At 34.7% G+C, this 72,089-nt stretch overlaps 2 protein-coding genes, 1 long non-coding RNA gene and 4 pseudogenes across 3 annotated transcripts; 2 read left to right on the top strand and 5 right to left on the bottom strand.

The window, feature by feature from the left end:
• Positions 1 to 1,541: 1,541 nt before the first annotated feature.
• On the top strand, positions 1,542 to 2,074 carry LOC120147879 (glutaredoxin-C6-like). The gene has a single exon (XM_039161136.1). The coding sequence runs from the start codon at positions 1,580 to 1,582 to the stop codon at positions 1,946 to 1,948; it is 369 nt and encodes a 122-aa protein (XP_039017067.1). The 5' UTR covers positions 1,542 to 1,579; the 3' UTR covers positions 1,949 to 2,074.
• Positions 2,075 to 9,875: 7,801 nt separating this feature from the next.
• LOC120147877 lies at positions 9,876 to 13,006 on the bottom strand (annotated as a pseudogene).
• A 534-nt stretch (positions 13,007 to 13,540) lies between these two features.
• Positions 13,541 to 15,755, bottom strand: LOC120147875 (annotated as a pseudogene).
• Positions 15,756 to 34,396: 18,641 nt separating this feature from the next.
• LOC120147860 (protein indeterminate-domain 7-like) lies at positions 34,397 to 42,583 on the top strand. Its single transcript, XM_039161128.1, has 7 exons — positions 34,397 to 34,523; positions 34,613 to 34,686; positions 35,297 to 35,564; positions 35,646 to 35,824; positions 40,795 to 41,020; positions 41,104 to 41,503; positions 41,754 to 42,583. Exons 1-7 carry the CDS (start codon positions 34,397 to 34,399, stop codon positions 42,535 to 42,537), a joined length of 2,058 nt encoding a protein of 685 aa, XP_039017059.1. The 3' UTR covers positions 42,538 to 42,583.
• A 14,061-nt stretch (positions 42,584 to 56,644) lies between these two features.
• LOC120147861 lies at positions 56,645 to 60,032 on the bottom strand (annotated as a pseudogene).
• Positions 60,033 to 60,228: 196 nt separating this feature from the next.
• LOC120147827 lies at positions 60,229 to 62,335 on the bottom strand (annotated as a pseudogene).
• A 3,465-nt stretch (positions 62,336 to 65,800) lies between these two features.
• On the bottom strand, positions 65,801 to 66,134 carry LOC120147870. Its single transcript, XR_005518326.1, has 3 exons — positions 66,097 to 66,134; positions 65,916 to 66,017; positions 65,801 to 65,823 (listed from the first exon to the last, which is right to left on the bottom strand). It is a non-coding gene; the product is annotated as an uncharacterized LOC120147870 (long non-coding RNA).
• Positions 66,135 to 72,089: the final 5,955 nt, after the last annotated feature.

The following is a 72,089-nucleotide window of genomic DNA, read 5'->3' on the forward strand; positions in this document are numbered from 1 at the left end:
TTTTTTATTTTCCCAACCAAACAAGTCTGACTCCATGAAACCTCATTCTTAGAAATGAAAATGTTCCTGCTCTTACCGATGATTTTTGGAACTTGACTGGGATCATTGTCTTTTGCTATCATAATATGAACCACGTTTTTCGGCCCTGATATTTTACTAGGAGGGATGCTATCTTCAATATCATGTGATTTTCCTTCTTCTGTCTGTAGACCTCTAAGGGCTTCTTTAAAAGACCTAGAATCCCTTAACGATGGCTTCCATACTTTTTTCAAAGCTCTATCATTCTCAGCTCTCTTATACTTTACTGCAACTTTGTTATCATGAAAAACTCTAATCTTGTAACCATCCATAATCCTACCATCAGCTTTATGTACCGTTGTATCAGCTTCCGATTTGCTTCTAAACCTGACAAAGGCAAAAGTAGAACCGACTGTTTGTCTTCTTTTGCTTCTGTATGCAATGAAGACGTCAGTCACAACTCCATACACCTTGAACGATTCCTTTAGAGTTTCCGAATGAATTCTTTTACTCACATTGTTAACAAACACAGAAAACCATTTGGAGCCACGAACCGAACCCTCCACTGCTGAGTCTCTCCTCCTCTCCATTTATTGATTTGCTTGAGAACATTAGTTTACACATTTTAAAAAGGAAAAAATATTACATTATTTTTTAAATATTTTTGAAGGGTTTATATTTGGGATTAATATTCATTTTTAATTATTGGTTTAAGGTTTTTTTTCATCCCTAATCGTGGCCCCATGTTTAAAAGGGTTAATTGCATTTTCGATTTCTCCTAAATAATAAATATTCATTTCAATCCTTTTTAGCCATTTGTTTTAATGAAAAAAAATTTATTTATGATGCTCCTAAAAAATAATTATTTCATTTAATCCCTTTTAAATTATATTTTTAAAACCTTAATTCCTTTACTTTTTTAGTTTTATTTTATCCCTATATAAAATTTCTAACATTGTCTCTATCATACATGCTAATAAATCATTAAAACTCTAAAAAGACATATATAAATTTGTGTAAAATTACTAATAAATGAATGAAATTAACAATAGAAAATGAAAAAATATTTACTGAAAGAAAAAAGAATTAACCTCGACCTTTTTTACTCATAAATTGATCTTAAATTTGATTAAAATTAAAAAAAAAAGAATACAATGTGTAAGTAGATCGTTAGCTATATACTATCGCTACATTAACATTTGACAAGAATTATTAAACAAAACAATACAAAAATTAGTCAAATTATGGTTTTCATTCCTATACTATAATGAACTTGGGATCTAGTCCATATATTTTATTATGATACAACTTGATTCTCCTAGTATTATTAATATTATGCCTTATTCCATGTTATTTCCCCAATTCTCGTCTACCCCACAAATCCCATGATCCCAGTCATAAAGAGAATCTATATAAAACTTTACTTTATGATGTAAACAAAGCATTGCCGTCTTCTCCCTTCTATATTTAACCTTCACTGACACTCCATTACCTTAAATCACAATTAAAAAAAATACTTGCTCTAGTGACATCGGTGCAGCTTTAATCTTCCACCACCACCATGAGCAGCCCCAACGCAAGCGGCGGCAGCCTTTCGATAGACGAGGAGGAGACGTTGGAGACACGGATCCGGAGACTGATATCCGAGCACCCACTAATCATCTTCAGCCGATCATCTTGTTGCATGTGCCATGTCATGAAGAAGCTCCTGGCCACCATCGGTGTTCACCCTACCGTCATCGAACTCGATGACCACGAGTTTACTTCCCTCCCTGTACCCTCTTCTCACGGTGGCCTCTCCTCCCGGAGTCTATCTCCCGCCGTCTTCATTGGCGGAACCTTCGTCGGCGGACTCGAATCCCTCGTCGCTCTCCACCTTGGTGGCCACCTCATCCCAAAGCTCGTCGAAGTTGGCGTTCTCTGGGTATGATACATATATATAATCATAATAGTATTAAAAATAATATAAATCAATCTGCCATTTTCTCTGCTTTTTTATTTTCAGTTGGGGCAGTCCACTTCCAAAAGAGAAGTAAATTCCTGCTTCTTCCTTCCTTTGCTTATCTTTTGTTTCTTTCCCTATTAGCTTCAATGGTCAAAGTTAGGGAATTGTAGTAATCAAGTGGATTGAATGAGATTGTAGTATGTGTTAAGCTTTCCGTGTTTCGTAATCATATTATAAATCGATATGGAACTCTTACTTATTTTCTTTCATTTATAATATAGAATCTGAGATATCGAATTCTTGATTATATGATCTATGAAATATTTATTTTCCTTGCTTGGATTTGTGTGAAGTGAGAGTTAGAGCTTTGGTGAGGGTTTTGATCTAAATTAAGACATGAAGCAAAGAGTGGAATTGGTGGGGTTATTGAAGTGGGCTCCATTGCCAATTATGGAGCAATCTGAGCCGTTGAAATTTGTTGTTTGTTAGGTTGTAGATGAAAAAAGGAATGGTTGATAGTGTGGTTTGGGATTTTCCATTTTTGGATAAAGGATGTTTTTGTGATGCTTTTTCATGACAATGACGACCCACTAATTCCAATTATAATTGTGGTAGATTATACTAATGGTCATTGAACTTTTAGAATACTTTTATTTTAGTTACTAAACTTTTAAAACTTGCATTAAACTTTTAAGTCGCTTTCAGTATGATCATGTCGCAATTGGCCCTTTGAAAGGAAAAATCGACCCGTTACGACGATGAGATTTTCTTTGAAAAGGTTTTTTATATGAAAAGATGGGAGCATTAGAACAACTAAATTCAATTAATTTTAATAAAACATTTTTATTTTACTAAAATACCAATGTTTTGGTATGCAAAATCAGAAATCGGGTTCGGGAGTCAGTTACGCATGGGGAAGAATTAGCACCTCCACAGCGCCCAAGAATTGATACCTAGTCGGTTACCTTATATTTTAAAATCAGAATTTTGAATTTTATTTAATTTAAAAGCCACTATGTATGCACATTTTAAAAAGGATATTGATTTACCAAAACCAATAACGACTACCACGAGCACAAGCGAAAGTTTCGTTATTGATCCTTATAAATAAACATTGCCTCAATGATTTAGAAATCATGATGTAGGGTTTTGAAAAGGATGTTGATTTACTTCGGGAATCAATAATGGTCACCCTTGGGTATAATGCGGAAGATACACTATTAGTTCATAATAAATGAACATTACCTCATTTTGAAATCAAATCATGGTATCAAACAATCAACTATTGAACCTAATTATATTAGACAAATTAATTAAGGCTTCCCTCTAGCTAAATTATCAAATTATGATTTTTATAGGAACTAGATGATTAAACCTAAAAATGTAGGTTCCAATATTAATCCTAATCAATTTTAACAAATTATGGAATCGAATAATTAAAATGGAACCTCGAGCATAAATGCAAGAACCAAATTAAAAATTCTTCTAATTTTATGGACTGAAGTGAAATTAAGCATAAAATATAGGCTATAATATTAATCATAACCAATTTTAACCAATTACTGAATCGAATAATTGAAATGGAACATCGAGTATAAATGCGAGGACTAAATCAAAAGTTCACCCAAATTAAGGGACTAAAGTGAAATTAAACTAAAATAGAAGATCTAATTATTAATCATAACCAATTTTAGACAATTATTGGATCGAATAATTAAATGGAACTCAGTCATAGATGCGAGGACCAAATCCAAAATTTACTTAAATTTAAAAGTTTAGGGATTAGATTTTAAGAAACCTAACTTGTAACACCCCGAATTTTGGGCTAGTAGTTTTGGGTTTACTCGAGAGGTGTATGGATCCAGTGGATTTCATAATTTAATTCGTTAGACCGAGCTAGGCTTAATTGGGTTGAATTGAAGCCTAATTAGACATAAAAGAAGGTTTTTGAATTTTATAAAGATGGGGAATGACCTATAATGCAATTATCTCATTTTAAAAAGATGGAAGCTTTTTATCACTTTCATCTCATTCTTCTCTTCTTTCTTCTTTCTTTCTTCTTTCTTCTCTTCTTCTTCTCTCATTTTCCTCTCCTTCTTCATCTCCAAGTTCTATAACACAAAGGTAAGTTCTTGAGCTCCTTTCATGCTTCAAATTTGTCCATAATCCCATCAGCATCATCGTTTTAATGATTTAAAGCATTGGGTTATTTGTAGCTAAGAGAAAAGTGGGGGTCATCCAAATCTTAGAGGAAGGAAGTGTGGCTAAGAAGGAGCTTCATTTTGGATTCCTAACATTAAGGTAGTGTATTTCTAATCCTTTAGAGTGTTAAGGTTTTCATAAATATAAAGATTTGTTAAGATTTGAGTATTTAAGCATTATAGGTTTATGTTTGATTTAATGATTAGATAATGAATTTGATGTAAAGAATATGTTTTTTGCCAATTTATAACCCTAAGTAACTCTTTAAAGCTTTAACACATGATTATGAATCAAACTATGACATTTAGGATGATATTTGGGTGTTTTTCGAGACTAAGTAAGACATTTTTGGGTTTGAGTATCGATATTGGATGAATCAGGATGTAATTTAGGGGTTACCAACTGACAATATCGATATTTTTAGGGAGAGTATCGATACTCATGGTGTACAATATCGATACTAGGCCTAATTATCGGCAACAAAATACATTTTTTGTATCGATATTCATAGGGGTATCAATACTTGACCATAAGGTATTGATACTACAAATAGAGTCTCGATGCTACTCAATTTGGATTGTTAGATTTGACCTGTTTAAGGCCCGTAAGAGTTAAGGATGATCTGTAATGGTAAGACTTAGTCCATGGGGTAAATAACCAAAGATACATAGGAACACTCATAGGAGTGGGTTACAACAGATGCAACCATACTAAGCGTAATACGCCCAAGTATCTTCAGTTAAGCATGTATCAAATAGTTAAGAATGATGATCTTTACAAAAGATGTACGACAAGCAATACGGTGAGTAAGTCAGATTCAATAATAACATAAAGTGTGACCCTCAAGAACGTTAATGAACCAAGGACGTGTAAGTCGTCCCTTCAATTCAAAAGGTATTGAAGAAAAGTGTGATAAGAGCGATCATAATGTCGATACCTAGTAATGAACCTGAATCAAGTGTCGAGCTAGTAACTAATACTGTCAGCGAACAATAGATAATAATCATCGTAGAATTACGAAACACTTAGAGACTTCTCTAGAGGTAGAGAATGACTAAAACGCCCTTAAGTAACGAACGACAATAATAGATCAGATTAATAACTAACAATAATAACAAAATAATAAACCCTTGCATAACGTTCTAGATGAGAGAACGAGGGAGATAGTAGTTAGTTAGAAGATGACCTCACTTTAGTATGCCCAACTATATTAGGGTATAGCCAGGTTACCTTAGATGCCCTAGTGGGGCATTATCAGTGCGGGAGGCACTTCAGTGGCTAACTAGGGTGCGAGGCCCAAACATTTACGAGGAGTGGGTTAGCGATGTCATATTTTTGTGGCCTTGGGCCCTTAGATATACATGTATAGTTGCATCAGTCAAGTACATCATATATCCTTAAAGCTTGGCTTGATGGCTATGTGAGACTGAGCCAATGCTTCAGTTGAGCAGGAATTGTATCGATTCTATGTAACACCGGGTTCCCCATGATATACCTGATAGCTATGTAAGACCAGGATATCATTCAGCAGCTTAATGGGACTTGCACCAATGCTATGTGACATCAGGTTCCCTTAGTTAATTAGTGTCTAATAGCTATGTGAGATGAGATACTAGTCAGGTTTGCATTCAGATAATGCATATGAGTAATAGTGTCATATTTAGGTAATGCATAGCAGTTACAGTCATTAGGGTTAGAGACCTTTTAGAGATGTACTCATGACGAGACCTTTTAGAGATGTCTCATGGCGAGGCCCTTAGTAGAGGATTAAGGGAAGCGTGAGATTCCTACTTCAGTGATAGAATAGTTGAACCTTAAGTAGGTAGCACTTGATTAAGATCATGCATGTACCTACTACTTAGTGTCATGTCTTTAACATGCTTTTGTTTATGAAACTCTTAATGTTGATCTAGAATAACGATAATACTACTGTGCTTTTTTACTAGATAAAGAATGAGAAGAAGAATGAGAATGAAAATATGAATAGTTTAATGATATTTTTTACTAGAAAAGCCATCGGACAACAATAAAATGAGGAGCGGTGACTACTAGTTATTTTAGCGTGTCTTGTCAGTTGTCATTAATGGTTTAATGATCCAATGATCAAAATAAAACTGTTTTAATTTTGGTGAGCTGGTGATGGCGTGGCAACGACTGACTAGAGCACCTGGTGGAGGCGACCGAAATAGCCCTAGGGTTGTAATAAAACCCAAGGGTTTTTGCTGGATGAATTTGGGCCGTTGGATCTCTCTAAATCCAACAGTTGAAATCTCTGGCGGCTGGAGAAGATGAAGAAAACCCTAGACAGGTTCTTGGGTCTGAATTTGGGCCTAGACCGATTCTAGGTCTGGACCGGGTTCTGGATTGCTGGGCTTCTCGGTTTATTGTATTATTTGTAATAATAATAATAATAATATTATTATTATTATAAACACGTAAACTCGAACGAAAATGATTGTCGACAGCTGCCACTCTTTGCTAATTTTTGTGTTAACAATAATAGAGCAAAGATGAAAAGACAATGAATTTTCGTCTGATTAACTTTATGCTTTGATGGGAAATCCGTTCCACTACTCTTCCGTGGAGATCGGACTCGAGATTGATTTTCTTCCACTACTCTTCCATGGAGACTAAATCTGAAATAAGAAGAATATGTTCCACTACTCTTCCGTGAAGATCAGACTCAAGATTGATTTACTTCCACTACTCTTCTGTGGAGACCAAATCTTGAAATAAGAAGAATATGTTCCACTACTTTTCCGTGAAGATCAGACTCAAGATTGATTTGCTTCCACTACTCTTCCGTGGAGACCAAATCTGAAATAAGAAGAATATGTTCCACTACTTTTCCGTGAAGATCAGACTCGAGATTGATTTGATTCCACTACTCTTCCGTGGAGACCAAATCTGAAATAAGAAGAATCTATTCCACTACTCTTCCATAAAGATCAGACTCGAGATTGATTTGCTTCCACTACTCTTCCGTGAAGATCAAACTCGAGATTGATTTGCTTCACTGCTTTGCCAGGAAGACCAGATATGACCTAATTTGCTTCATTGCTATTCATGAATATCAAATTAAAAAGATTGACTTCTCTTTACGAGAAAATCAAGAATTAGCTCCTCTGGGGAGTCAGAAATAATATATGTTGACTTCTCTTCATGAGGAAGTCAAAGGTTGACTCTAGGAAACAAGATTAAGTTTCCAAAAAAACATGTTCCCATAAAGCCACAATTGAAATTCTGGGGAAACTATCTTAAGAGATAAAAAGTTCTCAAAATAAACATTCTCATGAGGTAAATCAAAATGTATCATGTATGTATGAAATGATGTATGATGCAATGACATGTATTATGTATAAATGCATGTTTCCTTGATCTGTGAAGGGATAGCTTCAAAAGCGATCTTCATTCTTTTCCTTGTTGGAATTAATGTTCATTCTTGCCAATATTTGATATTAGTCTTTTATTATACTTATATTTGATTTTTATTTATTATATTTAATTCGATATAATTTTATAAATGTTTAGTAATGTTATAAACATAACGGGTCCCAAATTATGTCATAAGAACTTTGATATAGTACCAGTTAATATATATTGTTTTAAACTTAGTTTAGTATGAAATAGTTTAAGTTTTCGTTTTAATTTTTTTTAGTTTTACTAATATTTTTGTTCAAAATTTTTTTACTAATATTGTTCTATCAATGTTAACATGTGTTGATTTGTGTCAACTCATATTGGTTGATACAAAATTTAATTATTTTAAATTAATTTTTATTATTTTTAACTTTTTTATATATTTTTATAATTACATTTTAAAATATAATATAATATAATCACTAAATTATATTTTTAGCAATTCTTGATTAATAGTAACTAACAAAGAACAAGAAAAGTGGGAATCTCATTGTTAATGGCCCAACCTTACTCTAAACGACAAATAATGTAATAACATATATGTATGTACTCAAATGTACATTTCATTTGTACCATCTTTCATGGTGGGTAGTGGAAATTAAAAAAAAATCAAGCCAAATAATATATGCATCTTTCGAATTTTAGGAAGAAAAAATAAGGATGGGAGAATTGGGGTTTCATATATATATATATACACACACATATTTGTATTGTTTATAATCTCGGCTTAATTATAAAATAAATATTCAAACTATATCGTTTTTTCTAAATAGGTGCCTAATTTTTTTTATTCATCCAAGTGTCTAACGTTATAAATATTACTACTTTAGGTTTCAAGGCCGTAATCGCTGTTAAAAAATTCATTAAATAACACGTGTCACATTCTGATAATTTTGATTTTTTAAAAAGTAAAAAAATAAAAATAGTTTTTTATTAAAAAAGCCCAAAATTTTCATAAATATTAAAAAAACTCAAAACTTTGAAAACCCTAATTTTATTCCTATACCCACGCCGAACATCACCTTGGTCGTCATTTCTGTCGACCGAGCCTACCCCCAAACATGCCTTCACCCGACATTCATTTACCCCCGAACAATCACCCAAAAAGCCACTTCCTGACGATGAAATCAATGGTAAACCCGATGAAATGATGAACTCGATTAAGCTCCTGTCAGCTCTGGTTGTGGTGGCTTTTCGTAGGAAAAATGGTTATCGGGCGAAGGCGTGGCCGTGTTGAGGTTCGATCGATGATAACGGTGACAAGGGCGACAGTCAACATGGGTATAGGGATTAGATTCAATGTTTTTCAACGTTTGGCCTTTTTTAAGATTTTTGAAAATTTTGGGTTTCTTTATTAAAAAAATATAATTTTAATTTTTTTTTAAATAAAATTTTCAAAATATTTTAACGTGACATGTGTCTTTTAACAACATAATTTAACGACTGTTACAGCACGAATACTTAAAATAGTAACGTTGGACAACTGGATGAATAAAAAAAAAAGTTTGGATTGAACATTTATTTTATAATTAAGCCTAAAATTTTTCGGTGTCCAGTAATTAAATGAGTTTCATTTATGCTTAGATATTTGAGCCATACCATTAAATAAGAACAAATTTTTTTAGTAATATTTTTATCTATAAAATTTAAATATTAAATGTATTTGATAGATATAAAAAGTTCATTATCATTTATTATAGCAGAAATGAATAATACATAGTATTGACTTAGAAAATTCCATAGGGTTTGGAAAGAAAAGTGCAACTCGAACCATGAAATATCAACCACAAACGAAGCGTGGGGTGTTAATTTGGAATCATTTTATTCTAATAAAAGTTGATTTTTTACCAGTGGAAACCATGTCATTGTGTGGGTTAACCCAATCAATGGACCCCATTATAGAATCTCTTTTAGGATTCTGTCTATAAACAACCACTTTGTGGAATGGAGTTAACAGTAAAACCAAGTTTGGGTTTTTGGAATTTTTAAGTAAAACCAAGTTTGTGGACCCAAGTACCCACTCAAAGGTCCCTTAAATGGTTTTGCAATTTGTTTAGGTCTAGATGTAGGGGGGGAATGCATCTTTAAGTCACTTTCTCTTTTTCATTGATGGGTGAGGTCATGGTTTTGCTTTGGTCTCCAACTTGTGTACATACATACATATGCATACATGCATGTATGAATGAACTTTCCATAAGCTAAACTGGAAGCAGTAAGTATTGAAACAACTAAACAAATTCTTGTTGTTTTAGGTCAAATCCGTGTTACAATGGATTTATTTCCGGAACCGATTTCCAAGGTTGTAATCCTCAATCTCATTCTACTCTAATTCTTTCTGGTAAAAAGAAGGCTGTCAAAAAATTGGCTTCCAAAGTCTACAATCCACCCCAATCCATGAATTTCTTCACCTCATCATACAGAACCAAGATGGCTGCAACACCAGTGCTCCTAAAAATGTTAGATAGTGTCCCGCGGTAAAACGAAGTCACCCCTTCTGTTCTATAAATCGTCCTCCAGCAGTCCAGGGTGCCGTGGTACATCGGTTGTTCTAAACCCGATTGCATCATCATCCGCCTCCTAACTGTATCGAGTGGATATGACAACAATCCAGCAGATGTTGTCACGGCCTGCGCAGCCACCCAACGTTTCCATAATGCCAACTCGGTTTTGGATTGTTCCGACATGGCTTCCTTTATTGTATCAAATCCTCCAAAATATAGACCTCGATGAACAATCATCCCATGCATGGAAGCAGGAAGACCCCTGTAAATTCCTCGAAATCCATCTTTTTTGCGTATGGTGCTCAAGAAATGGTAGATGCCTCTAAATTGACGAACATCAGTTCTTCCAATATCTGCAGCAAGGCGGGTGTGAGCAATGTCAAGAGGGTAGATCAAGATCAATGTTGTGCAACCAGCTGCAGCTCCGGCAATGAAGTTGGCAGATGCTCCAGAGAAAACATGATCATCTCCATAATTTCCTAATATATTTTATACAGGTCCTGCATAAAGCGATGCAAGGTGAGTAATATGATAACCACATGGAGATGTAAGTATACTCGGGGTCCTATTAAAAACCTCAGAAAAAAAGTTATATATAAACATAAAAGGCACAGATAATTTTCTGGCATCTCATAAATCCTACACCCTTGACCAACAAATTTAAAACCAGAGACCTACTACTGTCGGGGAATACCGTAGGAACTTTCGAGTTTGCCATCAAATAAAATTTTATCTGAACTGAAATATAGAATGTCCACAACCTGTCTCAACTACATCTATCAAGTGATTTCATTGAACTTTTCACAGATGTATGATAGGCAAATTCATCTAGCCTATTCCTAATTTTCAATATCACTTCACCTTTTCTGTCCCTATTATTCCAACATCATGGTCATCCTTAAAAACAAAGAATAAAAGAAACAGGCAAACTGGGCACGAGCATGCACATACATGTACAAGAAACTTCATCTTAGGCAATAATTCGATGACAACTTTCAGTTTTATTCCTACAACCTTATTATAATCAATAGTACTATGACTAGTTCTTCTAATAGTATGTACGAGCTTATACAACTTTCAGTTTTATCTCCACAGCTAACATGTACATCTTTCTAGGTGGAATAGGAACAATCATGAAAAAATAATCTTCAAGTTCAAAAAGCTCTCTTTAGATTACATTCAAATCTCAGCTACATTCTTTATTATATGCTCCTATACCATATGACGAGGCCAACACAAAAAATCATCATATTAAGATTAGCCGAATATGCAGTACAAAAGGCTGCTTGTGCTAACCAAAACTAGCTGGTTAATGCCCTCTATTAGGACTACAACACTTGCAAACTCAGGAAACAAAATCTGCAATATGGATTAGACTCCAACTATTTCTCTTGACAAAGAAGTTATATTCTCTATCAAATCAAATCTTCCCTCTTCCCCTATAATTAAACTCCTCGACATAATCTACAGAACATATACATGCATCTAGAATAACAGTCCCACTCCACAACATGCATTTGGGTTTCATGCACTTATAGATACTTTAAGCCAACACTGAAACCAATACAACGTTGCTAGTTTGATTGTTATGCTCTATCATTTTCTTTGAATTTGTATGAAATTTATAATCAGATAAGATTGCTGCCACATTTCCCTGTTCCATCCAAAACATGCCTGGATCCTATGAGTGAACTCTATCAAATTTCCAATTATCTAAGATAATTAAACAAGATGAGAACTGCTCACCTCATAGTATGCCATTCTAAACGAAGCCTATACTCAGAGTCATAAATCATTTAGATAGATTAAAACCAAAAGCTCTTGCACGCCAAAAACATAAGGAGAATGAAAAGCCTAATCTTAAGGGAAAACTGAAACATTAGCAAGAAAGCACCCTATGGTGGTTAATATAAGGTTGAGCAATAGGAACGAAACTACAGATACATGGGGAGTGAAATGGCCAAATAAGTTTATCAATGCATAAAGATTTGTAGTCTATTCAAAGGCCATATCGGAGTTTTTTCTATTCGGGCCAGCTTCCCTTAAATGTAGGCTAAACAGAATGCAGCTTTTATCAATGGTAAAAGTATTTTTGGACCAAAAAATCAGCATGCCCGCATTAATTACCATTCAAACATATCAAACCAAAGAAAGCATGCAATGAGTATACCATCATCCCACGTAATGAAAATAACATCACAGGAGGTCAAAGAGACCTTTTATCATTCATTTCACGTGCATGGGATATCCTTCTCAAGAATATAAAACAACCAATCTATGAATAACATTTCCCCCAAGACGAAAGTAACAATCTTGAAAACCACCCATTTGATTCACTCTAAATATCCCAGATAGAAAATCACATGTTTCATTTCACTGCATACCAAGAACCAATAGACAAAAAAAAATCAATCTAAAGAAAGGGAAAGATTACAAAAAAAGAAGAAGAAGAAGAATCGTTACCTTGAGAGAGAAATTAAGAGCAACAGAAGGGTAATATCTGAGAACGCTACTCCCATTGCCTATCCATAAAGAAAGAATGCCTTCTTCTCTAACGGTACGGAAGATACAATCAAACATCCCTTTGAATTCCTCCTCCCACTCCCCACGAAAGCCAAATTGCTGTCTTGGGTCTGAAGCAATAGCTTCGCCCTCTCAATCGGTGCCACGATCGTGTGCACCACGCCGCCCATCATCGCTCCCGCCAACAGATCACGCTGGAAGCTCGCCAGCCATTCGTACGGCCCCGGCGTCGGTTTTAACCCTCCTCCTCCCCTGTTTTCTACCTCGTCGTCTTCTTTACTCATAACTTCGAAAGACCCAAAATCTGCTTTCACTTCAAGAAGGTAAGGAAAGAAAAGAAACCCTTTTTTCTTCTACTGAGTAGAAAGGGTGGGAAGACAACTGTGGGCTAAAACGATTGAATAAGCATTGTCTATTAATGAGATCATAGAAAACCGCTCTATTTTATATAACAGAGTTGTAGATGCTCTCTCGTTAGCTATATTTATGGGTGAGCTTTCTTATGCAATGTTCGTCCCTCATCTACCTCCTTGTCCGCGAAAGGAAAATAACGAATTTTGTCCTAGGCGTTTCATTTCCCAATACGGTTGATTGTTCGATCAGAACGAACTTAGGTTTTCTTTTTCTTTTATATATTTTTTCTCAGTTTAGGATGATTGAGATTAAGATTCTGCGTTAGTAATTTTGCCAAGTGTTACCCTAATCCTCTTATTTGTGATCCTTGGGAAGAACCATGGATTTCTTAAATTGTATATTTCGGCCGTTTAGCTTAATATGAAAAAGGGTAGTATTTAAAAGTTTGCAATCATATTTGGTGTCACGTTGAATCGACTCATACACAAATGAGAAACAAGATAGATTCTTTTAAAATTTGTTCTTTTTTTCTTTTGCACGGAATTCAAATTCGAGACTACCGTCTAAGTGTCTGAAATGGTTTGATTTCAATTGAGATCTGGCTTTCTTCTTTTTGTGGACGAAACTATTTGAGCTTTCTTCATACTCCAATCATTGAAGGTTGAAATATTGACGTCTAAAGTGCCATTATTGAATGCATATAGGTGGGCTTGGTTATCAATGGCCAACTTGGGATAAACTCTAGCAGTTATGCAAGCTCTTCCTTCCCCATCGAAGCTCTCCACGATCGAATGATCAATCTGCAATCTCAGAACCCGAATGTGTCAGTCTGGAGAAAAACATAGAAATGTTCAAAACGAAGTGTTAAAAGCAGACGAACATACGAGACTTCTCAGAGAAATCTTCTCACGAAGAGGGTCTATGTCGATGCTCCATAAGTTTCTTTCTTCAGTCCTTCCCTTAGAGATGACCTGCTCTGATCACTACACATGAGCACAACATACTCGTCGTTGCTTCTGAAAACACAAAAGAATATTGTGGTTTGCTCCGTGAAGTCTTTCGATGCAAAAGCCAGTATTCCGAACGGTCCAACATTGCCTTCAACAGATGCTGTCTTTTGACTACAGAGCAGTTGAGGATCCATCCAACTTGGATGCATTAATTCAGCCTCCTTTAAGTTGGACAAGTCGAAGGAAACTTCAACATCGGCCTTTAGCAACATAAAGGCAATATGGTTAACTTAGTCTTTCACCTGCAATTGATTCTTGTATATTAATCACAATTGAGAAATAAAGCCATATCTGAAAAGCTGTAATGCCCGAGACTTCAAGTACAGATCCACCCTTGAGTTCCTTGTTCTTGAAGCTGACGTTTTCGGCATGCTGCTTCTCGATCTCTTCCACTGGCCATTGAATCAATTGCTTACCAGTTTTACCAAGCAAAATGCTTCGAGGAATCGACTGAAAACAAATACCGGTTATGTTAGAAAACTTTAAAATCTTTTATCTAAACCACTTGCAGTTGCGATCATATTATGTTTCGAAACTTACCTGAAGACCAGACCAACCTTTCTCTATGTCATCTGTTGTATGGTCGAACTCTAGTATCCATCCCCACAAGATCCTTCTCTTCTTGTCACTATCGAAAAATGTCTTAGAAGCATAGAACTTACCATAATCATATCATAAATCCGAACCATTCTCCAAGAAATCGGTATCAACCGAAAAGTTATCTGTCAAGAACATGCAGTTTCCTAGTACGTAGTGATCGCAGTCGTTGAAGCTTGCCTTGAGAACATGTTTTGTCGGTTTGTCGAGCGAAGATGTGTCGACTCCATCTTTTCCATCGATCAAAACCGGATAGAAATCAGGACATTCCCACATCCCAGTCCTTGTGGACGAGTGAAGAGGCTCTTTACTCCTAGTCCATGTAGCAAAATCTCGGCTTCGATATAGCAGCCCCCATCCATGGCCATCCATTTGGTTCCCGACCAAGACTCTCCATAATCCATCAGGGCCTTGCCAAGCTGTAGTTGGATCCCTAAAGAACTTGGGGTCAATACCATCAACAGGGGCCATTAGAGGATTATGAGATGATTTCACCCATTCTATTAACAAAGGATCAGATAGGTTCTTCGGCTCGGCCAAGTTTTGAACCTGACGGTTCATGGTATCACTCCCGGTGTATAAAATAACAGGCTTTTCGCCCAAAAGGAACGTGGTCGAGCCGGACCAGCAACCGTTGATATCGAACGGCTCGTCAGGAGAAAGTGCATTATCAAGATGAATCCAGTTGACAAGATCATATGATATGGAATGAGCCCATGTTATGTTGCCCCATATTGAAGCGTAAGGGTTGTATTGATAGAACAGATGGTAAACTCCCTTGTAATACATAGGACCTGTTGCAGATGTGATCATTTTCACAAGATTTATATCAAGAATTTCAGCATTCTAATGATCAGAACATAGAACACAGAGAAAACCTTACCATTAGGATCTGCAAAGCCACAAGTTCCCCATTTGAAGACCATTATTACATGTAAAAAAAAACAAAACAAAACAAAGCAAAAGTCAACAGAACCGGGGTTGAAAGACTGTAGATCGAATGGTTGCGTGAGTAAAGCAAACCATTCATCCAGTTTTTGGGAGGCTGAAAGTGGTAAGCAGTCCTATAAGGCTGCTGCTCCATTGACAGAGATTGAACTCTTCCATTTCCAAACGACAAAAAGAAGAAGCAAATGACAAAAACAACACACATCTTCGTCATCGTGAATTTCAGCTTCAGGTCAGCCATCAATGGCACTTCCCCATCTGCTTCCTGGTTTTGCAGGGTCAAATGAATTTAAATAATCTGCAACTCGTCCACTTGAAAATGTGGTTAGTTTATATAAACGAAAACATAAAATACTAATTACTCAACAAGAGGACACGTGATCCATAGAGTTTTGCCCTTTGTGGTTAGGCTTCTTTATAGTTTATATTATCTATGTATTTAAATGGGAGCCTTTTCAAGTTTTAAATGACTGCTCAAGTTTAATATCCTTGGTTTCAACGGAAAAGAGATGATAGCTTAATGACCTCTTTTAGACCTTGAACTTATAAAAGATCATTTTAACCCTTTATAAATTTCTTCATTTTTATCATTACTTACATTTTCAATGACCATTTATATAATTTATAAAAAATTGTAATATAATTTTTTTTATTCCAGGGTCAAATATATCACTATTAGGCAAAAGATATTTGGTGTGGGTGTGGCGACTCATGCCATCCCATGCTCATTTAATGCAGCTTCAGGCAAAAGGGACTGTCGGCGAAAGGAACAAAATGGGCTAGAGGAACCTAAATTGAAAAGCCCAACCCATCATCTTTCAGTGTTGACCTTTACATTTCCTTATTTTTTGAGTAAATTGCAAATTTCATCACTTAAGTTTACTCTCTCTCCTATTTCGCTCACTTAACTTTAAAAGTTTTCAATTTTCTCACTGAATTTAATACATTAGGGTTTTTTGTCACTGAATTTTACTCTCTTTTCTATGTTGTTGTTGTACCTTTAAATAGTTAAAGATGTTAAAAATGAAATCGTTTTAAAAGAAAACAAAATTTTCACCAAAACGATGTCGTTTTACATCTATATAACAGTTCATTTTAATGTCATTAATTATTTAACGGTCAAGTGACCATAAAAACTCAATATATTAAGTTCAGTGAGAAAATTAAAATGATTTAAAGTACAACGAGTGAAATAGGAGAGAGAATAAAATTTAATTACCAAATTTGTAAGTTACCCTTATTGTTTTTACTTAAAAATGATAATAAAATATTAAGAGTAAATTTTTTATCCAATTTACAACATAAAAACCCTCAAAGGCCCAACATAGAAAAAAACAGTTCAAATAGAAGAGGCCCAATAATTTAAAAACCCAATACACAAATTAGATTTAACCCAATATTTACTTAACTAACAAAAAAAAACATTAATTGGATTATCATAATTTAGTCGAAACTAGATATGTACGAACATGAGTGAATATAAATAATTCAGACACACCTTTGTTCGTGTATATTTATTTATTAAATGAACATAAAAAAATTATTCATATTAATTTATTTAACTTAATAAACGAACAATTCATCAAATTTATTGTTCATTTACCCTCATAATTAAACTAAAAGTTGATGGTGCAATAAAAACAAGCACAAGCATAGCAGCAGCAGGGGTTGCTATTCTACTATTCTAAATACAAATGGGACTTGGATCACACGCAGGCTAAATCAGAATGTCGGGACATGCTCAATCATGCAGGTAGAATATTGTCGTAAGCGTCTTTCGGGTGGGCTCGGAATTGATCTTCGACTTGAATGAAACATTAGAGTTGTCACCGATCATTTATTTTATGAACAAAATGGGTTGATCGGATACCTTGGTTTCTTTCATGATCTACATCTTACTAAAGATGTGTCGGATTCGGGAGTCGGTTACAGTCAAGGAATGATTAGCACCCTTGAACTGCCCTTTCGGTACTAATTAATTTCCAGTTGTCTTAATTAAGAAAATGATAAGTTAAAATAAATGGTAAAATATGATCCAAATTACTTACCTTTATAGGATTTAAAAACATACTCTTTAAAAAGTTAAGAAAAGTGTTATATGTAGTAAAGTGCATAATCAAATTAAAAAATGCATGCTGATGAACTATAAGGAATAAAATAAAAACAAAGCAAATAAAGGGCAATTGAATTGAAATAAAAAGAAAAAAAATGCATAAACATGGAAGTACTAATTGCATAATTAAACATAGACTATTACTAGAATAAAATAAAAACCTAAAAGTAGCTAAAAATAAAAATAAAATAAAAATAATAAAAGAAATAAAGTAGAATAGAATAAGATGAAGACAAAAATAAAAAATGGAATCAAATAAAACTAAAAACAACAAAAACAAAAGAAAACGAAAAATAGAAAATAAAATTATAAAGAAAAAAATAAATAAAAATATATATAATAGAATGTAGTAATAAATAAAAAAATAAAGAGGAAAAAATATAATAATAATAATAATAATAAAAACATATATGTATAAATATAAAAATAAAATGTTAGAAAATAATAATAATAAAAGCAGAAAAAACCCCCAAAAAATGAATAAATAAATAAAAATAAAATAAAAAGATAAAATAATGATAATATATATATATATATATATATATATATAATACAATATGATAAAAAAAAATAAAAGATGTGAAAAATAAAAAGGACTAAATTAAAATAAAATAGAGGGTAAAAATTAAAAGGAAATCGGGGTAAAAATCAAAATTAAGGGTCAAAACATATCCTTGAAGCAAGCGAGGGACTGAAAACAAAATTAGCCATTTTCCCTCAAAAACACACGGATCCTAGGCCCTGGATCGGGTCAACACGCGGGTCAAACTCGGGTTGGCGGGTCACTATAAAACCCAAAAAATTAAACCCCCTTCTCATTTTCTATTTTTTTCAAAACGCATACCCCTTGGTTTTTCTCTCTCAACTTGTTCTTCAAGTTGATGAACAAGCCGTCTGGGTTCTTGATGAACCCAGAAACCGGCCATCGTTGCCTCGTCGGCCACCGTTGATCGACGCCGACCGTCGTTCATCGATAGCGGAAAAAATAAAGCTTTTATTTTTTAAAGATCTTTTCACCCTTGTTTCGAATATCAAACCCATTTTTTAAAAATAGCCTCGGGGAGAGCTAGATCTGAGATTGAAAATCTCGTTCACCCTCCCCCGATCATCGGTAATTCGAAACAACAAAAGGAAAAAAAGTAAACTCGAGCCACATACAAGTACTAACCGAACGAGGTAAGAATTTCACCTTTTATTTCTTTTTTGAAGCTTTTACAAATAGGTAGATTCTCACTTATTTTCTCTGTGTAATTTCTTGTATTTCCTCTACGATTTTTCGTTTAATTTACATGTATATTTATAGTCTTAGATTTGCTATTTTTAGTCTCCCATTAGGACTCTAACTCTAATCTATTTTTTGACTTGGTTGTGTGCCGGAAAAATCAGAGTTGGTGGCCTTGTTGCCGTTGGTGTGAGGGCTCTCCAAGAGTCCTTGATTTGGACGGTTGTTGCTCAACGGTGTTGAGGAGACAAGGGGGATACAGCTGGAATGAAAGAGAGGGTTAGGGTTTCTAAACCCTAACTAGTTCAAGTCGGGCTTTTATAGACCGGTTCGGGTCCTGGACTGCTTGTTTTCTAAACGGGCTTATTGTTGGTCTTCTGGGCCTGTAAATTATTGTTGGACCTGTAACATGTAAATAAATAAAAATAATATGTGTCTACAACTGCCCCTCTTTGCTCATAGTCGTGTAACAAAAATAGGGCAAAGATTAAAAGACACCAATTTCGTCCACCATGAATGTATCGTTTAACGTCCCCTATTACGAGAATCGATTCACATCTTATCGAATACCCTCGGTCATAGAGTTGAAATCCGATGGCATTATGGATTTGTCAATTCGGACTGAATTACGGAATGACTTTCTTGCCGTCAGGTTGAGTTTGGACAGGAGAATTTTGAGCATGCTATCCTTCATTGTGAGGTTGAAACCGAGGTCAGAGCATTGGAAAGTAGTTCTTAGATCGTCTTCTAACCCTATGTACCTCATTGTGAAGCTAAAATTTGACTTGAAGATATTAGTTTCTTCATTGTTGTGTGACAAATGACTCTTTTGTTGTGAAGTTGGGTCAATATTTTGGGTACGATATCCTTCGTTGTGAAGTTGAAATCGCAGGAAAATAGAAAGTGGCTTCTTGTCGCCAAGTTTGGTCAACCTTGGTCTTCTTCTCGACTTAAAGACCTTGGTGTGAAAATTTGACCGGAAAGTAGTTCATTGCTGCTACTTGCGATAAATGTACTCTTGAGCTGAACGAAATCGATCTCGAAAGTTCTTGTTGATAAATAACTCTTCTCACATTCGAGTTATGATGTACTTGGCTGGGGGAACAAACCCCTGTTGTTGCAGATGACTTATTTGTTGAGAGATTAAGTCGATCCGTTGGGTACGATATCATTCTTCGTGAAGTTAAAATCATGGATGACTCATTCGTTGTGAAGTTGAGTTTTGAATTGGATATCCTTCGTTGAGAAGTTGAAATCCCATCTTATAAATCAATCACTTCGAGTTTAATATCCTTCGCTGTGAATTTGAAATTGACTCTAGCAAGAACCTGCAAATTTATGCATATGTGCGATGCTATGGATGAAATGCTCTTAGGTGTGCCTAAAATGCATATGCGAAATTTGTTATTTTGGGCTATGGAGAGAAATCTCGATCTCCGGTTGTCTATCTTGGTGACTCTTGATTCTAGAATCTTGAATTTCTGATTCCCGATCTTGAATTCTCCAAATGTTTAAATCTGATGTGCAAATTTTATTTTTATCATTGTTTTGGGAAATGCTTCTCAACCATCTTAAGTATAGTGCCTGAGCCTTGATCGGCTTCCGAGTACCTGTACTTTTCAAAAATCTTTGTACAGTAATATGCAATTATCTTTTCCAGAATTGAACAAATCATTAGGTTTAAATTTAACCCAAGATGCTTAAAATGAATTGATTTAGAGAAATGATCGTATTTATTCATAAGGGAAAAGAACAAACAATACATGACAAACATTCAGAAAGGTAAATACATAAATGAAATATGAATGGATGTCTTAGATCTCAATAATGATGGCGCTTCTGAACTGATAAGCCGTTAGGTGACCTTGGACACAACCTTTGTCAAAGGATCTTCGAAGATGTGACAATGTTCAAGAGAGTGCAACCTTTCTCTAACTCGTTAAATCTGTAGAGGATTCGGATGTCGTGATGCCTCACTGTCTGGATTAGGGACCTTTCTCGAATCAACATCCAAATCGCCCTTTCGAGTTTTCAATTTGGACCCATCCTTGGTTTCAAGACACCATTTGTGGGTTTTCTTCTTGAACCCACCTTATTTTCTTTTCTTTTTCTTTTTTCTTTTTTCTTTTTTCTTTTTTTAATTTAGGGTGTCCTTTCGAGTTTTCACCCTAAACGTTTTTTCTTTTTCTTTCTTTTTCTTTTTCAACTTAGGATACCCTCTCGAGTTTTCATCTTAAGTGAAGTATTTTTTTGATTACATCCAAATTAATGAGATTTGACAGTTCCAACCCGTCCATTTCAGCCAGGACAAGTGCTCCCCCGGAAAAGGACTTTTTCACGACATAATGTCCCTCCCAATTTGACATCCATTTTCCTCAGAAGTCCATTTGAATTGGCCAAATTCTTTTAAGCACAAGACTCCTTCATGGAATATTCTCGGGAGCATCTTCTTGTCATGTGTTTGAATCATTCGTTTATGATATATTTGATTATGAAGAATGACTTTCAATCTCTTTTCCTCTATTAGGTTCAGCTGATCATATCGGGACTGCTTCCATTCTGCACCATCTAGTTTGACTTCTGACAAGACCCAGAGTGACGAAATTTCTACCTCAATGGGCAGTACTAATTCCATCCCATATGCCAATAAAAATGAGGTTGCCCTAGTCAAAGTTCGCACCAAGGTTCGGTAAGCAAACAAAGCAAAAAGCAATTTCTCGTGCCAATCCTTATACGTCTTAGTCGTTTTCCCACTATCTTCTTGATATTTTTATTTGCTGCTTCTACTGATGTGTTCATATTTTGTCTATAACAATAGAGTTGTGATGTTTTATGTTGAATTGCTCACAAGCATCATCCATCATCTTGTTATTGAAGTTTGTAGCATTATCGGTAATGATCCTTTCAGGTAAACCATATCGACATATGATCTATTTCTTTAAAAACTTAATAGTGGACTGAGTGAAACTAGTGTATAATGCAGCCTCTACCCACTAGGTGAAATAGTCAATTGCCACAAGAATGAATCGGTGACCATTTGAAGCCTTCAGATGGATTTACCCAATAACATCCATGCCCCACATAGAGAAAGACCATGGTAATGTCATCACATGAAGAGGCTGAGGTGGAACATTTATTTTATCCCCATAAATTTGACATTTATGACATCTTCTGGTGTAGTTGATGCAATCACTTTCCATTCTGTACCAAAAATATCTACATCTCATTATTTGTTTTGACATCATATGTTCATTCGCATGTGTTCCACATACTCTATCATGCACCTCTTCTAATATCATCTTTGCCTCTTCTGTATCTACACACCTTAACAAGACTTGATCATGGCTTTTCTTGTATAAGACCTCCCCATAAAGGACATATCCAGTTGTCATCCTTCTAATAGTTCTCTTATCAATTTCAGTGGCCTCCTCTGGATAACTTCGATTCTTTATGTATTATACAATGTAGTAGTACCAGGGCTTAGTGTATTTCGCTTCCTCGATCTGGTAACAATGAGCTAGGTACTCATATAATTGCATGTCAATTAGCATCATTTCAGACTCTCTGCCAGCCTTGAATACGGCTGCCAAGGTAGCTAAAGCATCGACCATTTGATTTTCTTCTCTAGGTATATAATAGAAGGTGACTTCATCGAATTCTTCGAGCAGATCCAGTATTAGCTTATGATACTCCACCAGCTTTATATCATTGGTTTCCCATTCTCCATGGAGTTGATATATTACTAAGGCTGAATCTTCATATACTCGCAAGGTCTTTATATTTTCTCCCATTGCAGCTCGAATCCCCAAAACACAAGCTTTATATTCTGCCATGTTGTTGGTGCAATCGAAATTTAGTCTGCTAGTGAATGGGTAATGATTCCTTTCTGGGGAGACCAGTATGGCTCTGATGACATGTCCTAATCCATTTGATATACTATCAAAATGCATTTTCTAGAAACTATCTATGGAAGTATTCACTTCTTCTAAAGATATGGCCATCAAGTCTTCGTCTGAGAAGTCAAAGTCTAGCGGCTCATAATTTTCATCAGTTCTGCTTACCAAGAAATTTGATATGACACTTCCCTTTATGGCTTTCTGGATCACATACTTGATGTCAAATTCAGACAACAACATATGTCATCGGGCTAACCTTCCAGAGAGAGCAGGCACACCCATCATGTACTTTAGTGGATCTAACTTGGAAATCAACCAAGTGATGTGATACAACATGTATTGCCTGAGTCTTCGTGTAGCCCAGACTAAAGCATAGAAAACCTTTTCGATGAGAGGATATCTAACCTCGTAATCGGTGAATTTCTTGCTCAAGTAGTAGATGACCCTTTCCTTCCTTCTCGATTCATCATGTTGACCCAGGACACACCCCATTAAATTCTCAGATATTGATAAATACAAGAATAGAGGTTTTCCCGGGATGGAGAACATCAAGATAAGAGTGTAAGACAAATATTATTTTAATTTCTCAAATGTAGTATGACAGTCGTCATCCCATACTCTAGGGTTGTTCTTTCGGAGAAGGCAAAAGATTGAGTCACATTTGTCGGTTAACTGAGATATGAACCGTGCTATATAGTTCAATCTGCCCAAAAAACCTTGAACTTCTTTTTATGTTTAAGAAGGAGGTAGATTCTGGATAGCCTTAACCTTATTGGGATCGACCTCGATGTCTTTCCTGCTGATTACAAAGCCTAACAGCTTTCATGATGTTACTCCGAATGTGCACTTGCTAGGGTTCAGTCTCAGCTGGAGGTTCCTTAGTCTCTGAAAGAGCTTTCTCAGATTCTCGATATGTTCATTCTCAGTTTGTGCCTTGACAATCATATCATAGACATAAACTTCAATTTTTTTGGCATCATATCATGGAACAAGGTCACCATAGCTCTATGATATGTTGCCCCAGCATTCTTTAATCCGAAGGGAATCATTTTGTAACAGAAAGTTCCCTACATTGTGATTAACGTGGTCTTTTCTATGTCTTCAGGATACACTTAATCTGATTGTATCCTAAAAATATGTCCATGAACGAGAAGAAAGCATTTTTGGATGTATTGTCCATCAAAGTGTCTATGTGAGAAAAATGAAAGTTGTCTTTGGGGCTTGCTTTATTAAGGTCTTGGTAATTGACACACATGCGTACTTTCCCGTCTTTCTTCGGAACCAGCACTATGTTGGCCACCCACTCTGGATACTTGGCCACTTGAAGAAAACCAACATCGAACTGCTTTTTGACTTCTTCTTTGATCTTAAGGAGCATCTCAGGCCGCATTCTCCTTAGTTTTTGTTTCACGGGTTTGCATTCTGGTTTGATAGGCAGTTTGTGGACTACCATATCTGTATCTAGTCTCGGCATGTCTTGGTACGACCATGCGAACATATCTATGTATTCTTGAAGTGAGACTATCAAGTTTTGTCTTACCTCAGCCGAAAGAGTTGTGCCAATTTTAACCTTCTTTCTCTCCTTGTCGGTTCCTAGATTCAAAATTTCGATCTTTTCTTTATGTGGTAGTATTTGTTTGTCTTATGTTTCTACCATTCTCAACAATTCGGTAGGTAAGTTGCACTCCTCTTCATTGTCGCATTCATCAAATTCCCCGAGACAAATGGCCAATTCAAAATCTACTTCTGGATCAGGATTATCAATGCCTCGTTATAGTTATCTGGGGACCTGAAAAAAGAAAGAAAGAAAATGTGTATGCGTGAGAGGAAAATATCCCACATGAAACAGCCCAAAATTAAATTCAAAAGAGTATGAAATGGAGTACTGAAATGAAGAAAAGAAAAAAACTGAATTCAAAAGAAATGAAACAAGAAAACTGTTTGTCATGTAAGAAATTACATCTTTTATTGAACTTAAATAAATGTTTAGTTACCCTTACAAAAGATCACCTATTGCCCCGGGTATAGGCAAATAGGAATAGTTTGAATATTACTCTAAAAGACATTTGAAAATCACAGGCAATTCTTCCGCCAACCAGTTACTAAGCACAGACCCAGGTGGCAGTGGGCGGATTCCAGATCTATCCGCATCTTCAGCATTTTCTGTGATTGCGGCATTGATACTCAGGTCTTTTAGAGCCGTTTCCAAATATGATGAGATGGTTTCAAACACATAACCACCTGACTTGAATGTGTCATAAAGAGGTGGGAATACCATAGGTTCTCATTGAAATTCAATTCCAATAAATCTGGCCAATCGTCTTTCTCGGTTCTTCTAAATTTATTTCCTCTTATGTTGGTGACTGAGCTGAAAACCAAGCCCAAACTGATCTAGTTTGGATATAGTAAGGACTAGATTAATCCTTCCCTGCAGCAATTTCCTAAACCCTTTTTCTGTCTTGGCACCTCGTCTCAAGGTCTACTTGATCTCTATTCTGATACACATAGAAAGCTGGGGTTTAAGAATCTTTCTTCCTTTAGCCACAAATGTGGCATTCACAAATTCTAAGGAGCGGAATGAACATTCTACCGCCTCCTCGTCTACTTCAATGTATGAAGGATATGTGGTCACACTCGCCACGATATCTTTGTCAGCGTTAATAATCATCAGGGCTCAATCGATAACAAACTTGACTTTTTGATGCAGCGTGGATGATACTGCACCAGCTTGATGAATCCAAGGCCTTCCCAAAAGATAGTTTTAGGAAAGCATGATTTCAATCACTAGAAATTCAATATTATAGGTGGCAGGTCCGATGGTTAACGACACCTCAATCTTGCCAAATACATTCCTCTTGGTCCCATCAAAGGCTCGGACCATGCTCTGGTAGGTTCTCATATGAGACGTATCTATTGGCAGCTTCTTCAACGTAACTAATGCATCACATTAAGGGCTGAACCGTTGTCGACTAAAACACTCGGTAAAGCGTGCCCCTTACAGTGGGTGGTGATATGTAATGCCTTAGTTCGTATTCTTCCTCTAGATGAAATCTCATCATCTGAAAATAAGATGAGATTATCGGCTTGAATGTTGTTTACTAGTCGATCCATATTGCTGACTGGTATGCTTTGTAGCACGAACGTATGATTCATGACCTTCAACAGTGCTTCCCGGTGAGACTCCAAATTCAACAGCAGTGCCAATATTGAAGTACGTATCGGCAGGCTATGTAGCTATTTTATAATGTTATGTTCACTGTGTTTCAGAAATTTGAGAAACTCTCTAGCTTTTTATTCCTTTATGGGCTCGTTGATAGCCAACACGTCCTCCTTGAAGGGTTCAAGTGGTCTCTAGGGGGACCTAGCCTCTTGGGAGTAGTGTTTCCCCGCAACCTACCCTGCTTCCCTATCATCTTCTCTTGGAGTGCTCACCTGACATCCATACTTCCATGGCACTTGTCGGCTGTCCTTGTAGTGAAAAGGTTGGGGTGTTGTGATCACCACATTTGCTTGTTTCGTTGTTACTATATTTGCTTTAGGGGTAATTATCAAAGGACTACCCCTGTCGTACTTAATTTTTGATGACTCTCCAATAGCACAAACGTATGCTTTCGAAGAATCTCAGACTTCTTTATAGAATTCCAGCTCCATTCTATCCATCATGAGCTAGACCAAGGCTTTGAATTCCGGGAAATTATGCACCTTATGCCCTTCTTCATTGTGGTAACAATAGTGGTTACAATCTTCATTCTTTGATGTGTCCAAATGTGGCACGAGAAACTCTGCTTTCACCATTTGGCTCCATACCTAAGCCAAAGGAGATTTTACTTCTGAAACATCGATTTTGACTCTCCTTACCTTCTCGATAGTGACTGCATTAATCTCAGTCTCCTGATGATTAGGCAAGGGATTTTGTGCCACGTTTGGTGCTCCGAAGTTAAAGTGGATCCAATTCTTGTTATGCAATCTTTGTACAATCCTCTTGAATACGAGACAGTTTTTGATCTTCTGTCCTGGCACACCGCCATGGTATTCGTAGTGAGCGTTCTCATCATACCATTTAGGTTAAGGGGGCTTCATTGGTTCCACTGGGTAAGGTGACACCACATGAGTGTCAAAAAACTGTTGGTATAGTTTCTTGTATGGCATATGAATATGATCGAATTGTTCATTCTCTCTTTATTTCCTATGTTCCCTCGGACTCTGTCTAGAAGTATCTGTCGGTATAGGTGCAGTTGTTTTTATGCTAGATATCGTAATATCTTTGTTGGCACTGTAAGTATTAATGTTGTTGATCTCTCTGTCTTTGTTCTTATGGAAGGTTTCTTGCTTGATTCTCTTCCCTCAATTTTACCTTATTTTATGGTCAGTTCAATCATTTCTCCGACCATAACTAAATATGAAAAGCTTCCTCATGTGATTGTAATCAGGTGCCTGAAGTAAGGAGCCTTCAGGGTCTGTACAAAGAGCTTTCTGGTTTCTTTTTCATCCAAGGGTGGATGAACTTGCACGGCCAAATACCTCTATCTCTATGCATACTGTCAGAAACTTGCATTATGTTTTTTCTCCAGGCTTTGTAGCATAACTCAGTCTGGTCTCATATCATTAATGTGTTTGTACTGTTCCAGGAAAGACTTGGCCAAATCTTTCCAGGTCTTGATATGATATCGGTTCAGCTGATTGTACCCCCTGATAGCTGAACCAAACATGCTCTCTTAGAAGTAGTGAATCAAGAGTTGATCATTTACCACATATCCTGTCATTTTTCAATAGAACATCGTGATGTGGGCTGAGAGGCAACTGTTTCCATTGAATTTCTTGAATTTGGGGACTTTAAACTTTGGTGGAAACACCAAATTCGAGACCATACTAAGTTCTAATGCATATACTCCGTAATAATCATAGTCCCCTTTCACCACATTCATTTGGTCTTCCAACAGTTTAATTTTTTCTTTCATCATATTCACTTTGTCTTCCTCATCAAAATCCAGAATATGGTAATCATCCGGATTATTTTCAAGGTTGGTTGTAGACGTTTGTATCTTTACAGCAGATGAGGTTTTCCCTTTTGCTACAGATAAGTCCCCTTGCAGTCCGGGTAAGATTCCGGGTGAGATATCTACTTGTGAGGTCGGTGGTATAGTTACCCCGTAGATGAACCTACCCCTGGTGCACTCGCTTATTGTAAACCATATAATTTGGCCATGATCTGGTTAACCAAGGACTCATGGCTCTTCGTGATCGTATTCTAGGGTACTCTGACTGTTCTGATTTATCTTTTCTTCCAGCTCTCTCTGTAACTTCAACATGTTCTCCTCGATATGAGTGATTTTGGCTTTCATTTGTCTTTTCTTTGTTCGGGTATTGTGATGTGTGTCTTGAGCTTGTGAAGTAAACTCGAGGTTTACTCTTTCTTTTGATGAGACATTTTCTGTTAGTTAATAAGAATGTAAAAACATGAAAATAGAAAAATATATATTGAAAATAAAATGCAAAGTATGAGATGCATGATGTAGGAAATTTAGAGACAGTGATCCAGAAATGTGTCTGTTATTATAAATAATCCTTATTTAAACAAAAGTGTTTTATCTTTTAAGAGACAAAAATATATGAAAGGTACATCCGGAGTAAATCCTCTAAACCTCAAACAGCTTCTAATAGGTTGACAAGTCTTTTTTCTTCATCTGTCACTGGTTGAATGCCTTGTCGAACCACTACGGCTTCCTTGCTAAACCATGCAAATGACAAGCCGCCTTCTGTACTTGCTCCAAGAAATCACGGATTACTGTATCTCTAGCCTTGACCCTTTGCTGAGCTTGTTCCCAATGAAAACACCACTATAATATTCCATCAAAGGGCACTATCTGAAGCTCGCTTGCTTGTTTTTTGAATCCATCCACAATGGCTTCTAACTCACCTATGGTTTTGCCATCTCGTTCTTGTTGTTTCTGAAGAGACTTCTCTAAGTCAGCTACTGGGATTCTCAAACGCTTGTTTTGGTGTTAACCGTCTATTAAATGCATCTGAGCAGTCTTTATCAACTCTTTCAAAGTCTATCTTCCATCATGCCCTTCAAACTTCCTTTTCAGTCTACTAGCTTCGTCTTTCCAATACTCAGAAGTTTTTTCATATTGGAGTTACTTTGAACTTGTTCTTGGTACTCTTTTATCAAGTCCTCAAGCTCAAAACGAACTTTCTTCTATTACTTCTCAATCTTGTCTGCCCGAATCCTTCTGGGTGTCGGCATCTAGTTTTCACTGGTATCTTTCAGCCTCAAGCTCCCTTACCATCTGTTTCAGTTCGTTTTTCACAGCTTCAAATTCTTTCATTGCTATCTCAAACTCGGAAGGAACGGGGTTAAGAAATCATTCCATAGTCTTGGTGTCCTTCCATAGTCTTGGTGTCCTCATGATCTGGCACTAGGATGCTGTCATTTTTCCTCAGCCTCCACCACTCCAAATAGTCTGGAGTAAGCATGTTTTTGATAGCCATGACATCTATTCGGAACACTTTCTTCCATGACTCAGCTACTTCTTTAACCATTTTATTGTAGTTGTCTCCATGGTATGAAAATTCTGACCCATATATTTCATATGTTGCCGGGACAAACTGGCGTGCTCCAAACTGTCGAAGTGTCAAAAGTAGAGAATATCCAACTGCTTTCCATAGTCCAAGTAGTGTCATAGTGTCTACATCCCCACATCGGAAGAGAATGTCACTGTAGGTCAACCAATGAGTTCTCTAGGCAATATCTTGGTCCTGAAGATGTGTGAAGACTTTCATCCAATTTTCTTTTGAGGTGCTTTCATGCCATTTCAGAGTAATGAACTCTCCCAAAGGTGAATAAGTGGTGCTGAATCGACGGCAGGCTATCCCGTTAGTCTTCCAGAAATGCATATGAATCCAGACTTGGAGAAGTTGAGCACACCCTATGAACCTTCCTCTACCAGTCTTTCTGTAGTGGTTGAGAGAGTGAAAGGTCTCAGCTAAAATTGTCGGTTATGTTTTACTCGCCTCGGGAGTTGTTCAAACAGTTCCACCACAGCTGTATCAATATATCCCAAAGTCATTGGGAATATAATCAAACCATACAGACCCAGTGCGAAAAGATCTATTGGCTTTTTATTCATCGGGATAGATCTTCATCAATTGTTTGATATGGAGCCAAGAAATTCCTTCCCCGTTGCCTTTATATCGAGCCCAATCAGTTACGCATTTTTCATCAACCCCTGCAACCTTGGCCAGTCCATTCTTGAAAGGCTTACTTTTGATGTGTTTGATGTAGGCCCGCTCTAGTCTGATGCTTTTGCAGTGTAACAGTGTAGTATACTCTTCGATTGTGGGCACCATGTCCTCCTGGTTAAAGGTGAAACATCTGTACCCCTAGTTCCAGAATTGTACTAAGGCTCTAATTAGGGGCTCATCTGTCCTGACATAGAGAATGAGAGCAATATCACCATACCGCTGGCTGAACTTTTGCTTCTGGTCATTCTTCCAGCTATCCCAAATGCTTCGTAACTCTTGAACATCACTCTGCTTTAGGCTAACAGAAGCATAGATAACCAGTTCTGACACATAGCTTCCTTGCAAATTGTATAGCTTCCTTGCAGACTGTCTCCCTTCTCTTTCTGAGTCTTTTCAGACCATAGTCGTACCTCGACATTTTTTATCTCTTGCATTACAACTCCTTTGTCCATTAATGCAGATTATTTGTGTAACTAACACCTTTTTATGGATCAATAGCCTCTTTTTATGATGCAAATGCTAGAAAGACAAACACGAAAACACAAAGTTAGTAAGATAAAAAAAATATAAATGATGAAAGTAAAAGTACATGAGAACAAACTGTATGATTAGGGTAAAAACATCCTAGGTTTTGAAATAGAGTTTAGGGGTAGGCTCTAATTCTCTATCATCTCCCGATTTAGGTTCTAAAAAAGGTACCCGAGTTCTCCTTGTTGGTGTCCCCTTGGGTTTGCTAGACCCTTAGTTCTAAGCCCATTACAAGCTTGTGTGGACTAAGTTAAACCCGAGAGGATACATTCCCTTATGTCTGTGCAGTGAATAAATTCACACGAAGACATAAGGTGTATTAATCCTGAAGGCTACTTACTAGGCCTGTGCAGAGAATAAGTTCTCACGAAGGTGTCGCTTTCACCCCCACTAAAAAATGGGTTTGGAGCTCGGGTATAGAGCCTTAGATGAAAAAAGTTTGATAAGCTGAAACTATTGAAAAAAACATTAGAGTCGCTGCCGATCATTTATTTTATAAACAAAATGGGTTGATCGGATACCTTGATTTCTTACCTGATATGCATCTTACCAAAGATGTGTCAGATTCGGGAGTCGGTTACAGTCAAAGAATGATTAACACCATTGAATGTTGTCTTAATTAAGAAAATGATAAGTTAAAATAAATGGTAAAATATGATCCAAATTACTTACCTTTAATGGATTTAAAAACATACCCTTTAAAAAGTCAAGAAAAGTGTAAGATGTAGTAAAGTGCAGAATCAAATTAAAGAATGCATGCTGATGAACTAAAATGAATAAAATAAAAGCAAAGCAAATAAAGGTAAATCAAATTGAAATAAAAAGAAAAAAAATGCATAAACATGGAAGTAATAATTGCATAATTAAACATAGACTATTACTACAATAAAGAAAAGAAGTAAAACATAGACTATTACTACAATAAAGAAAAGAAGTAAAATAAAAACCTAAAAGTAGCTAAATAATAAAAAATAAAATAAAAATAATAAAAGAAATAAAGTAAAATAGAATAAGATGAAAATGAAAATAAAAAAATGGAATCAAATAAAACTAAAAAAAATAGAAACAAAAGAAAACGAAAAATAGAAAATAAAATTATAAAGAAAAAATAAATATAATAGAATGTAGTAATAAATAAAAAATAAAGAGGAAAATATATAATAATAATAATAATAACATATATGTATAAATATAAAAATAAAAGGTTAGAAACAAATAATAACAAAACAAAAACAAAAACCCTAGAAAAATGAATAAATAAATGAAATAAAAAATAAAAAGATAAAATAATGATATAAAATATATATACATATATAATATGATAAAAAATTAAAAAAACATGAAAAAATATAAAAAATAACTAAATTAAAATAAAAATAAAATAGAGGGTAAAATTTAAAAGAAAATCAGGGTAAAAATCAAAATTAAGGGTCAAAACATATCCTTGAAGCAAGAGAGGGACTGAAAATGAAATTATCCTATTTTCCCTAAAAAAAACACGCGGATCCTAGGCCCTGGATCGGGTCAACACGCAAGTCAAACTCGGGCTGGCTGGTCATTATAAAACCCAAAAAAATAAACCCCCTTCTAATTTTCCATTTTTTCAAAACGCATACCCCCTTGGGTTTTCTCTCTCAACTTGTTCTTCAAGTTGATGAACAAGTCGACTGGGTTCTTGATGAACCCTGAAATCGACCACCGCTACCTCGTCGGTCGCCGTTCATCGGCGATAGAAAAAATAAAACTTTCTTTTTTTAAAGATCTTTTCACCCTTGTTTCGAATATCAAAACCATTTTTTAAAAATAGCCTTCGAGGAGGGCTAGATCTGAGATTGAAAATCTCGGTCACCCTCTCCAGATCATCGGCGGTTCGAAACAACAAAAGGGGAAAAAAAGTAAACTCGAGCCACAAGCAAGTACAAACTGAACGAGGTAAGAATTTCACCTTTTATTTCTTTTTTGAAGCTTTTACAAATAGGTAGATTCTCGCGTATTTTCTCTGCGTAATTTCTTGTATTTTCTCTATGATTTTTCGTGTAATTTACATGTATATTTATAGTCTTAGATTTTGCTATTTTTAGTCTCCCATTAAGACTCAAACTCTAATATGTTTTTTGACTTGGTTGTGTGCCGGAAAAATCGGAGTTGGTGGCCTTGTTGCTGTTGGTGTGAGGGCTCTCCAAGAGTCATTGATTTGGACGGTTGTTGCTCGGCGGCGCTGAGAAGACAAGGGGGATGCGGTCGGAATGAATGAGAGGGTTAGGGTTTTGAAACCCTATCCGGTTCGGGTCCTGGACTGCTTGTTTTGAAGTGATTAAAATAGTATATTAATATTAAATATATAAAATAATAATGTTTTGAGTGCTTGTATTTGAAGTGAAAAGTTCGTAAAATAATTTACGGAAAATAAGATGGTAAGTTATTTTCCAGAAAATATAAAGAAAATTAAGTTGATCAGAAAAATGAATTACATTGATCATCTGTTTTCCACCAATCAAACACTAGAAAATAAGGAAAAATATTTTCCGAAAAAAAATTATAGCGAAACAAACATACCCTAAAACTCGATTCAATTATTTGAATGATTTAATTATAAGACGTTATAAATGATTTATTTAATTTAATTAAAAAATTACTCAAATTTAAAATAATTTAAATAACTAATTCAAAATAATCATGAGTGTCAAACTCAAAATAAATTAACTTAAAATTTTGACTAACAAATTCGAATAATTTGAACGTAAAAATGATCGAACTCAATAAATTTAATTATATTACATCAAGATTATATTAGATTAAAAATAAAATTAAATATTAACTTTTTAATTTCTAAATCGAGACATAAGGATTAAAAAAGTCGTTTTTACCCAAAAATCACCATGACAGTAATTAATTATCTGTTAGACATCGTTTCAGAAAATTTTACCGATCTAACGTACTTTCTGACAAGGGACGGATCACCATTCGCGCCTTTCTGGGATTCTGACACGCGCATCCGCGCCTTTTAATTAGTTTTCAACCATTCACACCTCTCCCATTAATTACCCCATCCGGCCAAACCCCTCCCCTCTCCCTATAAATACCCCTTTATTCTTTATTCAAACACACAAAATTCTCAAATCCTCTCAAACCCTCTTAAAGCTCAAACCCTCTTAAAGCTCAAACCTGGTCAAATTATATTTAGAAGGTAAAATATTTTACTATATTATAATAAATTAATACTTTATTGTTTTATTAAATTGTATTACATTTACTTTTTATTATTTTTTTTCAGTTATAAAATGGAAGACGGTCTGTTTCGTTTAGATGTACATCATCTCTCGAGGCATTTTGCTGATACGGTAACATTTTTATATTCTATTTTAATTTTAATTATTTTTAATATTTTATTTATTTAAATTTTTTAGTATTAGTTTATATTTTAATTTCTAAAATATTTATTAAATTAGGAGAGAGATCGTATATTAGATCCATTTATTCGTAATCTTAAGTTAGAGATACCAACCCGTGTATGGTCGTATTTAGTCGAGGCTAGATTCGGTTACGTAGCAAGATACGAAGGGCACTGTATCCTAGAATCCAACATGATTTCTGCATTGATCGAGCGGTGGAGACCGGAGACACACACATTACATATTCCGTGCTGAGAGTGCACACACATTACACTGGAGGATGTTTCCATGCATTTGGGACTTACGATAGATGAAGACGTTCTTTCTGGGGTGGTGCACGGTGACTGAAATTCATTGTGTCAGGAGTATCTTAGAAGTGTCCCGCCTAATTTCAACGGTGATCGAATTTCGTTAAATTGGTTGGATGCAACTTTCAAGCATTTGAGTAGCGACGCCTCGGAGGAATAGGTTAAAATGTATGCATGAGCTTGCATACTAAAGCTGATAGGAGGGCTCATGATGTCGGGCAAATCACGCAATCAAGTTCACTGTATGTGGTTGCGTCACCTCACCGATTTTCATCATGCTGGCACACTGAGTTGGGGCTCGGTAGTTTTGGCATTTCTCTATAAGTAAATGTGTCGAGCTACTGACTATAGAAAAAAAATGTTATCTGTGAATGTCTCCTTCTGCTGCAGTCTTGGGCGAGGTATTGCATGACCTTTTTATGTCCGGTGGTGAAAAACCCGTGGGTATTCTCGCTATTATTGAAGTAATTACAATATTAACTTCGTATATTAATAATTTTATTTAGTATGTAATAAAAATTATTTCATTGAATAGGTGGTCTACTGTAAGGAAATATCATCGGGATTTACCTGATGAATTAGAAGAAATTAGGCTACTCATTGATAAGAAGGATGACACAGAGATATGTATTTAAATAAAAAAAAATTACCTTTAATTATCGTTATATAATTAGATTATTATTTTGATAAGATCTATATATATATTTGTTTTAGTTTGAATGGTCTCCTTATTATACTGAAGAGATGAAGATTTGCATCCCACACGACTTAAGGGGCCTATTAGATGTTTGAATGGAGGTGATCCCTCTGATCTGTAATGCGATTGTCAAGTGACATCCCACTGATCGCGTGCTCCGCCAATTTAGTTTTGTATAATCAATTTCGGAAGCACTTAAGAATCTCAACGATTTGCATAGCACCGATCGACGCGGAAAAAAAAGAAGTGGATTGGCTGCTGAAGCATTATGAGTGGGTAATGATATGGGAGGATCGACGTGGGCATATTCCCCGTATAGAACCCATTTATGTGGACCATTTGACGGTTGCATATAGTTATTACGAGTGGTTCAATAGGAACGGGAAACCGTTACTACTTTCCGAGGAAGCACGAGGCGGGAGCATTCATCGGCGTCGACAAAGACGTCACTGTCACAATACAATCGTCCCCCGACTCATGGATGGAGAGAAGACGCTTACAGTTCCTCCTTAGCTGCAGTACCGAAATCTTCACAGCAGCCACCGTCTACACCGTTGTACATTCCACAACAATTTCAGATAGCTCCGCAACCATATCAAATGCCACCACTGTCGTTTCTATACCAAATGCCGCCACCGTCGGAGAGTTATATGATACGTCCTGGAGGATATTATATTTCTATGTTTGTATATCCAACTTGAGGTTCATATGCTGGTTATTTGGCAGGTCCAACTTCGCCACCGATGGTCGCCACACAGAAACCTCATGTACAGTTTTCTCATTCATCAATGTCGGTCTTTTCGCAGTTTTCCCAGTTTTCTATGAGCGATGGGATAGTCAGTGATACACCTCCAGGTTCATTCTATGGAGGTGTTACATCGTCATTCATCCCTTATCAACAAAATGTATCTACTCCTGATGATGATGATGATGATCACGACGACGATGATGACAATGACAATGGTGATGATGATAATGAGAGTGAGGAGTCATATAAGTTATACAAAGAAATCCTCCTCGAGATAGACAACCACTACCCTGCAGAACACATTCAAGACTCAGGCATCGATAGATTCATACATTTCATTATTTTTTTTATTTAATTTTTTTATTTACCAACAATTGTAATTATTTTTAATTATTTACCTTTTATTACTTAATTTATTTTGTTAATTTTTTATTACTTAATTTAAGTGAATGCTTTTATTATTTAGTGTTTTTTAATCCCTTTTCTTGTATCACTTTCTTGTTTAATTAATCGGTGATGCTCAAATGACATTAACTTAAAGTAAATGAAAATTAGATTACAGAAACTTGGCATTCATAAACTACAACTACATCAAGCACAACATCAACGGTTACTTGATGACAAAAGAGATGGACATTTTTTCCAACTGTGTCCTGGGTTTCTACAATGCCCACATCTTTTGTTTTATCTAGACGTTTCCCGAATATCCATATTCAAGTGATTTTGAACGACCATGCTCCCTCAATAAGAACGAATATGGTACAATCGAAAGCCAATTCTGAACCTCATTAGGGTATTTCTTATTACCTATGGGGGAACTCAAATTCATATACCTTAAACACTTCTGATAGTAGGTATACGAGAACCACAAAACGGTTATAGTCTTGACGATTATGCAAGCAAGCTGCTATGACATGAGAGCATTGATACTTCAGAGCTTGAAAAAACCCACAGTTGCACCATCTGTCTCGTAGATTAACTCTGAACGAGTTAGCTTGAATCCTTTGAAGAGATCGCGAGATCTATGTGACACGAAACAATTCATGGGTTATAGAGAAGCTTGTTACATACATTCCATTTGATGTAGCAATTCTTTTTTGTAGATCTGTAACTAATCTAGGGTGATAGAAATGACCGTTTTGCATCCAAGTTTGAGCTTGTCCCCCGAGCTTGGCAAAAAGATCTCCCAAACGAAAATATGTAGTTTTTATCAAAGCCGTTACTGGTAAATGACATGCCCCCTTTAAGGTCGAATTGATAGTCTCAACCAAGTTCGTCGTCATGTGTCCATATCAATATCCACCATCATATGCATTTGTCCACATTTCTTTATTGATGATGCTGATGTAATTATATCATTCCTCGTTCTTTCCCCGCAACTCTTGAAGCATGGACTCAAATGTTTGAGGTAGTAGTTTGTAACATGGGCATCAAATATAGAACTTACTAACTTTAGGTGATAGATCGGTAAAATTTTCTAAAAGGGCGATATATCAATAAATTTTTTTGAAATGATGCCGTAATTAATTATGGGTGATTTTTGGGTAAAAAAAAAACTCAATTACCATCCTACTACTTCACTGTGCCTATAATTATGGATTGAAATGATAGCAGTGGAGTTGACTCTGGTTTCTTCTTTCTTTGTATCTATCATAGTACTGTGGGAATATAGCATAACTTTTTTTTTTAATCTTGTGAAAATCATAGTTAAAACTGATTCTACATTGTCAATGAAAAGAAAGAAATTTACAAGATTTTCAATTTGATACATAAATGTAATGTTTTCTGTTGCTGTTCCTGCTTGATGACATGTGCGTTGTTTTCATAGATGAATTTGACATCTTCGTTTTCATCCTTTGCTTGTGTGCTTAATATCATAACAATTTTCACATCACAAATAGTACACCATAAAAAAGATTAAAATGATTCTTTCTAGAGCTGAAGACATACCCAGAACATAAACTTAATCATCATATATTTTCAACCATTAAAATTAATTTATAATTTCAAAAACAATAAGGGAATTATGAGCTGGAATCATACGTGTAATGGTGTGGAATTATGGTACAACCTGAAATTAACAATGTAAAAGCTGAAAATGACAAATGAAAACGCATTAAACACAACTTCTTCCTTTTCTTTAAAAGAAAGAATCCATCGATTTAGGAGTGTGAAGACAAAAAGCAACTGTGAAACAGGAATAAAACATACTCCATAAAATACCTTCCAAAGGGACTCGTCTAATCTCATGAATCACCATTGTATCTCAATTCTCATATATGGTGATACAACAACACTTCCCCCCCCCCCCCCCCAAAACAAAATCCCATATGCTATGTCCCAATGTAAATTAAATATTGAATATAAATAACTTTATTTAGCATTAAAGAATAAATTTGTATTCACCTCGTTAATGAGACATCACACTAAGCTTAATGAATAATGAATTATGTATAATTAATAAATTAAATATTAACCCATATAAATGTGTTTGAAGATAGCTTGTGCACACGGTTCAATCATTCACGTGGTTAAAGAAGTTGGACATTTCTTATCCTCTCAACTTTCAATTTATCTCTCATCAGCAATAATTTAAGTGATGATGATGGGTTGGGCAGCACATTGGGGACCGACCTTTTTTTTTTTTACTTATAAACTGAGAGTATTAGTTAAGCAGTTAATCCCAAAATATTAGACAAGACTTATATACAGTGTTTGTAAGTTTTTTAAAAAAATTGGGAACTGTGTCTGCCAGAATAATTTGGAATTCAATCACTGTATTTTATACAAGTTTCTCACAGGAAGAAAGACGTCTTGCTTTCTAACCTCTTATTCGGGAGAGCCTCAAGAATGACATACTAAATTAAGGTTAAGAAAATGTACAATCTAAGATGTTATAAAATAATATAATATTTTTAGTTGGATGTAATTTAAAATATTATTTTTAATATTTTTTATTGTAATTTTTTTTATAAAATTTTCGATTAACAACAGAATATATTACTTTTTTCCCGTAATATTTTAGGTTACGCTAAATGAAAATATTATAATTTTTATGACATTTTCAATTGTGTCTATTATTTATTGATCTTTAACCTTAAATTAAACTACCGTAATTATACTCTTTAAAAAAGCCTGTAATCAACTTGCTATCTTCCTTTCTTTCAAAATCACACGGGTGAAGTATTAGGTTAAGAGTTTTTGGTTTCTCACTCTACTTTCATACACTTCCTAGACTTATTTGTAAATAAATAAATAAATAAAAATGTATGAAATTATTTTAAGAAAATATAAATTAAAATTTATAGTGCTTGATAAAATCCTCTACATATGAGCGTAGATCTGTCAAAGCTTTCATCAGTTAAAGATAAATTCTTTTGAATAAATCCTAAAATCATGCGGAGATTAAATTTAAAAAAAAATGAATTATAATAAATTTATATTGTTTGAAAGGAAACAAATTCATGTATATATTAGAGACACGTGCTAACACAAACATGAATATAAATATCAATCTAACTGAATAATCAAAATAAATATATAAAAATCTTAACTCTAATCGTTCAATAAAAAAGGGTAAATTACACCATTCCTCACTGAACTTTACTCTCTCTCTTATTTTTCTCACCGTACTTTCAATTTTTTTATTTTGCTCACCGAAATTTATATATCGAAATGTTTTGCACACTCTGCCGTTAACTCTAATGGTCTGATGACATGTCATTTTCTCGACTGAAACGTTTCGACTTCCTCACTCTCAATTTCCAATCCGTGGACTTCAAAGCAAGTTCCGATAAAATAGAGATTGGATTCGGACTCAAGGTGTCGAGGCGAAGCGAATCATGAAATTTGAGATCGAACATTCACCGTCTACGGCGGTCGACGGTGGCCGATAGTGGCATCCGATCAACTTCTATTTTTATTTTATAGTCGGATGAGCAAAATAGGAGAGAAAGTAAAGTTCAGTGAGGAACGGTGTAATTTATCTTATATTTTCAATTATTTATATTAAATAAAAAAAGACACATCATCATGCCGTTTAAAAGTTAATGGCAAAGTGAGCACAACTATTCAATGTGTAAAGTTTAATGAGCAAAATAGAAAAATTGAAAGTGCAGTGAACAAAACAGGAGAGAGTAAATTTCAATGAGGAACAATGTAATTTACTCATAAAAAAAATAAAAAGTATTAAATTTAAAACATCTAGATAAGCATAAATTTGTCAAAGTCAGCATATATTAAGATATTTTTTTATGAATAAACCTTAAAATCAATGAGAGATTAAATTAAATAAAAAATAAATTTATTTTTCTCAAAAGAAAATAAGTTTATATGTGTTGGAGACGTGCTAACACAAACATAAATATAAAATATATACATATAAATTTAACTTTAATCCTTAAATGTATATAAATAAAATATTATATTTAAATATTTGAAAAATTAAATTTTAACCTAATGGATGTTGGATACAACAAAACCATAATTAGAACTAAAATACTACCGCCATCTTTTATAGATGGATTACTTTTCATGTCTACTTTTCATGTGAAGAGGGAAGGCGGTGTGAAAATGGTGGAATAAATCAGTGTTTGTTTCTTAGGAAAAGCATAAAAAAAGTTAAAAATCAAATAAAAGAATTCTTTTCCCCGCCCTCTGATAGAGTAAGCCTAAGAAGAAAACAAAAGAAAAGACAGAAAGTGAAAAAGCTTACCGACAAGCTTAGCTAACTCTCTATCTGCTTTGGGTTTCATGGTATTTGATTTTGGGATAAGTGGAGTGTTGTTTCTCTGGAATCTCTCTCTCTCCTCAACAATTCTCAGCCACATCTCCATCAATCTCTCATAACTCTCCCTTTCTCTCTCGTTTTCCAGTTCATATTTATTTAGTTCCTCTTTAAAAATCTTTTCTGGGTTCATTTATGAGTCTTTTTCATGGCGTTATGTTCATTGATCTTCACGGTGTTATCATCTGCCACAAGCAAAGTGTTCTTTCTTTTCTCTTTGGAACTTGAATGCTTTAAGAGTAGTTTATTCTAGTTTTCATGATTTCTGGGTATTATCAGCTACTCTTCTTGCTTTAATTATTACTTTCCAGTTTCCACTATGAATAGCCTTTCTAAATTAGGGCTTTAGCAAGATCTCAGAACATTCTGTTATTCATACATATTATAAAGTTGATATATATGTAAATATAATGATGGACGAGAGTATGTCAAAATTGACTTCAACATCTGGTGAATTTAGTGCTGCTTCAGGGACTGCCACAGCATTGTACCCACAACAGTCTATTGCTTCAACAAACCAAGCACCCAATGCAGCAAAGAAGAAGAGAAATCTACCAGGCAACCCAGGTTTTCATTAATTTTCTCAAAAACAATCAGAATCAATGAAAACAGTTTGAGTCGGGGGTTTCAAAATTGTATTTTTTTTCCAGACCCGGATGCTGAAGTGATAGCTTTGTCACCCAAGACGCTGTTGGCGACAAACAGGTTCTTATGTGAGATCTGCAACAAAGGGTTCCAAAGAGACCAGAATCTGCAGCTACACAGAAGAGGACACAATCTGCCATGGAAGCTAAAGCAAAGAACAAACAAGGAAGTGGCGAGGAAGAAAGTGTATGTGTGCCCTGAGACAACATGCGTGCACCACGAGCCGTCTAGGGCACTCGGGGACCTCACGGGGATCAAGAAACACTTTTGCAGAAAGCATGGCGAGAAGAAATGGAAGTGCGAAAAGTGTTCAAAGACTTACGCTGTTCAATCTGACTGGAAAGCTCATTCCAAAATTTGTGGCACCAGAGAGTATAGATGTGACTGCGGCACCCTTTTCTCCAGGTAAAAAAAATTAAGTGAACTTTTTAGTTTGAATCACATATCCATTAAGTTAAGATCTCAAAATATGCCTCAAATCTTTCATCTCTCTTCACTCTCCTGCATGCGCATAGCGTCAGCTTCTGGTGTGTGTCTGTAATTGATGTATACACTACATGAGGGACAATTTTTAATGGTGCTTTGGATTAAGAAATTAGTATGTTTTTGTCCATTGAGTTGCTGTTTTTGTTTTATTTGCTTGTTTTTTGTACAGAAGGGACAGTTTCATTACTCACAGAGCGTTTTGTGATGCCTTGGCCGAGGAGAGTGCAAGAGCAATTACAACACAACAAATGAACAGCCTGCAACCCCAGGTCCATAGCCATGGCTTCAATGCCCTCTCGGCTAAAGAAGAAGAAGGTCATCCTTTCAATGCAAGAGCTGGAACTGAAGATAGCATGAATCCAACATGGTTAGAGTTAGACCACCGACTGTCAGAAAACCCTAGCCAAAACATGTCTGCAATAGTTTCTTCTCCACACACGTCTGCAACTGCACTCCTGCAAAAAGCAGCTCAAATGGGTGTCACCATGAGCCAACAATCACCTGTAGCCATGCAAAGTCGACCTTATTTTGTAGGGTCAACAGCCGGTTCTGGTCTGGGTTTATTCTCACGTGACCAAGACCTTGGAAGCGGGTTTCCCCATGGGAATAAAGCTGCTGCTATCACCTCTGGTCTCATGGAACAGTACTCATGTGCTCCTTTAAATTCTCTTCTCAATGAAATGCTGCGCTCTTTGCCTTCTGCAACTGGGTTTGAAGGGTCTTCACCATTTGAACAGTCTTTCTATAGGACATGGAGCACCAAAGGAAACACCAGTAATGGTGCTAATAAGAACAATGACGGGAATGGGACGACAAGAGATTTCTTGGATCTTAAACCATTTCCCCATAGAGATCATTTCCCTAACTTAGCCGAGCTTAATCATCGTTTCAACACTTCTTCTTCAACATATGTGCAACAAAACCGGCACAGTCAAACACCATGGCAAGGTTAGGTTATGGTTCTTCAGATTTCCCAAGCTTTATATATAGTAGCACTATTTTTTTTAAAGCAGTTAATAATTTCTTTCAATTGTTCTATATATTAATACAATTAGTATTTTTAGAACATTTGAATTTCTATACATTTTATGTGATTAAAAAGCATTTGTCCAATGGAAAAACGAGGGCTGCAAATCACATCCCAATATGCAAACAGCGCTTGGATTTTGTCTGCTTGCTTAGTCGTGGACGCTATTTGTCTGTGAAAACAAAAAGGAGCTGCTCTCCTTGCTTTGACGCCTTGAATTTCATGTCTATAAAGGGATTAAAATCCCGAGGTCAATTGTGAATTGATCCTGACTCGAGAGTCTAATTAGGGTTCAAGGGTGTGGTCGATTAGTGAACTGTAAGAGAGTACTTTCAACAAAACGTTTTTAAGAAGTATATGTTTTTTTATTATTTAATTTAAGGTGAAAATGACTTAAAATTACACAATTATATAATTAGTTGCAAGAATATAAAAATTGTTACAATTTTTATAGACTTATATTATATATATATATTTCAAATATCACGAAATTGTGCACGAATCAAGCAACCTTAATCATTAAGAAATTGTTGTTATTTTTTAAAGTTTCAGGTTCGAGAAGGATATAAGTGTTCAATCTTAAATGATTTAGAGCCTTTGAACACATATTACCTTATACTCACACTAGAACCAATTGACAACACACACTATAATGCAACTATTCGAATCCATAACTTTTAGAGAGAACAATATTCATTTTTACCACTATTACCACTTGATAAGTTCATTTTTATTCTTTAAATTTTATTCAAATAAAGATAAAATTGAAATCACTTATCACGTTCACGTTCACATTAACACATTTGAATCTATCAAGTAATTGATAATTATTCTTAATCAATTCAACAAATGGAATTATTGTCCTTAAAAGTATGCTAGACAGTTTAAAGTATTTTCTAAATTCTTGAGTTTATATATATCATAGATAAATCGATAATATATAAATAATCCTCAAATAATTAATCTAATGTCTATTTGTTTATGGTTAATTAGAAAATATAGAGAAATAGATTGTGACCGCATATGGCAATGACGACCTTTCCTGCATGAAGAGTTATTTTCTAAAGACAAAATTACGGGAAAATATATTATAATTCTCATTGTAGGCCTAATCTTATAATCGTTGGATATTATTATTCTATTCGTTTCAACGACAATAACTAATATTTTTATTAATTTAAATCAGTAACATTCGACTAAAATCATAATAATATTTTGTATCCTATGATTGGATTTGGTATTTTACTTTTGCAAAGAAAAGGAAAATATCAATTAATTGTGTATTGAAATTATTTCAAAAATAATTCTTATAACACACACATGCACATGTGAATGTATGTATTTAATGAATTCAAATTTGTGTGCGAGGCTGCAGGCATTAGTGATAATAAGATATATCATTATCACTTAAGAAGGGTCAGTAGGCAGCCTTCAGTTCCTAAGAATGATGCAAAATTCAGGCAAGTTCCATAGTGAAACATTTTTCTTATCTTAGGTTATATAGAATGTTATGATTTTATTTATTTTATTTCAGCGGCACCGAAGTATGTCTGTCCATTTTCGATGACTTGCTCACAGGGATCAAAGGCTTCTTTCAAAAGGTCTGCTTTTGAGCATTTGACTTGAGTTTTTGAATGACATTATAGACAGATTTTCTCAAACAACCTGTTTTTTTTTTTTGTGATTGGTGTTGGCTGTGGATTTTAATTTCATGGAGTGCTGTGTATTTCCTTCTAACTTTTTATGTCTGCTGCCTTGTCTTTAACTCTCCTCTCCATTTACGGAGTTCAGTCCACATGTCTCCTGGTTTTGCAGATTCTCATTATAATGATCCCTGTAAGTTCAACTGATATTTTGAATTATAATCTGTAAACAGAATGTATGGACCAAAATTTGTATTTGAAGGAGATTTTTTAAAAGTATCTGAAGAAAACTAATCTTTCAGAAGGTTTACCCTTCATTTAAAAGTATCTCAAGTAACATTTAGTAGAGTTGGATTTATTTCAAGTGTGTTGCTGCCGAACTGGTGATTAAACGAGGGGATGCTCCTAGTGGATTGCGATGTGAAAGTGCGTTTTCACCTGATGAATGCAATCCTTTGAACTTTTCATGTTGAAAGATTAAAGTCAGGCCTCGAATAATATGTTCTGAAGCACGGAAATAGCTTAAACAGCAAATGTGATTCTTGCTTCTAATCTAGGTAAAAATATAAGCTGAATACCCTGTTTTCAAGCTTATCCACATCTGTTGATTTCAGGGCTGGCGTAAAAAAGTTTTCGAGAGAGTGATGTGATTATACATGTGATTTTGCAAATTTTTCATTTCACCAACAATTGAAGGTAATTTTTACTACCAGTAATTGCATGCATGCTTGTTACAAATTCCAGTGTTCGTAAGTCCTGCCCTCTTAATCACTCTCTCATGCTAGTTGTCCATATTATAGGGAGCAACTTAAGATCAGTAGTGGAGTAGCTTGCAGAATGGAAAGCCAAAGGGGTGCCGGACTGACTGTCGATGCAGTAATTGCAATAAGCGGAATTGCAGGATCTCCTTGCTTCAGGTCATGCAGCAACAAAACAGAGGTTTTGAATCTAAAGTGCACCTAAATATTCAAAGCCCCCTTTTATCTCTTCATTTCCTTGCTTAATCATAAGAAATCACAAATCAAGAACACACAGATTTTACCCAGAGATAGTTACAAATTAAGTACATCACCCGGGAAAATCCTACATACATACATATGTACTGTAGAAACGACACATCGACCATAAAGCTCCATTTTTTTCTTCCAAAATAATTCTTAACAAAGAGTACCGCATATTGAATTATGGAACTAATGGCTAATCTTTCTCTTGATTATGATCTTAGCAGCTTACGCTATATTTAGTTATCAATTGGCTAATTGTTTTTCAAAAACTTGTTTAAAATCTTTTAAATGTCTTTTTGATTTAACAAAAAGGGGGAGAAATATTAAAGTGTTTAAAGGGGAGAAGTGTTAGAGTAAGGGGGAGTAATTTCAAAATTTGATTTCAAAATCTTAAAATTACTAAAATGCTTTGTTATATCAAAAAGGGGAGATTGTTGAAAACATTTTGATATTTCGATATAACAAATTAAGATAAATGAATTTTAAGATTTTCCAAAAAGATTTTCTAAGTATATTTGATATAATTATTCGAATATCAAAATATTATTCCAAATCTTTCAAATGTCATTTTTAATCCTTACTCAAGTGTAAAATTAAGTTTTAATCTTAAAATTATTTCAAAATAATTTTACAAAGTATTTCGAACCGTTTCAAAGCCAAAAATTCCAGAATGTCTAGAGGGAACCGATTCCCCCCCCAAGGGGTACCGATTCCCCCTGAATAGTTTGGCTCCGAGAAAAACAGAATGCTGGGAGGGAACCGATTCCCCCCCAAGGGGTACCGATTCCCCCTTGTTTAACGGTCGAAATATTTGAATTTTACACTTAGGGAACCGATTCCCCATGAGGGGGTATCGATTCCCCCCCCCCCACGCTCCAAGCTGTTGTATTAATGGTTTTCACACTTAAAAGGCTCCATTGACTCCATTAATCATCCCAACTTTCAGAATCAATTGAGGGAGTTTTTAAACAAGTTATGAAACCTTTGATCAACAAGAAATCATAGAGAAACAAGAGAGAAAGCATCAAACACCAAGTTTGTGCAAATCAAGCCAATTTTCCTTTTAATATTCATTTTTCTTTCAAGAACACCATTTGTGCTCATTTGTAATTATTTGTCAGTGTTCTTTTCTTGTTCTAGAATTGTGCAAAATCTTACCTTGTGAGGTTTTCCTTATAAGTTTGCAAATTTGTGTATTTCTCTTTGAAAAAGAGTGTGCTCAAGAATTTGGGGTATAATTCTTAGGGAGTTGTAAGGTTACTCTTTGTCCTCAAAAGAAAGAACAAATTAGTGAATTTGTTGGAAAATCCTTAGTGTGGATAGCTAAGGTAGTGGACGTAGACTTTGGTTGAGAAAGTCGAACCACTCTAAATCGTTGTGCAAATATTTTCAATTTTCTGCAAAAGCTTCCACCAAAATTTTAATTGTCAATTCACCCCCTTTTGGCTATTTCCATCAATCAATTAACTTAACAATTGGCATCAAAGCTTGACTCATTTAAAGGTTTAACCACCTCTTGAGTAGATCCGGGAAGAGTTAAATCGATAAAGATGGCGTCCACTTCCCGGTTCATTCTCCATGGAAGAATCCAGACCAATTGACGTGCCTCCACACTTCAATGGAACAAATTATCATCGTTGGAAGAAGCTTATGATGATATTTATCCAAGCATTTGATATGGAAGCTTGGATGATGATCGAGAAAGGATATTCTTCTGCTATAAAGAAGGCAAAGAAGTGGAGTGATCAAGAACGGAAGAAAGCTCAACAAAACACAAAGGCTATGCACATGTTGTGTTGTGCAATTGATTCTAATGTATATAAAGGAGTTTCTTCTTGTTCAAATGCCAAGGAGATGTGGGATAAGCTTGAGGAGATCTATAGAGACAAGGAAGAAGAAGAACCAATAAAGATGATGTCTCTATTAGCTCTCACAGAGCCAAAGGTATCTTCTAACTCAAATAGATTAAATTCAAAATCTTTTAATGAGTTACAAGATGCTTATGATGAATTATTTTTTGGAGTTTGAGACCATGAACTCCAAATATAAAAATCTGATTTCTAAATTTATTGCTAAAATTGATCTTCTTTTGAAAGCTAAAACAGACTTGGAAAATCAAAATGAAATGTTGAGAAAGGAGTTAGAGCTTTCAAAAATAAAATATGAAAACTTTGAAAATGAAATTTTCAAATTAAACAAACTTCTTCTAGAAACGAAAATGGATTTTGAAAATCAAAATGAAATCTTGAAGAAGGATTTAGAGCTTTCAAAAATGAAATTTGAAAGTATTGAAAATGAAAACTTCGATTTGAAAGTTAAGCTTGAATGCTTAACAAAAGAAAAAAAGATCATTTTAAATAATTCGTCTAGTTCAATAATGACAATATGTTCACATTGTCATTATCATGGTCATAAGGAACATACTTGTCCTTTAAAGAAAGGAAAATGATTTAAAATTAGACAAGTATGGGTTCCAAAAGGAACAAGAGGTATTGAAACTAATGTTAAAGGATCCAAAGCAATTTGGATACCAAAATATACTTAAATGTCTCTTGTAGGTGTGTAGGAGCAATGGTGATGAAGATGATGATATTCAAGATGCTCTAGCCACACATGAAAAATGAATGGGTAACTTCTAAACTTAATGTTTTTATTTTATTTGGTTGCTCATTTAGTTTATGCATGCATGAGGTTTTAGATGTTGAATAATTCTAAATGATTATGTTTTATCTCATGTATGTTGAAAAATATTGTATGATGAACATAGTAATTTTTGGTAATGTTTTATAAACTATAGTTCATCATCATATTAATTTTTTTTGGGTCAAAATTGGTTTTTAAAATGTAATTGAAATCTCTTTAACAATTGATATCGATTTTTCAAGAACTTTGGTTTTACAAAATTTTGACCTTAAATTTTTCTTAATGTTTATACATAGATTTTTTTTAAAGTTTTAATGCATAACATTTTCAAAAACTTTATGCATGTGTTTTTAATCTCGATAATCAACATTGCATAATGTTTTGTATGTGAATGGATTAAAGCATAATCCGATTAGATAAATTTGACAAAAGATACAATGTCTTATTTTTTAAATTAAGTATTTGAAAAATTGATTGACATTGCATCTATTTTGATTATGCTTGTTGGTCATAGAATAGGAAACATTTACATGGTGCATTTAGACTCTATATATATGACTAATTTATGCCTAGTTGCTAAGGATGAACATGATAGTTGGTTATGGCATAGGAGACTAGGACATGCTAGTATGAGTGTTTTGCAACGGTTAGTTTAAGGAGAATTGGTTCGAGGGCTGCCTAAGCTAAAATTTGATAATGATAAAATTTTTGATGCTTGTGCTAAAGGAAAACAAAGGCGAATTTCTTTTAAATCCATTAATGACGTATCATCTAGTAGAGTATTACAATTGATCCAATTAGATATTTTTGGGTCATCTAAAACTACTAGCTTGGGTGGAAAACAATATGCATTTGTTTTGGTAGATGACTATTCTAGATATACTTGGATTCTATTCTTAAGTACTAAAGATGAAGCATTAGAAAAAATTCATCATGTTTTCAAAAGTAATCCAAAACGAAAAAGGTTACTCTATAATTAGTGTTAGGAGTGATCATGGAACTGGATTTGAAAATCTTGGATTTACTGAGTTTTATAATTCTAATGGTATTAGCCATAATTTTTCAGCTCCTAGAACTCTTCAACAAAATGGAGTTGTTGAGAGGAAAAATCGAACTTTAGAAGAAATGGCTAGAACCATGCTTTGTGAAAACAATTTGCCAAAATATTTTTGGGCGAAAGCCATAAATACTGCCTGTTATGTTATTAATCGAGTAATGATTAGGTCTTTTTTGAAGAAAACTCCATATGAACTTTTTAAAAATAAAAAGCCTAACATTAGTTATTTTCATCATTTTGGATGTAAATGTTTTGTTTTAAACAATGGTAAATACAATCTTGGCAAATTTGATGCTAAAAGTGATGAAGGAATTTTTCTGGGTTATTCCTTAAATTCTAAAGCTTATAGAGTATTTAATAAAAGAACTTTAGTTGTAGAAGAGTCTATACATGTTGTTTTCGATGATAATCTCCTTATGAGGAAGGATTCTTGTTTGAATGGTGATGTAGGTATTATAAATACAAATGACGTTAGACATGACGTTGAAGAACCATCATCAAATGAAGAAACGAAAGATGAGGAAACTCATGATCCTCTCGATAATCCAACCATTGAAGAAAAGGAAGTATCTTACCCAAGAGAGTACAACTATGTCAAGAATGGTGAAATCATAGGTGATCCATCCAAAGGGGTAACAACTCGATCTTCTCTTAGAAATATTTGTAATTATGTTGCATTTATCTCATGCATAAAGCCTAATAATATTAAAGAAGCATTAAATGATGAACATTGGATTATGGCTATGCAAGAAGAGTTAAATCAATTTGAGAGAAGTAAAGTATGGACATTAGTTGAAAGGCCTAGTAATAAATCTACTGTAGGTACTAGATGGGTATTTAGGAATAAGCTTGATGAAAGTGGTAATATAATGAGAAACAAGGCTAGACTTGTTGCTCAAGGCTATACTCAAGAAGAAGGCATAGACTATGATGAAACATACGCTCCCGTAGCTAGGATGGAAGCAATTAGAATGTTATTAGAATTTATATGTTTTCATGAATTTAAATTATATCAAATGGATGTTAAAAGTGCATTTTTAAATGGTTTTATAAAAGAAGAAGTGTATGTGGAACAACCTTCAGGTTTTGAAGATTCAAAATTTCCAAATCATGTTCTTAAATTGACAAAAGCACTTTATGGTTTAAAACAAGCTCCTAGAGCTTGGTATGAAAGATTGTCAAACTTTTTAATTGAAAAAGGTTTTTCAAAAGGGAAGGTTGACACTACATTATTTTTAAAGCATAAAGGTAAAGATTTATTAGTAGTTCAAATTTATATTGATGATATAATATTTGGTTCTACTAATGATGTTCTTTGCCAAGAATTTTCCAAGCTAATGCAAAGTGAATTTGAGATGAGCATGATGGGGGAGCTCTCATTTTTCTTGGGACTCCAAATCAAGCAAAGAAAAGATGGCATCTTCATCAATCAAGCTAAGTACGTCAAAGATATGCTCAAGAAGTTTGGACTGGAAAATGGGAAACCTCATGACACTTCAATGAGCTCATCAACAAGCTTGACATAGATGAAGGAGGTAAATGTGTGGATGTTAAATTATATAGGTCAATGATTGATTCTTTGCTTTATCTAATCGTAAGTAGACCGGAAATTATGTTTAGTGTTTGCTTATGTGCTAGATTTCAATCATGCCCTAAGGAATCACATTTACTAACTGTTAAGAGAATCTTTAGATACCTTAAGGACACTCCTAGTTTAGGACGTGGTATCCTAGAGACTCTAGCTTTAGCTTGCATGCCTTTTCTGATGCGGATTATGGAGGATGCAAATTAGATAGGAAAAGCACCTCGGTACTTGCCAATTCCTTGGAAATATGTTGATTTCTTGGTTTTCAAAGAAACAAAATTGTGTTGCATTATCTACCACTGAAGTCGAATACATTTCAGCTGGTAGTTGTTGTGCATAAGTTTTATGGATGAAACAATAACTTTTTGATTATGGAATTGAAGTAGGTACCATTCCTATCAAGTGTGACAATACTAGTGCTATTTGTCTCACTAAAAAATCCCATCCAACACTCTAGAACTAAGAACATTGAAATAAGACATCACTTCATTAGAGACCATGTCACTAAGGAAGATATAGTTCTAGAATTTGTTGATACTTTGCATCAATTAGCGGATATCTTTACAAATCCTTTAGACAATGAAAGATTTTGAACACTTAGGAGAGAATTAGGTTTAACTGACCTATCTTCACTTATTGTTTAAAATAATTTTAGCACTTTTAAGAATAAATGAAAAATGTTTATAATAAATTTGATTGCATTCTTTGCTATTAGTTAGGGGGAGTTTATTATTCTTTGTGAAAAATTGATTATATGTTCAAATAAATTTTAATGATAAATTTGATTGATTGAACATAGTTAATTTTTTGTAATATGAGTTGCCAATACCACTAGAGAAAATTAATTTAGCATTTTGAGTGTTTAAAATCAAATTTTAGTAGTTTTAGTGCAGAGGGAATCGATACCCCCTTGAAGGGGAACCGATTCCCCCTTTGAATGGGAACCGATTCCCTCATTGAGGGAATCGATACCCCCCACAGGTTCTGGATATATCACGATCAGAAAACCCATTCTCTCAAAACCTCTCTTCTTTCTTAAACGTCGTTCATCATCTCTTTCTCTCTAAATCTCCATTTTTGCCAAAATCATCAAATACAAGTCGGAATTAGATCGTTCTTCAACTTCTAATCCTTGCAAACAACATCACATTCTCATAAAATCCAAATTTTCAAGGTAATATTTCAAAATCCTCTATTTCATTGATTTTTGAACTTAGAACTAGTTTGATTAGTTCTAAGATGAACATTACATCGGACACTGGTTATATGATGATTTTACAACCAATTTCGTCAAAAACACTCAAATTTTCAAAACTATCTTTAAATTTCGAAAAAAAAAATCAAAAATTGTGTTTTAATTGATGTTTTGATTCAATTATGTTTTCATAAAAACTACGTATTATGATTTTCAAACATTATTTTCCAAATAGTTTTTTAAAACATTGCCATTTAGGATTCAGTTTAGAGAACCTTGAAATATTGAGGACTTATTTGAGTTTTGAGTTTGATTATATTGCATACATGTGTTTAAATTTGCAGGTTACATATTCTATTTTGATTCTTAAACCATGTCAAATCCTAAACGGCCTAGGACATTGTCTAGTAGCTCAAGTCAAAATCGACCTCTTATTCCTCCACCCAATCCAAATAACCCAAATATGACCATTATGAACTCTTGTTTCAACGTACCTGGTTGTGGACAAGATCTATACCATATGTACCATACTTGTTTGAGTCATACAAAATCTGGGAAGAGCGTATCCATTCGATCCAAGCTATAGAAGATATGGACTTCCAATATCTTCCTACTCTTAAATCCTAGAATTTTGATAAACTCTTTAAAATCAAACATTTGGTTTATCATCAATTAGTCCGCATTTTTCTATTCTAATGTGGTATGTGTCCAAAACGAGCGCCGATCTGAACCTATAGGAATTCGATCCTATCATTTAGGACAATTCATTTTTATTGACTCTGGCACAATCGCTACCCATTTTGAACTAGATAACTCAGGTTTAATAAAAAAGAGACTGTGGATTCGCCCTATAAGTCTAAGGATAGTGAGAGTACCCTAAGAACTCATTGTGATAAATTCCTTCATTATTTGATCTCTTGGTAGTTTAGACCATCCAGAGGTAGGTACTCCTCCCTTAGGAACATAGATATATGGTGGATATATTGTATTCAACATAAAAAGAAGATTAATCTGCCACATATCATCTTTAGTGAGTTTCCATAAACATTGTTCCTTCCAAGAATATAGAAACCTTGGTTTATGGTTGTTTCTTTAGTAATTTGTTTATCAAACTCGGTCTTTGGGTCAATGAGTTTATCGTCCCGAACTCAAAACTTTTAACTGTGAAACATTTTGATGTTCATGGATTGTTTTATTTTTGGTGTTTGAATTTGTTGGATAATTGGATATTTGAACTTACATGCTTATATATTTGGTTTGATTTTCACTTTCATTTTGAGCTTAATGTTTATTTTTGCATCATTTACATATTAGTTGCATTATGACCAATTTTTGTCATTTCACATTGTTTATGAATATTGAATTATGGAACTAATGGCTAATCTTTCTCTTGATTATGATCTTAGCAGCTTACGCTATATTTAGTTATCAATTGGCTAATTGTTTTTCAAAAACTTGTTTAAAATCTTTTAAAGGTCTTTTTGATTTAACAAAAAGGGGGGAGAAATATTAAAGTGTTTAAAGGGGAGAAGTGTTAGAGTAAGGGGGAGTAATTTCAAAATTTGATTTCAAAATCTTAAAATTACTAAAATGCTTTGTTATATCAAAAAGGGGGAGGTTGTTGAAAACATTTTGATATTTCTATATAACAAATTAAGATAAATGAATTTTAAGATTTTCCAAAAAGATTTTCTAAGTATATTCCATATAATTATTCAAATATCAAAATATTACTCCAAATCTTTCAAATGTCATTTTTAATCCTTACTCAAGTGTAAAATTAAGTTTTAATCTAAAATTATTTAAAAATAATTTACAAAGTATTTCGAACCGATTCAAAGCCAAAAATTCCAGAATGTCTAGAGGAACCGATTCCCCCTGAATAGTTTGGCTACGAGAAAAACAGAATGCTCGGAGGGAACTGATTCTCCCTGTTTAACGGTCGAAATATTTGAATTTTACACTTAGGAAAACCGATTCCCCCACGCTCCAAGCTGTTGTATTAATGATTTTTACACTTAAACGGCTCCATTGACTCATTAATCATCCCCAACGTTCAGAATCAATTGAGGGAGTATTTAAACAAGTTCTGAAGCCTTTGATCAACAAGAAATCATAGAGAAACAATAGAGAAAGCATCAAACACCAAGTTTGTGCAAATCAAGCCAATTTTCCTTTCAATATTCATTTTGCTTTCAAGAACACCATTTTGCTCATTTGTAATTATTTGTGAGTGTCTTTTCTTGTTCTAGAATTGTGCAAACATCTTACCTTGTGAGGTTTTACTTGTAAGTTTGCAAATTGTGTATTTCTCTTTGAAAAAGAGTGTGCTCAAGAATTTGGGGTATAATTGAGGGAGTTGTAAGGTTTTCTTGTCCTCAAAAGAAAGAACAAATTAGTGAATTTGTTGGAAACTCCTTAGTGTGGATAGCTAAGGTAGTGGATGTAGACTTTGGTTGAGAAAGTCGAATCACTCTAATCGTTGTGCAAATATTTTCAATTTTCTACAAAAGCTTCCACCAAAATTTTAATTGCCAATTCACCTCTTTTGGCCATTCCATCAATCGATTAACTTAACATATGGTTTTCAAGGGGAAATACATAGGATTTCTTTTCAGTGCACATGCTGTGAAGGTAAGCATCTACTTTTTTGGTGGTTGTTTCTCACCTTAACAAATTAAAGGGATAAATATTTGAGTTCGACTTGAAAAAAAGAATAAATTCAATTTGATCATTCATCATTTCTGAGCCGAACTTGAGCTATCGCGAGATCAAGATTGATTATCTTAATACTTCATTCAAATTCTTTTACTCATTTATATGGGGAAGGGCAACTCGAAATAGGCATTGTCTAATTAACATACAAACTTGTCAAAAACTTCAGATTGCAGTTATGCTCCCGACCTTGCAAGCTCAATTGCCGCATCGTCCTGTCATCAAACGATTCAGAATTCCGAAGCAAATGTGCCTCACTTCTCGATTATCACAGCCTCAAGAGATAGGTCGGCAAACCGTCAAAAAACGTATCAAGGGGAAGATAATCTCAGTCATCGAGGACAAACGAGAAAGCCAAGAAAGCAACGATGCTGAACCTTTTCTTTCGATGATTGCGGCCTATGTTGCACGGGCACGGCAGAGGAAGGGCGTTTCAAGTACCCGAAAACGGGCACGGGGACGGTCGGGGTACGTACCGGGGACGTGCCACGGTGATATGGTACGGCCGAACGATACGTGGACGTTTGGTGCTAGCTGGGATGTTTCGGTGCCTGAGAAATCACAGCTTCCTTGAGCTTGACCTTTCTTCTGGAATAGCTATTGACGGCGTAGTGCAGTGATCTTTCACCGTGTCGGGGTTTAAAGCAAACACCTTTTGGAGAATCACAGAACAATCAGCTCTAGATCCACACGCGTAATCCAGTGTCTTCTGAAGCATTTGATCACTAACTCCATCTTTACATAAGCAATAAGTAGCACCTAAACAAAAATCCCAAGCAAAAAATCGATCATTAAGATCATTTGTGAGTTTTCCGGAAAATCTTTAACAGGAAAATCCAAAGAACTTACTGAACGGCAGTCATGGCCAAGACACAGCAGTAGACTAATTAAAAAGGGCCATGACTTGTGCAAGATTCTGAGGAAATTAAAGAGAAACCAAAGAATGCTGCAGGAAAGAAGAAAGAGAGCCAATGGAGACTTGTAGACAAATACTAAGGGAGGAAGACGGTGGGTATATAAGCTATGTTGTCCTGATACTAATCTCGGTGTTATGGGAAAATGGGGAAACTGAGCAATGTCTAAGAAAAGTGTGTTGGCATGTAATTTGGTCTGTTTAAAATATTCACGTAATTGCATGGCATATGCTTATATATATATCAATGATATTCTCAAACGGTCGTAAATTCGAGTGACGAGTCAACACTTAACCTGGTTTAGGTAATAAGAATAAGTACTGTCATTGTGAAGATGAAGTGCATTGGCTTATTAATATTCAATGATATTCTCAAACGGTCGTAAATTCGAGTGACGAGTCAACACTTAACCTGGTTAGGTTAATAAATAGTACTGTCATGTGAAGATGAAGAGAGGCTGAGGGTTCTACATTTGGGACCTTACAGATCCTCTATCGGTGCTGTCACCGTCACCACCAACTATTGATATTTCTTCTCTCTAGGGTTTATTTATTTGTGAGAAATAAATATTACATTATCAACAATTTTAAAACATAAAAATAAGAATAAATTATAAATTTGGTAACTGTATTTTACTCTCTCATATTCACTCACTGTACTTTAAGTCTTTCAGTTTTCTCACTTAACGTAATTACATTGAGTGGTTTGTCAATCAACCATTAAATAGTTAACGACGTTTAATATTTTCTATACTTAATATTATGGTTTCAGTCTTAAGATTTGACACTTTAATATTATGGTTTGATTATGGATTTTATTATTTAGAATTAATGTGGTTTGAATCTTGAGATTGACATTTAATATTGTGATTTGTTATGATTTATTGTTCTAAACTTAATATGGTTTGAGTCTTGATATTTGACTTTATTAAATTTTACATCTATTTATAATTTAAAATTTATTTATTTGCTGTACCTTTACCATCTCGTATCCTGTAATTTAAAAATATCGTTTTATGTCCCTGTCCCTTATCCATCCCTGTATCCGTATCAATGCAACATAGATTGCGGTCCCCAAGACATGGAGCCAGCCCCATATTGTCGGAATGGAAGCAAACGATGTTTCTAGTTTCCAGGATTGATTCAGCGTTACTTTATCCCCTTGAAATAACCAATTCCGTCCAGGTTCGAGATGATGAAAAAGGCTGCTTGCTTTGGATAAAGTATCACTGCTCTTTCTGTAATACTATCATCATCACGTGAAAATGAACCCTCAAGTGCTTTCCCATCAAAGAAAACACTGCTACTAAGTAAAATGATTATGCCGCTGTGACAAAATTTTCTCGAAAGTACAAGTACGTTTGATGGCAATGGATGGATAGATGATGATGCGGGAGTCAAATTGGAACTCGTCGATGTGAATTTTGAAATCCCAGTCCTGAGTCCGACTCCAAGCTCTCTAGCATCAAGAGGCTGGGACCTTTCAACCGTCCTCAATGAAGAAGACGGCAGTTTTCGAAACTGAATGGGAACAGAAATATACAAGATTAAGTTCGGAGAGGAAGACATACTAGTAAGGTATCGTAAGAAATTCGGTAAATGTTCCAAAGGAGGATGGTACATGTGTTTTCTGGCGAGTCATTCGTCAAATTTCATCAAAAGCTTCAGTATTAACAACGAACAACATAAACTTCACTTTAAAGACAATAAAGAAGCCTAACTTGGAATGAAGATTTCCAGTTTAAATATATTCCATGTGAAAAATCAGAGGCATTTTTAATAATGAAACAAAGAATGTAAATGAACACGGTTCCATGTTTCTCATATTAAGCATTTTTCATAGTTTGAAATGTAGACAAGATGATCGGAGATATTACAGCAGGCCAGGTCTCTGGTTTAAATATATTCCATGTGAAAAATCAGAGGCATTTTTAATAATGAAAACAAAGAATGTAAATGAACACGGTTCCATGTTTCTCATATTAAGCATTTTCATAGTTTGAAATGTAGACAAGATGATCGGAGATATTACAGCAGGCCAGGTCTCTGTAATATATTCCACAATATCATATGATATGTCCCTTGAACATCAATTTGCTCCTTCTCGGTCGGGTCCTAAAGGAAACAAAACATTAAATAGCACATAAGAAACAAAGGAACCAATAATGGAATGAAAAATACTACAAGTGAAGATGATGACTTCTATGCACCATTTACACCTTAACAACCGACGCTCCGGTGGCAAATTTCTTCCCAAGTTTCTTCGAAGCATCGCTAAGCTTAATTCCTGAAAAAACAACTCATCGGAAATTAGTTTGTTTGAAAAAAGAACTAACAAATAGATGAAAAAGAACTGTGAAAATGAAACTCACCAAATAGATCCAATCCTTTAACAGTGGTGATCCATTAAAACCTGGTGGAGCTGATAAAATATTGTCCGTATGAATACCATTAAAACCTGGTGGAGCTGAAAATTTTGCCCCATCAGCTGATGAGGAAACACCGAGTGATTGGAGCTCTTCAGAAACCTCCTCAGCCTCCCTTCCATTAGCTTCTGAAACACCAAAAACTATCGTCAAAGAGAAATCATTAATTAACTTGCTACAACTTTCAGAGCTTTAAACTATCAGAATTTCACACATTAAAATCAGTGTGTGAAACAATCGATGCTAAGAGAATACATACATACATACATACATATATATATATAGCAAAAGGCAAAGGAATATGTAATCACTTCATCAGTTCATATCAGAAAACTATGTCCAAAGAAACCAAAGGCCCGCAAAAGAATTGTCTTTTTCATCAGTAAAGAAACAGAATTAAAAAAAGCATGCAAAATAAGTAACTTATACAGAAAAAGGGTAAAAGAAACCTTCAAGAAGATGGGTAAAGCTCAGGAGCGTTCTTGATCAACCAAGGCTTGCACTTTCGAAATCAGGACCGAATTCACAGTACTCCGCTGGAAGAGAGCATATGGGACATATAATACTTCCTCCGGTTGAGGTTTCTCTTCCATATTTCTTTTTTATCTTTCCTAATTCTTTTCCTTTGGCTTTCACTTTGCGATGGATTTAATAGACGTAAGAATCAAAACCCAGATTTCATAAAGACGAATACGCTTCTTATTTGCCGGTACAGTGCTACGCAATCACGCACTGAATAGTATAAAGAAGAATCCGATTCTCTCTCGTTATGAAACGGGTCTGATTAATTGGGCTAAATTGGGCTTGGAAATGATTGAATCTGGATCGAGCCTGTTTAGCCCAATCATAATTAGTATTTTTTTTCTTTTTGAAAGGAATCATATTGGTATAATGTAAAAATAGCCCTCGATATTAATTAGTTTTCAAATATACCATTAAACATTTACACATTATGGCAAAACGATCTTGATTCTAAAAAATCTAACAAATGATTTATCATAATGATTTACATGGCTGAGATTGGAAATACATGTTGAATTGGATAGGTACTATTAACTTCATTTTCTTGTAGTTGAACACTAGAGCTTTCCTTTCTTGATGATCAATTTAACTTAATTGATAACTTAATATTATTTTAGCTCATCTCGTTAGTTAAAATTATTTCTGTATTTTTTCCTTTACAGGAAATATTTAAATTTAGTTTAATGATTTAAGAAAAAGGAAAAAAATAAATTTTGCATATCTATATTTTAAAAAAAAAAAATAAAATTTTAGACTCAGATCCAGAAAATAATATGGATACAATAATACATAATACATGTTCCTTTCTCTCAACTAAATGTACACACACTTTTGAGCTTATGAATGAGGAAGATTGTAACAATGTATAAGATTCATACAGCATGTGAAGCAGTGGTTTAGGTCGACACCAGAACAGAGCAGAGCAGAATCTAGAGATGTATATGTATGTATCTATATCTTGGCCGTGGGGCAAATGGCTGAGTAATGTGTTAGCAAAAAAAATCCTTAATAGTCCACTCAAGTAATTATTTCTCGATTAGGATGTGTTGAACATTAACTTAGAGAAGACCTCAAGTTAACCCGTGTCTTTACCTAATTCCTTTTTTTCTGGTTATACAAAGTTGAAGACGCATGGTAATGAATAAAAATGAAATCGCATAAATTACCATATGTCTTACTTGAGATTGTATAAACACCCTAATTCAAAAAATAATTTGGTGAGAATTCTATACTAAGATTTTTTTTTCCAACGTCCAATTTGTAGGGGTGTTCATTGGTTAAAACGGTGGCCGACCGAATCAAAAACACCCTTACTGAATAATCAAATTTTTCTTTAACCGTTAACTGAACCGAACTTTTTTTAAATATTAACCGAACCGAATAAATTTTGGTTAATTGGTTAATTTTCGAATTAACTGAAATTTTTTAGAATTTTAGAATTTAATTTTTTAATTAAAAAATAATTTACAATTAATTTAAATAATATAATTAATTTGATTCAAATATTTACATTTAGTATTGATTATTTTAATTATTAATATTAATTTAGGTTTAAATGTGTTAAGTCTCTTAATATTATTAAATGTTAATTCGATTAATTCGATTAACCGATTCGAAACTGAATTAATCCTACCTATTTGAGTGAAACCCTTGGCCGTGTTTCGAACGGGTGTCAATGGGACCCAAAATCCAGCATCCATGTGCAAAACTGTACCCATTTCTCTTTTTGTATTTAATTTCAACCTTATTAACTTGGTTCTCATTTCTGGTGTTATAAAATAAATTTTAATATATTTTTATTAACAAAATTTCTTATCAATTAAGAAAAATATTGAAGGTCCCGATCGAGTTAAAATCTTAAAATCTTAAATAAAATTGAAGTACGTAATCAGAATGAGACAAGAAAAATATATTCGTCCCACGATCATTCCTAATTCTTACCCGGTGTACACCATTTTCTACCTCAACAATGGCCGATATGGCTACATTTATAACCAAATTACTAAACCCGAGAGTCTTTGTGATTGGCAAGGAGAGAATCAGACGAAAAATCATTCAAAATAGAAACCATCCCATTCCACTCTTACCCCTAATTCCTCATCATCCCATGCACCACACTCATCTTTGGCCTATCTTTAGGCAATGCTGCCACACACAGCAATGCCACTTGCATCAACCCCGCCATCTCATTCTCCATCACCTTATCCCCCAACATCTCGAAATCAAACACTTCCCATCCCCACTCCTCTTTCCCCACGCTTCCAACCCTTTACCAAGCTCATCCCGCCCCCCATCGCCCCCCGCCGTTTTCCCCGATAAACAACTCCAGTAATATGACCCCGAAACTATAGCGTCGCATTTCTGTGTGTACTTCTTGAGCCGGTAGTGTCGTTGGTGCCATTGTTGAGCTTCAATTCCGGGGCTTTGTAGTCGTCGTTGGTCGGAGACGGGGAGTATATGACTTGGTGGAGACCGGAATCGCAGATGCAGGCATTGCCTTGGTGGTTCACTAGATGTTTGATGATGTAAGGTGTCCATGGAGATTTTGGCTTTTTGTTACCATGTATGAACGCTAGGCCTTTTGCTGCCTCGGAAGCTAGCTTTAACCTCGTACTCCAACTCATGGAATCCTTCCCGTCCTCTACCTGCAAAGAACATATTATGTCCTTAAACTAATACATTTTTTCAAATAAGTCCTTAAATAGTAAAATTTTATAATTTAGACTAACCATGCAAGAGTGAATGCAAGCTTCCATTTGGTAGAAATTCATAGGCCAAAAGCACTCCTCCTTGGAGTTATAGTACGCTAGGAGGCTCACAACGTTGGCATGCCTCAACCCACCAATTATTCTCAACCACCCATCAACATCCCTCCGCTCCTCCTCTGTCGTACCCTTTCACCACCCCACATCGCCTCCGTCCGTCACCACCTTGTAATGGTCCCCACACACCCTTTTCCCAACAGCTCCGCCGAAGACTTTAACAGATCACCACTTTCCTAAAACCCTTGCACCCTTCCAACACCACCAATTCCTCCGCCTCTATCGAATTCCGCCTCGACGATTTGGAGCTGGACCTACTTTTTGTTTCCGTTCCATCGTTTTGAGAAAAACACTTGTATTTGTAACAACACCACGTAACGGATACTATCGCCGTCATAACGGCCACCGCGTCGACGGCGATGATCATCAGGATCACTTCATTGCTTAGCCTCTTCGTCTCGGGGTTACGCATCTTTGTGTTATGGACGCGGGGAGTGCCGTCCGATTGAAACATCGGACGGTAGAGGATGGCCGCAGAGGGCTTGTTTCCCTCGAAGGAAGATATTGGAAACGAGACATCCACGACGGAATCTCGCCGGATAGACTGTTATCAGAGACGTTAAGTCCGAAATAGTAGAAAACGAGGGAATTGAGTTGAGTGGTCCAGTGAACGAATTCGACTCGAGGCGGAGTCAACAAGTAGGCAGCTGAGTCAAGTCGGCCATCGGATTTCGCCGTGGAAATCGTTGTGCGAAAGATCGAGACGGTGGAGCCGCCTAAGAGTGGAAATTCCGGTGGGGAATGTTCCCGAGAAGAGATTTCCACGGAGGTAAAGATGCCTCAAGTAACGCCATGAAGACAAATTAACTCGGGAAGTAGAGAAAAATCGATTATTTTTAAGGCTGAGGAGTCTAAGGTGAGAAAGGTGATGCAGTGATCGAGTTGACCCAGAAAGGTTTAGGTTCTCAAGAACGAGTCTAGTAACTCGGTGAGTCGAAGGGTTGCATGTTACACCATACCAAGAATCAGAGCAAGGATTGGATGAGTTAACCCACGAGGAAAGCGAGTTTGAAGGGTCAAAAACAGAGTCTTTGAAGGACAATAAAGCCTTATAATCAACACTGCATTGACCCAAAGTGAAAAACAAAAAGAAAATCACGAACATCACCTTTCCCATTAATTTTCCCAAGAAAACGATGGAGACAAAAAAAGGAACCAGAGAGAATAATATACCCAATACAGAATGGGAATTTGAGAGAGGGAAGTAGCCGTTGATATATGATGTTGAGGAGAAGAGGGTGACACGTGAGGATGGAGCGTAGATCACGCGCGCATTTGTCATCAAAGCGAAACACGATATTGGGTCAGGTGCGTGGAAATGAAAAGGAGTTTGGCATATACGAAAAACGATATTTGGTAAAATTTACTTTTAGTCCCTTTAAAATTGGACTTTATTCATTATATATTAATTTAATATTTCTCTCACTAACTAAAAAATCATTAATACGTAAATACAATCAAACCAGAGGCCCTTCATTCAACTCTTATCATCGAATCTCATTCTGAACATTGATCAGAGTTTAAGGCACCAAATAATATGGACTAAATATAAATTTGAACATAATCGAGAGATTAAGACCGAAATTTGACCAAAGGATTAGCAGTGGGAATAATGGGATTAAGACGTGCGTGTAAATGACTGGCGTAGTGTAGTGTCCACGACGCCAGACGATTCCAGCCATTGTTGAAACTGACACTCACAGCCTTATCCTTCACTCTCTTCAACGACCACCAGAGTCTCTGATAATAATATTTTTATTTTCTCGGCAACCAATCACAATTTTTGACTTAAGTTCAACTGCAAGAATCTCTTTCTTCTTTTCTGGGGTTTTCGTTCTGTGGTGTGAAATAATATCACAAGTCAAAAGATTTGCTTACTTTGGAGATCTGTTATTATCATGATGCATTATGGAAACGATTAAGATTTCAGTAAGCAAAACCTCCATATTAATTATTGCATCAAATAGAAACTTAACACAAACAATTAAGATATTCTTGGAATGTATAATTGTGAACTTCAAGTTAATTATATGTATAGATGAGTATTTGATCGACTTGGATGATAATATTTAAGTTAATTAAATTTATAAATATATTTTACTATTAAACTTTGATTTGAAAAAATAAATCGAGTTGATATATTTGTTTAAATTTAAATACTAATTATTTAAATATAAATATAATTATAATATTATTTACATATGCTTGCATGCAGAAAAGAGCTGAAGTTTTGTGACCGACAGTTAAACCTAAGCAAAAATGTGTGAAGATAGATTAGTAGTACAATTATGTCAGAGATAGATAGAGGGAAAAGAGCAAGGATAATGGTCTTCTCTAAAGTTTAAAATTATTATACATTTTAAATTTTTTATATAATTTGTATTAAAAATATATTTTCTTATCCACTTAAATTTTATAAATTTAAATTTATCCTATTAAATTCTACGTGTGCATATTGTTGAATTGATCTGATAGAGTATGTGGGTATATATGGGCCAATTATAGATTCGGCAAATCCAAACAAAATTTGTCGTACAAGGATACGAGTTAGCAGGCCATGTCTGCTTCTGCAAGAAGCTCAAACAACCCAAGCTCAGATTTTGGAGGCAGATATGTTTAAGTTGCCCCACCCTCCTTACCATTTTTCCTAGGCTTGTAAACAAATTGGACTTTTAGCGAATGGTTTGTGAACCATTCCGCGGGAAACTAATATATATTTATTAATTTATTTATTAAATAAACGAATATGAATAAAATTTTATTTTCGTTTAATTAAAAGAATAAACACAAACAAAAGACTCGTTTATTCATTTACGTTCGTAAACGTTCGATAATCCATTCGTTTTTATTCGTTCATTTATGTTCGAATATATTTGTTTGTTTATGTTCTCCAAACCTGTCTCAAATAAAGACTTAATAAATTTACATTAAACCCTTAAACCCATTAATATTTTTAAACTCAATTAATGTTAAATCCAAATAAAAATACTCAAATCAATTAAAGAAAATATAAACCATAAAATTATTTGAAAAGAAAAAAATTCTTATAAAATATAAACCCAATTAATTTTATGTTCGTCGTTGACGTTCGCTTATGTTCTTTTGTTTGTATTCGTTTATGTTCGATCATTTGTTTATCATTTAACGGATGAACACAAACTGACAAGACTGATCACGAAAGTAACCTTGTTGGGATTCTTCGTATTCTTTAGCATCTTTATCTGTTCACTTATCTCTTGTTTGAATTTCAAATATTATTGTTAAACAGATTGATATATCTGTGTATATATATGCTGCGGTTATGTGTTAAAGATGATGAATAAGATTATTCTTTTCAACCTATTTTCCATTGCTCTATCTCAATACATGGTATCAGTTGCCTAGCTCATACGAGGTTAGGTTTCGATTCCCATGGCCATTGATAACTCCCTTTCCAATCCTCTTAACCCCAGTAACCCCCTCACCATAGTCACGATTCATAACTCCACTCAAACTTAAGGTTCACTACAACAAAACTGTACAGTTGCGACGTTTTTTTACCTATAGCAGCATTTTTAAGCGCCGCAAAAAACACTTGCGGCGATATAAAAAATGCCGCAAGAAGCGCCGGGCAAACTAGCGCCGCTAAAGTTTGCGGTGTTTGATAACAAAAAATGCCGCAAAAGGTGAAGAGGCGTTTTTTGAATAAACGCCACAATAGGTGTTGAGATTCAGCGATGTTTGTCCCACAAACACAGCAAAAAGTCTAGATATTTAACGGCGTTTTTTGGATACAAACGTCGCAACATGTTTACATCTATAGCGGCGTTTTTATAAATGCCGCAAAAGGTTAAGATATTTAGTGACGTTTTTTGGATACAAACGCCGCAACAGGTATGGTATATAGCGTCATTTTCGGATACAAACGCCGCAAAAGTATAGTATATAGCGACATTTATGTTACAAATGCCGCAAAATATCTTTATTGGGGTGTTTTATGTAAAACGTCGGTATTGTTTGTGTATTTAGCGGCTTTATTTGTACAAACGCCGCTAATGAACACATAATTGACAATAATTTAATTTTTTCTTCAATTACCCCAAATCTATTTTTCAACCGTCCATTATCCAACAAACATGACATCAATAACACCAAACTCTATTTCCATAACAACCAACATCAAATCCATTATAATAAATAAAAGTTCACATTAACGTAATAGTAATGCAGTTAAACATTGTTTAGTAACATTAACAAAATATACATAAATGAGACTAAGATGGTGGATTCTGAGGTTGCATTTTCTGTAATCTGCATCATATCTTCTAGTCAATTTTCAAATTCTTGACGTTTCTGTGATATGTTGTTCTCTCTGTGCTTCTGCTACTTCTCTCTCTGCTTCTCTCGCTTCATTTTCGTCTTTCATGTTAGTCATTTGTTGATCCATTTTAGCCAAGTTTTATTTTAAACGACTAACTTATAATTAGGAAGACTGAGACTGTGATGACATGTACTGAGATGAACTGGATCCAAAATATTTGGTGGGAGTAACGAATGATCCTTGACAGCGAACCCGACCATATCTTTCAGGACCCAAAACGTCATTAATAGCTTGATTTTCAACTTGATTTTCAATGTCATCCACATTAACAACACCTTGACTCGAAGCCGTAGCTTCATACTTTGCCCTTTTCTCCCTCAATTTTTCCTAATAATAAAGTAAATAATTAATTCAAATAAAAATGTCATATTAAAGATATAAATAAAACATAATTCAAATCCTTTATCCAATAAACATACCATAATTTATGCAGCTTCAGCAGTCATAAGAGTGCCATCCTTTTTTGTATGTGTCATGTCAAAGAGTTTGATTCGGCCAACTTTAGAACCAAATGTATTTTCCTACAATGTACTATAATATAATTAGTTTGAGTTAGTATGTACATGGAATACAAATAACTATGTGAATAATCTATAATACCTCCTCATTAGCTATACAAGCAAAGCTCTTCGATCTAGCCGTGTGCGTAAACTTTTGTTGTTGCCTGCTAGCAACACCAACATGCTCTCAGTCCTACAATTTTAAACAACCACTTAGAATGAGGATTTATATTTCGTTAAAATTATTTTTGAAAAATACGTCATACTTGTTCTTTTTGTAAACTCCAAAATCTGACTGCATATTCCTATTAGTACCTAAGCATTCCAGGTGGGACAGTTTGTAGCTTCTCTTCAATGTTGAGATCTTTCTTGAAGTATATCTTTTTTAATGAGATCTTGTGGTCTCTCCATCTCTTCCCTAACGCTTGCTTCACATAATCATCAAAGACCTCTAAAGAAAATTTCTCCTATACAGGAAATAATTGTTCAACGTAAGTATAAATTAATATTGAATTGTTATAGAGTATCTATTATAATGACATTATTATCTTAACAAAATCCAACACCTGATTTTTGTTACTATTAGGCATTTTGTGCCATGACTCATAATTGATCGGTAAAAGATTAGTATTACATCCAACTATGCCTAAGTAACCGGATAGAAGATGTGCTTCTGGGACAATAGGTTGACCGACATCGTTTCTTGAAACTTTGACAGGTACCCAGGAGGAAGTTGGTATAATTCCTTCAACGTTGTACGTCCTCTACTCTTGCGTGTTCCAGTATTTTCAACTATATAAGAAATTATTAAATGTAAGTTTTGAAAATGAACAAACTATTAAATAAAGTGTCGAAGATTACCTTGAATTTCTATATCTTCTTCAAACAGTTATAGGAACTTCGGAAGAGTCAACAACATTCGATTCCTCATTATTTGTTTGTTCATGCTCTTCAGAAGCTCGAACAATTCGCAAATCACTTATTTTTCTCCTCGGCATGATATTTGTAATAAGCAAACAACATTTGTAATAAGAAAATGATTTAATTAATGAATATATTGAAAGACAACATGTTAAAAGTTATAACATTATAAATAATAAATAAAGATATAAAATCTTACAACATTCTTATGTAATGTCAGTTGTCATAAATGTCTTCATCAACGTCCTCCCGAACCCATTGAAATTGTGTTGTATTAGTGATAGTTTCATCTAAGTTTTGTGTTACTAGAGGTAAAGATTCTGATATTGTTTCAATGTCATCTCTACTTCCATCCCCGATGTCTATCAAGTCCCTAAGAGTATTACGGAGCACAACATACCAACCGTCATCCATTGGATCGTGCCAGTAAAATACTTGTTTCACTTGAGAAGAAAATACATATGGTTCATCCATCAATCGTTAACCAGTGTGAATTAATCAAGAGAAATTCACCATTGTAAACCCGAATTTATCTCTTTTTATGCCTCGATTACTGTTTACATCAACCCAGTCACACTGAAACAACATAACCTTTCATTTTCCATAATAATATAACTCAATAATGTCCGTAAGAATTCCATGATAATCAACATCTCCCTCCTGTGAATTATTGTCCCTGACACTAGCATAACTAATAGTTGAAGAAGTAACTACGATTCTACAATTTTGTGTTCTTCTTAATCTTTCACGAGATTTTATGTGGAACTTGAACCCATTAATGAGGAATATATTATATCTTTTAACTATTCTATTTGGACCTTGAGAAAGCCATTTAACATCTTCACTAACTTCTCTCCCACTCCAAACCTATTACACTGAATGGTGAATTAATTTGCATTGATTTCGATATAAAAGCAAGACATATATTTTTATAAGTGTATGGAATGATTTAGTTGCTTACCGTCTGGCCTAACCATTCATGAAAAGTGTCTGTGAATAACTTATGTATCTCTCGCTGATGTAATCTTTGGGAGCGTGCACGAGATCTTTAGACTTCTTTAAACTCACTATAAAGTATATTATGTCGTTAAAGAATGATAAATATAAAAGATTACGAAATTTCATTAGTATTGGGTCCGAAAGACTTACGTACGAAAGGGATCTATTGAATCGTGATGGAAAATAACATATCAGTGTGCTTGTACCCAAGACGTGTCATCTAAGTGTGCAATTTCAACTTTCCCTAGTGGTTGACCATAACTTCCAAACAAATAATGTTGAGGTAAATCATTAGTAATAAACACATCATTTCTGTTTGGTCTATTCCATATTGTTTCAACATCTTCCAAATATCTAGAGCAAAATGTCATACATTCCTCTGCCAAATATCCTTCAGTAATTGATCCTTCCGGATAACGCTTATTACGACAGTAAGACTTCAACTTGCCCAAGAACCTATACACAAAACAACATACTACGCAAATACATTTTATTAAAGGTATAATCACTAGTCATTTGAAACATATAATTCAATTAAAACCTCTCTATAGGGTACATCCATCGATAGAAAACTGGTCTACTAACTCTTTCTACGTGAGGAAGATGATTAGTAGATGCACCATAATTGTGAAGAATGAAGGTAGAAATATATCTTGTAGTTTATCAAGTTCTTCAACCATCAGAACTTTCCCACATATGGCTTTCATTATATTAGAAAATTCAATGATACAAGATGTCACCTTACCAACATGCAATCGCATACAACTATTGACAGTAAATCTTGCATTAACATGTGATAATCATGTGACTTTAAAGAATAAAGTCTTCAATCTTTAACACTGAAACATCAAGATATATTTGATGCATACCCATATGGGACCTTTATATCCTTCAACACTGTGCACAACACTTCTTTTACTTTATTCGAAAGAGAAAAAATAGAAGGCGACAAGAAATATTTTCCATTAGAATGTAATTGTGGATAAAGATCATGTCGAATTCCCATGTTGACTAAGTCAATTCGACTCTTGAGATTATCTTTAGATTTTCTTCCATCATTCAGAATGGTCCCGATAATATTCTCACAAACATTCTTCTCAATATCCATTACATCAAAATTATGTCTCAAAATCTGATTCTTCCAATAAGGGAACTTGAAGAATATACTCTTCTTTTCCACAAGTCTACCTTATTTGGATCATCCTCTTCATCAAACTCATCACTCTATTGGTCAACTTCAAGCTCTTTATTGACTTGCTTTGCCTTTTTCTTTAATCGTGTATTAGTTGGTTGATTCATCTTTCCATAAGTAAAATTGATATTTTTCAACATAGAGAATATATCAGACCCAGTTGTTTGATCAGGAGCATTTCGAAACTCTTCATTACCATCAAACATATTCTTTTGACATCTAAATCTATGATTATCAAGTAACCACCGACGATGTCCCATAAGAGAACTTCTTTTCATTAAACAACCACTTCGAACATGTTTGTGCAGTACAACAAGGACAAGCATAATGACCTTTGGTACTCCAACCAGATAAATTTACATACGCAAGAAAATCATTAATTGTCCATAATAAAGTTGCACATAAGTTAAAGTTCTCATTCTTCAACACATCATATGTTTCGACCCTTTACCATAACTTTTTCAACTCTGTAATTAGCGGTTGCATCTAAATATCAATATCATTTCCGGAGCCTTTCTCGCCAAGGATTATCATGGATAAGATGAAAGATGATTGTTTCATGCAAATCCACAGAGACAAATTGTATGGAACAAGTATAATAGGCCAAGTATTATACGAAGTACTCATGATTTTGAATGGATTAAACCCATCAGTTGCAAGACCGATCCTGGCATTTCGAGGATCTCTCGCAAAACTTGGATACTTGTTGTCAAATGACTTCCAAACTAAAGAATCCGCAGGATGCCGTAATAAACCATTATCGGTTCTGCCATCATGATGCCACCTCATAGACTCAGCAGTCTTGCAAGACATAAACAATCTTTGTAGCCTAGGTATGAGAGGAAAATATCACAAAATCTTTATCGGTTTCTTTCTTAATCGTGGTTGAGCTTCATCCTCAGTAACATTTTATGTGTCTCTAGTCATCCATCGAGATTTTCCGCATACATGACAAGACTCCTGATTTTTTCGATCACCCCAATACAACATACAATTATTCGGACAACTATGAATTTTGTCATATCCAAGACCCAAATCTTTTATCATTTTCTTCATATCTTTGCATGATTGAGGGATTTTTGCAAAAGAAAACACTTCTCCTTGTAACTCCAACAATTGCGTAAAAAAGTTACCAGTCCACCCTCCCAAGCATTTTAAGTGGAAAAGACGAATGCAGAAAGAAAACTTTGAAGACTGTGATCCCTCATAAAGTTTTTCATTTAGCAAATTGTAAAAATTTGCCGCTTCTCCATTTGGCTCTTCATCACATCCAATTCTTCCCATTTAAATGAAATCATTAACATCATTGTCACAATAATTTTCTCTAATAGACTGCTGATGATTATACATATTAAATGCATCTCGTAACATCCCTTCCATGTCATCTTCTCTAACAGTTGGATGGTTTGAAGGAGCAGGATAAGTCAAATAACTCATGGAAGCAAATCTATCTGATATAAACTCTCCATGAAATATCCATTTTCTATACCTCCGAATAAATCCAAAAACAACTAGATACTCGTACAAAACTTCACGAATGTGCCAATTAACTTACAAGGGCAAAGAATCATATTCTCTTGGCTTGCATTCACAAAAGCTAAATTTAGAAAGTTTTCGACTCCATTTTGATATTCGACGCTTACCCTCTAGAAATCCATCCAACTCTTATCCATTTCGTATTTCTGGAGTTTCAATTTCAAACGTTAAATGCTAATATTATAGAGAAAGTTAGAACCTAAACATAAGCATTAAACTATCAGATTTAGTGCATAATAATATGTGCATAGTATAAAACTAATCACTCCTAAATTATAAAACTTTTAAATTGATAAAATTTTATGGGAGCAAGTGTATCTCTGGTATTTTATAAAAATTATAAGGGTGCATATATATAACTGCATAGTATAGAACTAATCACTTTCACAGATATTTCATCGAAATCAAGCATTTAGATCTAAACAAACTCGTGTTTCACAATTTGTTCGTGACCAAGTTCATTACTTTGTTCCATGTAAAAAAGGTTCAATAAATAAAGAAAATCAAAAACCCAAAGTAAAACGGAAACAACATACCTTTGTTTGCTCACAAACGAGTTCCACATAAAACCGAAGGACTCGAACCAAGCTATAGAGGAAAAAAACCTGATAAGTAGAATGACAAGACTAAATGTTTAGATTCAAATTTTGACCAACTAATCCAAACAAACTTTGAATAAGTGCTTAGAAGGTAGTTGTCTAGAAGATAAAGTTAAGATGTTATAGCTTAAAAAATGGAAGCTTTAATAATTAAAAAATTGTAGCTATCCCACTTCATGTTTCACTGTTTTTAGCAATTGGTTACGCTTAGAAAAGCACCCACAATGGGATTACTAATTAAAAAAGTCACGGTAACATTATAAAAACAGAAACATCATTTATATAGACTTAAACTAACCGGTAACATTATAAAAATAGAAAGATCATATTATCTCAAATTGAAGTACAAGGAAGCAAATACCAAACTTGAGCATTGCTTTAAATGTTCGAACTACTTTATGAGCTTACTTTCTGAATTGCTTCCAAGCTCATCTGTTATATATTCAACTATTTTTATGCTTTAAGATTTAAGAAGATACAATAGTAAAGGTATGGAAAAGGCTTTAACCAAGCAGTTCTATGTTCATCATATATAGCTGAAAATGTACCTTTTTTGTGTATGTATTTGTTTTTTTTCATCTCATGCTTATAACTTGGACATTCTTGCAAAAGGGCTAGCAATGCAAGTTATGAAATAGATTACATATGATAAGATGATGACTTGCATCATCCCAATGTTGGGCTTTCTATGCTGTTGTTCTCGATGGACCTGATGGCTCTGTGGCTACAGTGACAGAATATATGGTGAATGGTTCTTTAAGGACTGCTTTACAAAAGAATGAGAGGTACTAAAAGTTCTAGTTTGTTTGCTATATTGTATAAGATTTCCTATATGTGTGTTTTAAT

This window comes from Hibiscus syriacus, unplaced genomic scaffold (genome assembly GCF_006381635.1).
Source record: "Hibiscus syriacus cultivar Baekdansim isolate YM2019G1 unplaced genomic scaffold, ASM638163v2 tig00110944_pilon, whole genome shotgun sequence".
NCBI lineage: Eukaryota > Viridiplantae > Streptophyta > Magnoliopsida > Malvales > Malvaceae > Hibiscus > Hibiscus syriacus.

What these genes read in the sequence shown, in the direction of transcription:
- LOC120147879 (XM_039161136.1), top strand. Translation starts at nt 1,580, where the DNA reads ATGAGCAGCCCCAACGCAAGCGGCGGCAGCCTTTCGATAGACGAGGAG.
- LOC120147860 (XM_039161128.1), top strand. Translation starts at nt 34,397, where the DNA reads ATGAGCTTGCATACTAAAGCTGATAGGAGGGCTCATGATGTCGGGCAA. An exon ending in AAATCTACCAGGCAACCCAG is followed by an intron (nt 41,021 to 41,103) that starts GTTTTCATTAAT and finishes TTTTTTTTCCAG; the next exon opens with ACCCGGATGCTGAAGTGATA. An exon ending in TGCGGCACCCTTTTCTCCAG is followed by an intron (nt 41,504 to 41,753) that starts GTAAAAAAAATT and finishes TTTTTTGTACAG; the next exon opens with AAGGGACAGTTTCATTACTC.